Source organism: Notechis scutatus, chromosome 3 (assembly GCF_049901735.1).
Source record: "Notechis scutatus isolate UNSWTSFEM ecotype Mainland chromosome 3, rNotScu1.2, whole genome shotgun sequence".
Classification (NCBI taxonomy): domain Eukaryota; kingdom Metazoa; phylum Chordata; class Lepidosauria; order Squamata; family Elapidae; genus Notechis; species Notechis scutatus.
Genome location: NC_142011.1, coordinates 82782808 through 82854896, shown reverse-complemented (window position 1 = coordinate 82854896; position 72089 = coordinate 82782808). Strand labels below are relative to the sequence as shown.

The following is a 72089-nucleotide window of genomic DNA, read 5'->3' as shown; positions in this document are numbered from 1 at the left end:
GTCCCAGCAGGATGACCCCCGCCCGCAGTCGCCGCCGCTTGAAAGAGACGGGCCGGGGTGGGTAGAAAGGCGCCGGGCGCCCTTGAGAAGGTCCGCGTTCGCCTGTCTGCCCGCAGATGTCAGCGGAGCTTTGCCGCTGCTTCGTCCGGGGTCTCTGGGCAAACACGTCCACCCGAGCGGGGCTTGTCGCCTCCGGCACACAACGAGCACTGCCCTCGGATTCCCTGTCCGGTTGCCCCCTTTTGAGGGCGATGGCAGTAAACTGTTCCCGTAGCAGCGGCTGCTCCTCTTTCCCGGCTGGGCTGGTGAACGAGGCTTCGCAGGGCACCTTCGGCTCAGCAATTCTCTCCGCCGGAGCGGCTGGTCCCTGGAGGCCGGCCCCTCTGCCCGGAGGGGCTGGGGGAGGGGCTCCGGTCCGGCCTTCCGGCCGTGAATTCGTCCCTCTCGCTGATACGCCTGAGGCGCCCCTGGTTGCCTTGCCGGCTGGTTCCTCCGCCACAGAGCGAAAGACGCGCTTCCCTCGAGGAGAGCAGGGGATGCGGGTCCTGAGGCAGCCAAGTCCCCCCAAATGCTCGCAGTCCCACCTGCCAGCCGGACGGTCGCCGCGCTCCCTCTGGACTCTGCCGGTGCCTGTGCCCTCCAGAAGGCAGGAGGGTCACCTGGGTGGTTTTGTTTTTAGCAAACCTGAGAGGAGCACCAGGGTGGGGAAAAGGGAACACGTGACTACGCAGGAGCTGTTCTGGGATTCTTTCCTGCTTCTTGTGCAATCTCACGCCCCTCCCGAGAAGGGACACCCTGACCCCCATTTGGGACTTGCGCCTGACAGGGGCCTGATGGAGCCCAGAGCTTTGGAAGTCATTCATTCTTCCAGGCTGCACATGAAGGACATGAAGAGCTTCCAGGCTCTTGAGAAGGGGGGGGGAGAGGCCAGCCTGATGAGGTCTCTGCTCCATCTGACCCTGGAGTAGTGGGGTAGTTGTGATTGCAGGGAAGCCAGGCAACAAATTACAACTCTGGCCTGGAGGGTTGATTCAGACCGCCCTGAAGGAGGACAGAACCCACGTGAAGTTGTGATAACATTCAGAGCCAAAAACAGCCCCACCCCTCTTCAGAGAGCCCAGTAGTTCCCACCAAAGAGAGGGCGAGGGTGCAAAGGCTGGTCTGAACACAGCTCAGATCTGGCTTTTTAATCAGGGCCAAGGGAGCCCCCTGAAATGCAGGTCCTGGGCCGCATCCTGATACTTTCCTTGGTGCTCTGGGCAGAAGTAACTGGCCTGCTTCAGTCACAGTTCAGCAGAACACCCCACTAAGTACCCCAAGGTTTAGTGAACCATAAACCACTGTTGGCTCCAACAAGGGGACAGGCCAGGAAGAAGTAACTGGGGTTTAGTAAATCTAGAATCATTTTAATCCCAATCCAGATTGAATCCATACAGTCCATACAGTCTTAACTCTGAGAAGCCTCGTTCACCAGCCCAGCCGGGAAAGAGGAGCAGCCGCTGCTACGGGAACAGTTTACTGCCATTGCCCTCAAAAGGGGGGCAACCGGACAGGGAATCCGAGGGCAGCGCTCGTTGCGTGCCGGAGGCGACAAGCCCCGCTCGGGTGGACGTGTTTGCCCAGAGACCCCGGACGAAGCAGCGGCAAAGCTCCGCTGACATCCGCGGGCAGACAGGCGAACGCGGGACCTTCTCCTCCAAGGGCGCCCGGCGCCTTTCTACCCACCCCGGCCCGTCTCTTTCAAGCGGCGGCGACTGCGGGCGGGGGTCGCCCTGCGGGGACACCGGTGGGCGTGGAAAGAGGGGCGGGTGGGAGAAGCTCCTCTCCCTGCCCCGCCCTGGGGGTCTTCCCCTTCTCCCGGTACAGGGAGCTTCGCGGCGCTGGGCGGGCGCCAAAGACGACGCTCGGGGCTCGGTCGGAACCGTCCGCCGCGCCCGATCTGATGCTAGCGCAGCGGCTGCGCGCAGCTTCGCTCCAGCGGCGGCCTTCCAAGCCGTGGCCTTTCCCTTCCCGAGGCAACTCCCAACAGCCCCAGCCGGGAAGGGAAAGGCAAAAAGCGCTTTGCCTTTCCCTTCCCGAGGCGACGCGGGACTGGGGCCGCACCGGCGGCAGCAACTCCCAACAGCCCCAGCCGGGAAGGGAAAGGCAAAAAGCGCTTTGCCTTTCCCTTCCCGAGGCGACGCGGGACTGGGGCCGCACCGGCTGCAGCAACTTCCAACAGCCCCAGCCGGGAAGGGAAAGGCAAAAGCGCTTTGCCTTTCCTTCCCGGGCCGCACCGGCGGTAGCGACTCCTGACTCAGGGGGCCTCCGAGGGAGGGGAAGAGAGTGACTCCTGCCTCCCGCTGTCGTCATCTTCTTCTTTTGGGTTAGTGAATCAATTAAACCTTTCATGATAGTGAGATCGTTTCCCAAATTAATTATTTTTATTTTTGAAATTTACCAGTAGCTGCTGCATTTCCCACCCTCGGCTTATACTCGAGTCAATAAGTTTTCCCAGTTTTTTTGTGTAAAATTAGGTGCCTCGGCTTATATTCGGGTCGACTTATACTCGAGTATATACGGTAGATCTTTTTTTAAAAGGATTCTTTGCATGCACATGGATTCAATTTTGATAAAGATTCCCGTGTCACAGATTGTAGTTATAGTATTATCCTCCTCGGGAAATACAGGTCTACAGTCCAGCCTAGTTTTTTTAACAACCAGTTCTGTGGGTGTGGCTTAGTTGATGGGTGTGGCTTGGTGGACATGTGACTGGGTGGGCGTGGCCAACTTGACATCACTCATGTCAAGGGGTGCTTCTCCTCGCCTGGCCTCTCATGACAGTGGGGATGCTGCAACAGTCGTAAGTGTGAAAAATGGTCATAAGTCACTTTTTCAGTGCCATTGTAACTTTGAATGGTCACTAAATGAACTGTTGTAAGTCAAGGATTACCTGTACAAAAATACAAAAAGCTTCTTTGCTTGCAAAAAGCTGCCCTAAATACCAATCATTAGATTAAAAAATACCAGCAAGCCTGAGTTATAAATCAGACAGGGTGCCAGAGCACCTTGAGGAATGAAAATAGTTAAAATGCAGTGATAACGATCAAGCAGTCAACTCTTGCTCATAAAGTGAAACCCTTTAGCAGAGAGGTTATTTAAGCTCTCCAGAAAAAGCACACCCAGGAAAAGCAATCCTTAGATCCATTTGCACCACTTAAAGATACCAGCTGGTCTCACTCACCTCACAGGATATCCTAAGGAAATCATCCAGATTTAAGGAAAGGTCACATGACGCCCAGAAAGGCAGTAAAAAAAATCAGTGCCAAGCTTGCATCCTGTCTCTTGGAAGTATACCCCAAAAGGACAGTGCCAGATGATACTAAAGCAGTGAAGGAACACCCCCTCTCCAGATAGAAAAAGAAACCATGAGGCAGGAAAAAATTCAAACGCAATACAAATAATTAAATCATAACAGTAGCTGTTGCTTGTTGAAGCTGAATAGGGAAAATTATCCCATCAATAAACCCAGGATTAAACGTCACCAAGCACAGAATTAACCTTCACCAAAAACCAGTTTTAGACCAAAACTCAGAAAGGGTATGTAAAACTCACGTTTGAATGTCAATCTTTCTAGCTAGCCAAGAAGCCTTGCTGAATGTCATTCATCTTGGTTTCCTGTCACTAAAAGCTTTGCTTCATTATTCAATTATTTCTTCAAAGTGCTGATTGTCCAGGAAAGTATTTCCTCCCAACAGCAGTGTAAAAATCTTAAAACAACCCTTCCCCTTTAAGAAAATCAAGTCCCAGAAGCTCCAGAGACAGGAAGTCTAGGCGTACTGGCAAGAATGTAATAAGAGTGGAAAAAAACAAAAGGAGATTGCTTCTAACTATTGGTTCTTTGAACTACTTAGCAAGTTAACAAGAGGTTCTACAGAACCGGACAGAACCAATAGAATCCCACCCCTGGTCCAGCCCTATAATGCCTAATCAAAAATCAGTCCCAAGAACTTCATTGAAACTTAGGGTGAGCAGATGCAATGGTGGGATTCAATTTTTTTTTACTACCGGTTCTGTGGGCATGGCTTGGTGGGCATAGCAGGGGAAGGATACTGTAAAATCTCCAGTCAGAGGTGGAATTTGCTGGTTCTCTGAACTACTCAAAATTTCCATTAATGGTTCTCCAGAACTGGTCAGAACCTGCTGAATACCATCTCTGAGGAGATGTAGGATTGCTTATGAAGATACCACAGATCAGTATATACTTTAGGAGAATAACTTTTATCAATTAGCTAAAGTTCCACTAATTAGTGTAATGGTGAGTTTTATCCTCAACGCCCCCTTTCACTGCAGTTCTAATCAAGAAAACCTATAATACAGGGATGTCAAATTCGCATTGTCACAGTGGTGTCATGTGACTCCCCCCCCCTTTGCTAAACCAGGCAAGGGCGTAGCCAGCATGTGATGCATCTGGCCCGTGAGCTGCAAGTTTGACAGCCCTGCTATAATATGTAATACTTGGTTGGTTGACGATTCTGATATGTTAGCGCTTTGTGTTTGCTGTAATTTAAAGAGTTTTCCCCTCTAATTACACCAATAATTTTCAATTCTATATTGGTCAACACTTGAAATTTGAAGTTCTGCCACCCAAACTGAAGCTCACCCTTCCAATGTGAGTTAAGTCCTAAAGGGCCTTATTGAAAGTCGGTAGAGAGGATGGGGAAAAAATGACGCTATACTTGATGTGGATTCCTGGGAATCCTCAGTCACCTATCATGCTGCCATATCATTTGAATAGAATAATCGTATTTATGGCCCCCTTCAGTTTTATGATTGTATGACATTTTCTGACCCTTTGAAGGTGCTCTTTCCATTGCAATGCTTGTTTGCTAGTTTCACCCATGTCTAGTATTTTTTCCCCATTAATAAAGCTAGCTCTGATCTTTTATGATCTAAGCTTGTATATCTACTAACTTTTCAGGCTAACCACTGATTTTTGGAAATGTCAATCCAGCACAAGAAAAAAAAATGCACAAATACAAAGGGCAGAACATAATTGTTATTATTTTTATCATTGTTACGATTCTTTCACAATAGCTGCGGAACAAACATTATTCAAATTAGAAACAACTAAGAGATGAGGAAACATTCAACGAAGGCTGACCCTGGAGAAAATCTGGACTGTATTTCATTACACTGGATGATGTTTTGAGTGTGGTTCATTCATCTAAAAATGTGGCTTTCTAAAGCAGTTAAGCAAGGTCAGAGATAGCTACAGATCTTAGGAAATAGGACAGGGGTGTCAAACTCGATTTCATTCAGGGACGCATCAGGATTGTGTTTGACCTTGTGGGGGACTGGATGGGCATGGCCAGGTGAGTGTGGCCAGCTTGATGTCATTCATGTCAGCGCTTGTATGGCCCAAATATTCTGCCAGTGAAAACAGGCTCCTGAGCTCCGTTTTCCCTGTGACAGCCTCCCGCGACCCTCCGCCAGCGAAAACGGAGCAGGGGAGTGCCCCCTGCAGCCCCCGCGAGCTCCGTTTATGGCTGTGATGGCCTCCTGCAACCCTCTGCCAGCAAAAACGAAGCTCAGGAAGGACACATGCAGCCCTCCCAAGCTGTCAGAGGCACTGTGGGCCGGTCCTTCACTGTTTCCAGGGTGGCCCCACGGGGCAGATCTAAGCACCCCACGGGCCAGATCTGCCCCTGGGGCCTTGAGTTTGACAGCCCGAAATAGGATATTAGGGAGTGTCTTAGAAATGTTTTGGAATTTCTTTCTTTTGCTGTTTTGCCCCCTTGGATTTCACCTTTTGGGCTAGATGCCAGAATTGTAACTTGCTTAGCAGCAAGGCAGTTTATTTCTAATTTATATTTTCCACATTTTGCACTTCAATGAAACTTAAGATTGGAATCTTTTCCTGTCTTGTTTGAACCATATCTGCCTTGTTTTGTCGATCAAATGTTTAGTGTGGTCACAGATTAAAAATATGAAAAGCCAGAAGATGTAAAAGATGTGTACATTACATGTATTAAAACAAAGAGTATATATAAAAATATACTACATTTTTTAAAAATCTGAAAGGGTAGGATCATTACATAGGAATTAGATATCTTGTTCCCATTTTATTGCACCTATTGGAATGAACAACAATGAATATGTTCCACAAACAAGAAGATCAAATGGGAGAAATGCATGGCAATAACCAGCATATATATTATGTATGCTGTCTAATTTCTATCATTTTTATAGGGTCCTTATTTTCTCAATGGGTAGGTTAGTTTTGACTATGCATAATTACTATATGCCAATAAAAGTCAAACAAATTCTTCGGTTGCTATCCAATTACTATTCCTCATGTTTCAGGACACTTATTGGGATATTAATCAATAAATAGGACAAGAAGAATCCAGTAAACCTGCAAAGTTTAAATTTACAGCTGAGGAATATTCAGAAAGGTTACTGTTTCTGTGTTGGATTTATAGGATTGCCAACCAAACATCTTCCTCTAGCCTGAAAAATAATCATAGGGAAAAAACTGTAATTCAGAATATCATTGTAATGTGCTACATTGCACCCACAGCCGTGTTGACAGTGCAAATTATTTTGGGCAAGAACAACAGCAGTCTATGTAATGCAAACTGATTGCATGCAGCTGGTTGGATTTCATATAACAATCCTTTGGATCCACAGAAACACATGATAAACATCTAGTACGTTTAATCCCTTTGTGTGTTTTCTGAATGCTGCTTTTGTGGACCATATGATGGAAGGAGAAGCTTTGTCAGACTCTCTGGTTAGACTTTTCAAGTGTTCATTTTTTAAAAAAATTCAACTGCAGTCTATTCTTATTGCTTGTTAAAAGGGCTGCCACCCTGTGTGCAAGCAGGCTTATAGCAACCATAGGCTAAGATGCCTTATTTATTCAAATTGAGTGGGCAATGGGAATTGGACCCAGGTAATTGCAGATTTACATGCAATTTGCATACCCATACTTCTTTTAAAACTTGAGATTTTTGGTGACAGGCTTGGCCAAAAAAATAGTCAGATTTTTCTATAATTGTATAGACAAAGAAAAACAACTAGACTTCGTTGCTCTTTGTTCTTAGTGTTGCCGTTATTGTTTTAATCCAATATTTGAAATGCCATGTACAAATCTGTATTCACCCTCTTTCTTAATACGGAGCTTGCAATATTTTATCAGGGAAGCTACTGTACCAATTTGATTGATAGTTCCTGGATCATATTGCAACTCAGTCAATAAATGTGTTGTTAAGGCATGTTGGTGGCACCTTCATCACAAATATCCTTTCATTTCTGTTAGAATTCAACAAACAAGATGACAACAGAACTAAAAATGCATATAATATGCATTATACATTTATATAAATGTTGTTTGAAAATTCAATTATATTGGTCCTTCCTTCCTTCCTTCCTTCCTTCCTTCCTTCCTTCCTTCCTTCCTTCCTTCCTCCCTCCCTCCCTCCCTCCCTTCCTTCCTTCCTCACAAGTAACAACAGCAAAAACATTTCATACCCTTCGTGTGTAGCGAATAACAAATACAAAGCATTTTTGCTGTCAAAGTTGCAGTTCAGAAGTTGTATCTGAATATGGTGGGCCTCCGTATTGCTTTTATTTCACAAACAGAATTAATAGCCAAGTTCTATCTTTCCCTAACAGGAAAAAAGCACCCGGTATTTTTAAATTTTTTGTGTAGCTACAGTTACAAATATTTCATCTCAGCACATCAGAAGAGAACAAAACACCTCTACTGTCTGCCTGATTGTACAACAACCAACACTGGCTGTCATTTTTTTTCCTTACATATATGTTCCCTTTCATAAAAAGAAATATATTCCACCCCTGCCTACTGAGATGGATACCAGGCGCTGAGTAAGCTTCTTTTCTTAAATAAGGCATCAGAAAAAGATATTACAATGCAGTGATGTTCTCTACAATAGTCAAAGATTGTGCAATTTCTGACCCACAATGTAGAGTGTTGCCCATCAACAACATGTGAAGGCCTGCCAGGGATTTTCAAAGACTGTTACTAACTTCGTTTTGGTAATCAAAAACCATAAATGTATTAAAATTTTGGTGAGTCAGCAAACATGAAAAAAGCTGTGTTTAGATTTTTAGGAGAAGTTTGAAAAGCCAATTTCATATAGAATATTCGACCGCAGGTGCCATCTAGTCCCTTGTAGCACGCAAGACATCTGGAGCCATTCTAGAATTCTACAATTCCTATACTCAGGTATTCTCCCAGAATCCCATTCATTGCTGAAATATCACATGTTTGAAGCAGTATCGTGCAAGATTTCAATAAGGTTTGGGCATTCTTGTGCTAGATTTGAAATCATTCAGGATATTAGCTATGGGAAATCACTCCTTGTCAGTCTATTGGAGGATAAGTCTAATGCTCATGAAACTGCTTGACATCTCTCACTGGATTTGTCTAAAGGCCCTTTTCACTGAAGTCGTCAAGCTGCAGTTAGAGAGTCACCTGTTGAAAATGCAGGAGCGGAATCCAACTATACGCGGAGCAAAAGAAAATGGCTGCCCAAATGCCTTTCAACTCTGTGATTCTGTGTAAGATAGACATAGATTCATTCAAATAGATTTTTGCTCCCTTTAATCTCCATTGTTTTTAATAGGACAGTCTGTTCTTGGTGCTGTGCCTTTTGGGTTTCCATTCAAATGAAGAAATGCTTGCTGGTAGCAAAGAGCATGGTTTCTCCTGCTTTGGTGGCCAATGTATTTTTGCCTTCTTATGGGAATCTTGAATCTCAATAAAGGAAGGTATCTCAGATTGGCTTTCAAGAAGTATAGGCAGGTTTTTTCCCCAACCTGCTTGGAAATGCTGAGGCTTGAAGCTGAAACCTTGGCTTGCAAAATGGACAACGTACTCCTAGGTCACAACCATTCTCCTCTGAAACATGTTGTCTTGTGCTTCAGAACGATCGTTCTCCAAAAAGCTGGAGGAGAGAGTAGTATTAATTTCATTTCTGTGAAGGACCAACCCTAATAGGAAGATGCAGGATTCCATAGCCTGCTTTCTAGATCCATCTGCCAATGTCATCAAGCTACCTTAGAATTTCCATTTAGTCTGTAGCATCTACTGCAGGCTGTCCAGCTCTTGCATGCTGGTGACTACTAATATGTCAGTCAGGCTTTAATTAGATGCTTAGCTGTTGTGCTGAGAAGACAAACATGAGTGAAAAGTCTCCTAAAGTATAACTAGGGCTGGGGTGGGATTCTACCAGTTTGGACTGGTTCGGGCAAACTGGATGTTAAAGTTACAGTTGGTTCACCCAACCGGTATTTCAACTGATCGGTTGGCCCCTCCCCTCCCAGGAGTCTCCACATGGCCCATTTTTGATGGAGGTAAGTGCAGGGTCCACGGGGAGGCTCTGGGAGAGGGAAAACCGAGCCTTCTGGAAGTCCAGAAATGGGGCTATTTTCTGGCTTCCAGAGGGCCTCCAGAGGCCAGGGGAGGCTGTTTTCATCCTCCCAGAGGCCCGTGGGAGGCCACTGGACTCGTGGGAGGGCGAAAATGGCCTCCCTGGGCTCTGGAGGCCCTCTGGAAGCTGGAAACAGGAAGTTCCGGTAGGCCCTGCCCACAATGGCCACACCCACCCAGCAACCGGACAACAAACTGGTTGCTGGGATTTTTGAATCCCACCCCTGAATTAGGGGTACATTATTGAAATTAAATTCATTTCAAGTCTAATCGATTTACAGAAAAATGTAAAGGAACAAACATTAGAAAGGAAGAATTTGCTGGGACCAACTGAAATCCTTTTTTAAATCACCGCATGTTTCAATCTTTTCGCTTCGTTACAGATTGATCTGAAGGAAGCAGATAATTCGACTGCGTCACCAATATTGTTAATTTTTATCATTAATTTTACTTATGGACCATATCTTTATATCATACTCAATAGTTTAGAGATGGTAAATGGAAAGAAGTGGAGTTTTAATATTAGTTTTTTCATTGAATTTGCAAGCTTTGTTTGCAGCCCAAATATAGTATCAGGAAGTATAATAAAAATTACTAATATTTGGAAATATTTAAGGAATATAGATACGTTTATTGAATGGAAGGAAGAAAAATGGAGTTAAAGAATTGGTGCTAAGAAAATCTTTTCCACGGAAGACTGGTGCAAAATTCATTCTCAATTATTTTCCAAGTGCATCACCCTCCCTTATCGGCTAACAGAGCCACAAGGCATGATGCCAAAGGAGTTAACAGTCTGGCAGGTTTTTTTTCTCTTTTGAAAAAAATAATAATTCTGATCCAGAGAATGTGTGACAGGCCTTTTGCACCATATGGTGCCCAAGAGTTAATCCGGGGAAGAAGGGTGGACACCTAGGGAGACTTATGTTGAAATGCCACTTAGAAGAGAAACATGAACTTGGGATGGCAAAAGTCCAGAAGTCTAAGCAAGCAAGGCTAGGGAGCCAAGAGGCAGGAACTAAGGGAGGGAGACATAGGATAACAGGCTGAATTTCGGAAAGCTTATTTGAATTTAGTTCCCCGGCTTTGCTTTCTTCACTGCACTCCTGGAAAGGAACAACCTTGTTACCAAGCTGCAGATTATATGGCTCCGAGAGGAGAGGCTCCAACTGACGTCAATTCACCCTGATCTGGTCATCTCATTACAGGTTGGGATATGGGACTCAGTGGTTGGTCAGTGGATGGTAGATTTTTTTTGCCTGATGAGACTGACAGCATGCTCGCCTGGCAGCTCAGTTTGATGGGTTGATTGGCCCTGGAAACACCGCTACCCTGCCAGGTTTTACAGAAGCAAATTGAGCTTGTATCAGTGGACTCCTCTGAACACCAGACTCTGTGTGAGTTAGTTCTGCGTTCAACCTGGCTAGAAGCCAACACTGACCAAACTGGGAAAGAGGGCTCTTCACATTCAGATTCAGGTCCTGCAGAGGCAGGTTTCTCTGACACATTGACAGGGCAATTGGCCTAACACACACACACACACACACACACACACACACACACACACACACACACAGAAACAGACATCTTGCGATCTCCGGAGCTAAAATTATATTTATTATACTTACTAAGCTTTTGTCAGCCTCTGCTGACACCGTCAGAGTATTAAGCTACCATTACAGAGATCTATGCCTTTATGTATCATTAATCAATTTAGCCCTTGCATGCATAATAGGCCCTTCCAACCTCCTCCCACCTGTAATTTACTCTGTTGTTTTTGCTTCAGTCATGAGAGGCTGACGAAAGCTTAGTAAGTATAATAAATATAATTTTAGTTCTGGAGATCACAAGATGTCTGTTTCTTCTCTTATAAATATACCTGGAATTCGTATTTTTAGAATACTTTGTAATGTGTGTGTGTATGTACATACACACACACACACATATACATACATACATACATACATACATACATACACCTGATCCTCGTGATGTGATCCTGTGGTCATCTGGTATCTTTTTGGGAAAGTGTATTAATGTATCTAAGCAGATTTATGGGAAGAACTTTATGTTTACAAGATGATGTTGCAATATTGAATGGCAGACCAGAGCTCTTCCCAAGGAAGAGACATATGTGGATCACCTGTGGGATGACACATCCCTTTCATTCACCTCCCACCGAAAATAGCCACTGTAGAACTACCAGTAACAATAACTAAATAAGTATAAAAGGCTGTCATTTTTCATGTAAAGAGAAATAAAGAGGCGTGCCTTTGAAGGCAGCATTGAAATGGGGATAACTCTTGTAATCGTTAAGCAAAGCCTCATAAGCAAATTATTTTTTTTACTTCATAGAAAATTATTGTGCATATGTCCATAAAAGAGATCTAAAAGAAGATGGAGTGATGATATCAGCAAGTATTGCAGACCCAACTGGCAAAGGACAGCTCAAGATTGTATGGGTTGCAAATATGCAGAAGAAGCCTTCATCCTGCAGTGGATAGACAATGGCTAGAATGATTATATGTATATGTGTAAAACCTAGATAGATCCTCTTTGTACATAGATACTCTTTTCTCTCTCAGTCTTTCAATCTTTCTGCCTTCTCTGTCTGTCTCTGTTTCTCTCTTCTCTGTCTCTCTCTCTCTCTCTCTCACACACACACACACACCACAGCATCTTACTGAATGAATACGGTTTCCAGCCAGCACTTGGTTCATTGACTTATTTACTATATTTGTATGCTGCTCATGCAAGGTCCTGACTGGCTAACAAACAGAAGCATCAAGCAAGAAGCCCTCCATAAAAACCGAATAAACCCACTGAAATCATCACCTCAATGCCAGAGAACAACATATACAGGCCTGTGTCCACCAATTTACCCCAACATTCCTCATGGAACTTAATTGTTCTCCTGAAACCCAGAAGGTCTGTCAAATCCTATCTTGGATTTGTGGATAGATGGGACCTGGAGGAGGTTGACCCTGCTCAAAATGATTGGATGAGAAGACAGTCCTAGAGATAAGCAGATCTGGAGCCACATTGGGCCTCAAAAGGTGACAACCGGTACCTTGAACTGTACCCAGAAGCCAACCAGTAGTCAATGGAACGCCAGAGCAGAGAGGTTATTGGAGTGTAACTGCAAACACCCATCACTGCTCAGGCTGCCACATTTGACCCAGCTGCAGCTTACAAATACTTTTCAAGGGCAACCCCATGTGAACTGGTGTGTTAATAGTTGTCAAATACGATTATCTATGTTTTTGAAATTCTGAGGAATGATTGCCGTAATGCACTCTACAATGGGATGCCTAGGAAGAGAAAGGGTGTAGCTTGCCGGCTGATGAACATTGGAAAGGAAGCCAGGTCTTCGGCATTGTCTTAGACTCAATCCAAGACCACAGAACAAAGGCTTATGAACGATTTTGCTTCCGTTCTCCCTGTAGGAATAATAGCACTATTAGTAGAAATATGATCAGCTCATTTTAACTTACCCTGAATGGATATATTCAGTTGCTAGGAGAAACCGACATTTTGGAATGATCTTTCGCAGGAGGTTAAAAGCAGCATTTCCCTTGATAGCTATGCCGAAGTCTGTTAAATTATCTTGTTCTGATAGATATGGTAGTCCTTCGGGTTCAAAGAAGAGGACACTCAGTTGAGCAGCTCATCGGTAGATACAGAGTGGCTCTGCAATCTCCATCTGGAAGGCAGAGTCTAGCACAATGGAGGCCCCGGAAGTCCATTGTTGTAATAACTGTGGGTGTTATTCTGTGATGCCGCTCATGGTTTTCTATTAATTTTTGGCAGGGCTTGTCTTCAAAGCTGGTGATGGCTGCATAGCGCAGGCCTTGCCCACAGGTTGTGCCAGCAACTGCAGCTTCTAATTTCTTTGGATGTATGTCATAGTGGGATAGGGTTTCTTTCACCGTGTCTTTGTAGCACTTTGTAGCGCTGTAACCTCAAAGTACTAGCTTTGTAGCACTAGTCTCATCCCAGACCTCAATACACTATAGAGCAGGGGGCGCCAACCTTTTGGACCTCAGGGACCACCAACCTCATAATTTTAGATCCCAGGGACCACTAACTGATTCTGTGGGCATGGCCTAATTTGTGGGTGTGGCTTGGTGGTCATGTGACTGGCCATGGCTTGTATGTAAATATTATAAATATTTATATAAATATTGAATTTTTTTATAAAAAAGACCAACTTTTACCCAAAATCAGGCAAAGCAGGCAGATTGAGCTGCTCACAGAATCACAGATTCATTCAGAAATCTATCTATCTGCCATTGGCTAGCTCAGTCTGTCACACAAAATTTGCTTGCAAGCAAACTCATAAAATTAACTCACAACACATCATGTATGTAAATATTGATTTTTTTTATTAAAAAAGCAACTTTTATCCAAAATCAGGCAAAGCAGGCAGATTGAGTTGCTCACAGAATCATTGAGTGATCTATCTATCTGCCATCGGCTAGCTCAGTCTATCAAATTTGCTTGCCGTGAGTCTGCACTGAATTTGCTTGCAAGCAATCCTTCAGTCCTAAGGGAGATTCGGCTGTGCTTAGCTAGAAAGCAAGAAATTCAACCATTTCCTGCTTCCTAGCTAACCTAAATCTCTCGGCACAACAGAACAGATGACAGTCGGAAAAAGGAAAAATAGCAACTTAGCAGACAAATTTACTGGGTAAGGAGTGAGTGGGTGGGGAGGGTTCCCACGGGCCATGTGGGCTGAGCAGCCTTGTGTTTCTGCGCAGCCTGGATTAATTGCTTTGTGGGGGTACTCTGGGGGTGAGATTTCTCTGCAGCCCACCAAAATTTTCTCATGGCCCACCGGTTGGCAACCGCTGCTATAGAGCAACTGTTGAGGCACACAGAGATCATCTATTCTGATGATGTGTCCCACCCATCTCATCTGGGCTGAGATAATCAGAGATTCATTCAATGCTGGACTCTGCATGGTGGACGCTGCATGATCCAAGACCTCCAGACTGGAGACACTGGTCTTGGTCAACAAATGCCAAGGATGGCATGGAGAGCCTGTGTGTGAAATTTATCCAGTTGTCTGATGTGCCTTCCATACAGAATCCATTATATGTGTATTATTTTCATGAGAATTGCATTGAAATAAGATATATACATATATCTCTGAAATAAGTTGGAAAGAGAATAAATTGCTGGATAAGGAAGAGGCCAAATGGATTGGGTTGGAGTATGTGATAACTTTTGATCTGGGATTTTTTTAGAGTAGGTATTAAGGCTGCTGATGTACATTTTTTTTTAATGTAGTCAGAATGATGAGGGCAATTGTGTGGTATTGTACCACAAACTCCATATGACACCATGGAGCATTCATATGACACCACAAAGTCAGTAGACAAAGGGCATCAGTCTGATTTATCTTGATCCCTCCCCATACCACTAAGTGCCTCCTACCTTTCTCCTGCCTTTATTGTTTTTATAACAACTCCAAGTAGCAAACACATCTAATACCCTTCCTCTGTTTTCTCCACAATTAACAACCCTGTGAGGTGAGTTGGGCTGGGACAGTGACTGGCCCAAAGCCACCCAATTGGTTTTCATGCCTAAGGCAGGACTGGAACTCACAGTTTCCTGGTTTGTAGAGATTCTCAGTCATCCAGGTCATGGCTGTCCCAAAGGTGTGTTTTTCAGGAGGCAAATGGACTTTCTTGTTTTTTCGTTGAAGACGTTTCACTTCTCATCCAAGAAGCTTCTTCGGCTCTGACAGGATAGTGGGGAATGGAAGGATTTATACTCCTTGCAGACAGCTGGTCATTTGCATCCTTTCAGAGGCTACTTGAAGCACTTGGAGGTTTATTTTTGTCCTCAGGGTTACCTGAGCAGTGCTCCTGATTCCTGTACTCTGCAATTCCCCCCACCCCCACCCCGAAAATCCATTTCTACTCCCACAGCATTCCAAGGGTGTTCATCTCAAATTGCATAGCTAAAAGTCTGTAGAAATTCTCAGTCATCCAGGTCATAGTTATCCTGAAGGTGCTTATTGGGATGAATACCCTTGGAATGGTGTGGGAGTAGAAATGGATTTCCAGAGAGGAAAAAAATGCAGACTAAAGGAACCAGGAGCACTACTCAGGTGACCCTGAGGACAGACAGAAACCTCCAAACTGCCTCAACGATTCTCTAAAACGATGCAAATGACCAGCTGTCTGCAAGGAATATAAATCCTTCCATTCCCCACTATCCTGTCAGAGCTGAAGGAGCTTCTTGGATGAGAAGTGAAACGTCTTCAGATAAAAAACAAGAAAGTCCAGTTGCCCTTCGGAAAAAAAACACCTTTGGAACAGTTTCCTGGTTTCTAACCCTGTGCCCCAACCTCTAGATCTTTTGATTTGATTGCCTTCAGAAAAGTCATGTAAGGAGTTGCTTTTGAAATCCCTTTCAGCAGAAGGTTTCATGCATTGTTTTTATTTGGAAATTATATGTAGTTCCCATTTTCCTTCCAATGTTTTTAAAAACATATTTCTTCAGTGATAGATTCTGCCAAGTCTCCTAGGCTGGTCATAATTAAAAAGTTAAATCACTTTCTCTTTGAAGATGACAAACTGGTGGGTGAGATATTTCTATCGCACAATTTCTCCTTGAATAAATGGCAAAAAAGGCTCCGTACAATACAGTTACTGATTTTTTAAAAATGTATTTGCTATGTGTTCTTTTGTTTTGTTTATTGTGATGAATTTTTATATGATGCTGTCAAAACCTTTTGGAATGTTCTTGTTACTGAGCCAACTGGCTAATTTGCTTAATGAATTAAAGAGGCATCTCTTTATTTAGTCTCGCTACTCTTTACTTACTCTGTGCATTTACCTGTTTGTTTTATCAAATGCATTTGTTATTTAACTCTGGCTCATTTGCCTTATGTGTTCTCCTTGCTGATCTTCCCAAGTTAATTACCTCCAAGTTGTCAGCAAAAATTCACTTCAAAGGCTTTTTATAATTTCTGGCCCATTTGGGAGTCAACTGCAACGGATGAAAATGTCTTTATATGTCTTTCTTCTTACTATATAAGTATAGAGGGCAGCATCCTTTTTTTGTGTTTGCTTTTAATGTGTTTGTGCAGAAGTGATTTGTTCTTTTCGAGAAGTTGCATGAATCATAATGGATTCTGTAATTGAGTTTGACCCCCAATCTTCATTAATTTCTGTACAAGATTAGGAAAAAAAAACCTTAGATCTTTGAACGGTACCCCATGAAACTATATTAACATCATTATGTTCTTTCAGCTTTCTGTCTCCCCTTTTCCTTCCAAGTGTTTATTATCTGCTGTGCTTTAATTATACTGTCTTTTAAAAATCCTCAGCTATTTTCCACCCTGCTGGACTCCAATACATCTTTACAAGACAAGAGGTCCCATCTTATTTTAATCTTACTCGATTAAAGGCAACTGGGATTTTATCTTCTGCCTGCTGAATTCAGTGTCTACAATCCCATTGATCTCCTGGGCAAATAGATTGGTTTGTCAAGGATCACATAAGTCAAGAGCCAGTTTGGACTGGCTTTCCTTTCCAATATATTTTATTCAAACATTGTATAGCTAAGTGCACTGCCCGAGCTTCTATCCCAAAACATTGACATCTAGAATAAGACAATCCCATTGCCAGTGTTTACATGGATTCTATTGTAAAGTCAGACAAAATGCCAGAACTGATACTTGAATAATCCAGAGTGACAGCAGATTTCTCACTCACTGATTCTGAGCATCATATTAGATTCAATTCTATCAAGGTTTTGATGGCACTGTGTTTTTATTCTTCTACTTCTGCTAAATCTGATCAATATTGCCCAGAAAAATATCCATCAATTAAAAATAAATAAATCTTCTTTGAGTCAATGTCTCCTGATGACTCCATGGATATGTCAATATAATTTTGTGGCAACAAGACAGAGGTAGTTTGCTATTACAACTTTCTAAGCTTTTTTTTAAACTTCCCAGTATATTTTACAGTCCCTGTGTTTCTTGGTTTGCTTTCCATCTGATGACGCAAGTTGTTTGGTAATATATCATGATTGCTGATGCTTCTTTTTTTAAATTGGTATTATTAGTATTGGGAGATACTATGGTCCATTGGGTCAAAACCAGGGACCTTGAGGTATAGCTGGAGATAGCTGGGGTGTTGGAGAAGAAGCAGATTGATGGACTGATTATTATCAGTTTGTGCTCTTGGTTGAAGTTGATTCTAGGGAACACCAAGGTTTGCAGCAGTATTCCTGCCTGAGCTGTTAGATGCCAACGGGCTGACTAGCAAACCCCCCAAAAGTAGGCACTCTCAGGAATTTTGTAATGCCCAAACCAAAACTTTATTGGAAACACCATTTTGGTACTGAAGAGTCAAAACCAGCTCTGGTTCCCTCCCTCCCCCAGCAATGCTTGCTGTCAGGGTTCCAACAATTGCCCTAATTAAATAAAGCTATTTTATTGCTCAAGCCTATGCACTGGAATCTTATCAGACTGACAATTTGCATCTGGGTGAGACTAGATAAGGTTTAATAGCATTCAAGGGGGTTGGACTTGCCCCCTTGTGCTCATATAGTGATTCCAGACTAAATCCCCATTTGATTCCTTCCCCTGGATTGGCCAGGCTCTCTCCTACAGCTGTTATCTAACATTGTTAGGCCATATCAACTGACTTTTGTTTGATAGCCCTTCCATTGGATAAGACCATTGATTCCAAAGGCTCTGGTTTTGCAAAAGCAATGAAAACGATATAGCAGAGGGAGGGAGGGAAAGAGGGAAGACAAACAGATGCTGAAAATACTTGCAAATATATGTGGAGCTTGTTGATTCCACATTAAGTGAAATAACCCATCCAAGTGAAAGTGGAGCCCTCATTTAATTAACCCTCTTGTTGTAATACCATGTGATTAAATCTGATGGAGCTGCTCCTTGGGGTTCCACCGACTGAAAATACGAACAATAATCATTTGTTTTGTTTTTATATTTAAACACATTATTGCATAGCTTGGTGCGGAGATAATTACCAATTTCATCTCCTGCATTCTCCTAATGTTCATTAATAATAATAAAAGGTGGTAAGGTTAAAAACTCATTTAATTGCCTTTATGTTAATGACATTATGAATAGCCTTAGCTACAAGATTCTAATTTTGTCCAGTACCTTGCTTCTTGGCAAAACCCCAAGAGAGTTGCTCATTTTATCAGCATTACTGATTCAGAGGTTTTCTTCTCTCCACCCACCTTCTTAGAGGTAGGTTTTTGTACATAATCAAAATTAATGCACAACACATTTTGCAAGGAACTGTGTAAGAAGCCCTCTGAAATAATTGACTCAAAAGCGCCTACGGGAAAATTATATATATATAATTTGCTGAATTTACTGAGATATGCTTGAATTCTATTGGAGATAGATAGATAGATAGATAGATAGATAGATAGATAGATAGATAGATAGATAGATAGATAGATGGATGGATGGATGGATGGATGGATGGATGGATGGATGGATGGATGGATGGATGGGTAGGTAGGTCGGTAGGTAGGTAGATAGATAGATAGATATAGAGATACTTTACACATACATATACATACCTGCCATATCATACACTCATAAAACATTAAAAACAGTTACAATACAAGATGAACACTTGGATAATAATACATTTTCATGTTGTCCCAAAGGTGCTTTTTTTTTTTTTTTCAAGAGGCAACTGGACTTTCTGGTTTCTTTTCTTTGAAGACATTTTGCTTCTCATCCAAGAAGCTTCTTCAGCTCTGAACTGAAGCTTCTTGGATGAGAAGTGAAACATCTTCAAAGAAAAAAAACCAAGAAGTCCAGTTGCCTCTTGAAAAAGAAAAAAAAAAGCACCTTTGGGACAACCATGATTGAAAATCTCCGTAGACATTTTCATGTTGTTTTCCCAGCTCTGTTGTATACAGGAGACAATATTGTACTGTACGCATCGTTTCAATACTCTTGTTAAAGAATAGATGCCCCTGCAACAGCTGACAACCCAATTCAGTCCAACAGAGTTTTTTTTGCAAAATATATAGAAGGCGATTTTCTATTTTTCCTTTACTCTTCAAAGTGCACAAAAAAATAGGTTGATACAATATAACTGAACATTCATTCATTTGAGGGCCCAGATTGTTGGGGGCAATATGCTGACTTTGTAAACCACTTAGAGTGGGGTGTAAAGTACTGTGAAGTGGTATGTAAGTCTAAGTGCTATTGCTATTTGATTCATTTCCCAGCTAACCCTAATCCTAACGTTCTCTCTACAATTAGAGCATTGATATTTTTATCAGGTATATTTTGGAAATGGTGCTGATTGACATAGAAGTGAACAGGAATGAGCTGTTTACCCTCATGGACTGGGCAGGTTGTGACTGGAAACAGCATCTTAGGTAGCTTTCTTCAGCTTAAATCTTTCTAGATATAGACTACAATTCCTAGCTTCCATGATAATTGGCCATTTTTGTTTCTGAGATTGATAAGAGTCATAGGTTAAGAAGTCCCAGATCAGGGAACATATTGCTAGATTAAATAAACTTTTAGACCAAATTAGCTAGATGATGATGATGATAATAAGTTTTGTGTTTAATGAATACAAGTATAATAAAAATAAATTTATTGTTATTATTGATCTGAACATCTGGCTGACTAAATGTTCAATAATAATAATAATAATAATAATAATAATAATAATAATAATAATAATAATAATAATAATAATAGACATTGCATTACCTGGTGATGCACGAATTGAAGACATGCAGCAAGAATCACAAAGGATTGGGACTTACAAATTGAAGCTGAGCGACTTTGGAAAAAGAAATCATGTGTTATCCCAATTATAATTGGAGCCCTTGGAGCAATACCTAAAGGGATACCTTGCTATTTGGAAATTCTGAATTTATCAGACTTGAATACCCTGATTCTACAAAAAAACCACCCTACTTGGAACAGTTTATATCCTCCAACGCTACCTTAACAGTTCTTAAGTCCTTGGTTAGGACTTGAGCTATTGAGCTACCAACCAGCCCCAAAGGCTGTGAATCTCACAAAAAATTAAATAATAATAACAATAATAATATATTTGCTTTCTTCTGTTTGGTTTATTCTATCTAGCCCACAAAGTAATAAGAATCATGTGGTTATTCCTACCGTGTTTCTCATATAATAAGGCCGGGTCTTTTTTTTTTTTGAGCGAAAAAATGGCTAGGCCATCTTTTTGGGGGTGACTTAATTCCCCCCTTGCATCTTCGGGAGGGCAGCGATGGCTTGGATGTTGACCTCGGCGTTGGTGGGGCACTTCATATTGGGGTCAACGCAGGCAGCACCATATACGGGTGTACAACAAAAGTACTTCCTAACGGCAAGCCCCCACCATTCCCCCATTTCGCATGTTTTAATATAGGCCTTAATTTGGGGAGGGGCTTAATTTCATTCATGCCTATAAAACATGCTGGGACTTCCTATTGGGGGAGGCCGTATTGTTGGAGAAACAGGGTATTGTATTTAGGTGTGGGACCTGGGGCAGCTATCATTACTTGATATCTTTCAGATGTGTTGAACTGCAACACCCAAAATACCAGTCTAAGGGGAAATAATATTTGTGTATGTGTGTATATTTGTATGTGTGTACCCTACCTAAATATGACAACCAGAACATATGATAAAGTACAATAAAAATACAGCAATCCTAATAAAAATCAGAAAAAATATATAGAATAATAAATAAATATTTGGAGAAACAAAAAATAAATAAATTATCCATAAAATGTTAATATAGGAGAGATGAGGAAGGAATCTTGATCATCACTTTAGCCTTGTTTCTCTGAATGACCATCATAATTGGCTGCTAATAAATTCTTAGTTGCATTGTTTACTTATTTAATGTATTTATTTATAGAGTTGCAGTGGTTAGAATGCACTATTGCAGGTTAATTTTACCAACTGCCAGGAGTTTGATCCTGACTGGCTCAAGGCTGATCAAAATTCAGGTGCTTGGCAACTGGCTCATATTTATGATAATTGCAGATAATTGCACTAATCACGGTTATGTAATTACTTTTTGCAACCTTCTGGCAAGCAATATCAATGGGGAAGCCATATTCACTTAACAACCATGTTACTAACTGAACTGCAGTGATTCACTTAGCACCTATGGCAAGAAAGTTCATAAAATAAGGCAAAACCCATTTAATAAAACTTAGCAACAGAAATTTTGGGCTCAGCTGTGGTTGTAGGACTACCTGTATCGCAATGTAGATAAATTCATTGCTAAAATCTTTAAAAGCAGCAAAGACTAAAGTCTGAAAGAGTAGTTTCCCCCCCTTTGTTTATAGACCTGACTCAGAATTTTAAAAAAGTCCATAAGATAGTGGCAAGCCATTTTTATATAACCACGTGGCGTAACAAGCCAAGGAAAAAGCTATCAAGAAAACAACATGGATATTTCCCTATAATCACCAAGTGTTGAGACCGAAATCTCTTTCTGAACCTGAGGAAATGAGTTTCAAAAAGGCAAATGCTGCCCAACATAAGCACATAAATGTGATACATACTGATGTGAAGAATTCATATAAGAGAGTCTGAACTGGCTGGGCCGGTCAGGAAAGTTGCTGTAGAAAACAGCTCACTGAAAATATTGATCCAATGTAAGCTGCTGTGAAACTGTCAGATTCGATGTTGGGAATCATTAAACAAGGAGTCTAAAATAAAAATGTCAATATTGCAATAAAAAGCTATGGCATGGTTGTGCTTAGAAAACTATCTACAGTCCTGGTTGCTGAACCTCAGAAAAGGATGCTTGGAGCTGGAAAAGAAGAACTGGAATTTTGAATTCTGAACACATTGCAGCTTTTAAACTTAGAAAAAGAGCCAAAGAGCCATGGACAGCTGAATTAAATTAACACACAGTATGGAGAAGATGGATTGGAAAAATATTTTTTTTGCCCAGACATGGGATTGTTCATTCATGATGCATAAAAGGAAATATTTATGCAGGAGATATTTTCCATTTATATTTGCTACTATGAGACATAATGTTGGCCAAGGAGTACATGGAGATGAAAATGTTGGCAGGGTTTTTTTTTTTATCATGATGATGATGCGTTTCATCCAGTTTTAGAACCAGTAAATCTCTCATTACAAGTTACTATAGAACATGCGTAGGCTTTGTAGACCTGTCAGAGCCATCCAATTAGTCATAGTAAGACACAAAGTGCAGGGCTCCTCTGATAATAAAGGAAATCATGGTCTTCCTAGGATATTCTGGAGAAGAATGGACATATTTCAAAATAGCTATTCTTCTATTACTTGCCTTGATGGACATTAAAATAAGGAGTTCTGTTCAAGAGCAGAGAGTGCATCATTACTTTATTTTTAAGCCGTAACTTCCACCCACCCACTAATAGTGAACTCTTTCTATCAACTTGGAGAAGGCATCTCACCTAGGTTGCTGACTACCAACACAGAGGAAATGAGAAGACAATCAGTAAAGAAACAGGTGTGGGTTGGATAGTAGCTCTCCATAAAATGAAGCAGGAATCCAGTGTAAGGAGGAAATAGCCCAAAACTGGAGCAATGGAGCCCATTGAGTATTTAGAATTGAAAGGACTTCAAAAAGAAATGGACCTTCCATAATGGTCGATATTTCTTAATTTGTATCGGATTAATCTTGATGGCTCCTCAAACTATTTTTTACTTGCTAGCTGATCTCATAGGATATTATAATCATAATACACTTTAAGTGACTGTATTAAAAAATTATGAGTGCAGTATGGTGAAATTTTGATGCATTTATATTTCACTGGTACATGTAGAATTTACATACTGGAATCATTGTTTCCTGCCCACTGTTTTTAACAGATTTTAATAACCCCTAAACAAATTTGGTCTCTATTCTATTCTAGTTGCCACAATAAGAGAGAAGGTATCTTTCACATTAGCTAGCATCATCCTCTTTCTCCCTCTGGTTCTGAAGTTTACTGAAGCATCCTGATATTTGCTTGTATCTCACTTACATTCTGAAGAAATTAAAACCATCTGCTTAGTTTAATTCATGTCCTGGTCCTTCCTTTCTGGGAAAATATGTATACACAGATCTACTGTTCAACCAACGGGGAAAGCCTTCAAAACCTGGAAGAGAGAAGCAATGTAACTCTTTGTACTTACAATATTAGACCACAATTTCCTCATCTAAATGGGACTCCACAATTAGAGACTAAAACTCAGCTAGCGTGGATTCTAGTGTGTTAACCTTTCTAGAGAAAAAACTCTGGGGACATACTTGAAGGAAAGTGTTCTGTTTTTCTATAGCAGATGGATTGCTCTGGTAAGGTAATCTTTTAGTTATGCCAATAAAATGAAAGGTTCACAGGAAACTCTGAAACTGCCAGCAGTTGGTAGAGTATGACTATTACCCAGGCAGAAATAAGGCCAACACAATGATAAATGAGCACTTCTGGCGTGCTCTCTGTCGACTGAAGAATGACCCGGCTTCTCCTTGCATCTGAGCACCAAGGAAGCCAACATTTTTCACTTCGCCACTTAACAGTGGACGTTAACTTAGCCCTTTCTGAAAGCGCTGACCTGGAGGGGACTTTCTGTGGTTCTCCCTGCTGCAATCGCTTGTTCAGCTTGTAATTGTATCAAATGGCATGCCCCCTTTCCAGCCACTTATTGGCCAATTAAGTCAAGTCCTCACTGAAGGGGTCCAGCTGGCGTCAAGTTCTCTTAGATGAATTGATGGAAGACCCTCAACAATTTCTGAACCCAATTTAATGATCTAGGTGATAATGCTAGTTATTCTTCACAGTCAAGGGAATTTGCAGCAGCTGTTGTCTGCAAATTCATGTTTGTATGCTGTGGAGTATTGGAAGAGCACTACACCACCCCCTGTGCTGCTGTACAGTAGGTCTGACTGCCTTGTGAAATGAGAGGTTTGACATTCATGTAGCATTGCCAAGAGAAGGCAAGCTTGTGCAGTGCGCTTCCCAAAATTCACTGTGACAAGCCTGCACGGAGGAAATGCATACTCTGTAACAACAATCCCAAATCAAAAGAGTGGAGTTGCATGAAATAACCCCACTGACACCCTACATAAAGGCCTGATAAAAAAAAATGTGATTTAGGATGAGATGCACCCGGTTTTAACCATAAAGAAAAAAAAAAAGAGGTAAATACCTCTCCTTCATTGAACAGCATATGCTGCTTTCAAAAAACTGGCTCAGTTTCAGAAGCACTGGGTCATGTCAGGTTGCTGGTGACAAGCCCACATCGATTTAATAAAACAGAAATAACCACTGAGAAAGTATTTATTGAGTTTCAGCTTGTTTTTTTCTCTTTTCTATACCTGAATTACATTTATATCCATAGTAGCACTGGGATTTTTGTGGTTAAAAACTCTTTATTGATTATGCATAAAAGTTGTTGGCAGAATGCTCACTAATAGATGGAAAGGAAGGAAAGGAAGGAAGGAAGGAAGGAGTACCAAAACATGCAAAAACTATGATTAATATTATTGTATTTATTACCTTTTATATACATCTTGGTCCAAGGAGGCTGGAAGCAGCACATCTGAATGAATAAATTAGTCCAACATTAAAATAAAGATCATGATTAAAAATTTCAAAAGAAAACAAGAGCTCCCCAAAGAACAACAACCAAGCCCACAGCAGGGCCCAGATTGCAATAATAAAATTTGCTCACACTTCTTGCTGAAACTCATTAGAAGTGATCGGGCAAATTATTGTATATAAATCTGTCATTTTTTCCTTCCCTGATCCAGCTGTTTCCATATTTTGTCCTTCTGGACATCACTTTGGAATTTCTACAAATTATGTATGCATTTGGACTTGGAGCAATACAATTAAGCTAGCCAAGTTCCTGACATTTTCTGCTAAGGTCTTTGGTATGTTTTAGAAAAGTGGAAGGATACAAAAGATTGTTAATCATGCATTTGGATTTTTCTTTTTCTAAAGTGAAGGTTATGCAACAATGAGTAGAAGGAATGCAGAAGGAAGCTTCTCTAGACCAGATTTCTGTAAAGATTTTAAATGCCTCGGTAAATAAAAGAAAAACTAAGACTTTGCCCCAAAGCTTAATGTTTGATTGTTTTTGTCACATGTTCCTGCCCTCCTTTCTCAGTGCTTAATTTAGTTTCCTGGGGACAATTACAGGTAACTAAATAATCAGAGCGAAAATGGATAATCCAAATTTTTTATGCAGTGATTAAAAACTGAGCATTTTCTGTGAAGACATCTGCACCATAATATATTCTAGGATATATTCAGACATTTCTCTGTTACACTGGGAAATCAGCAAAGAAACCACTTACTGATTCTATTAGTTGTTAGAAGTATGGTTTCCTCCTTCTATCTGCAGACTTGAATTGACTGATGGTCATTTCGTCAATGCCAATGGTGTTCAAATGGTCCAGTTGTTTTGGGATTGCATCCAAGGCACTTACAGGTAGTGCACAAATTATAGTCCACAAGTTAAGTGACCACAAGTTGTTAAGCAGAGCACTGGATGCCTCAGGATTGGGGGATGCCCTGAAAGGCTTAGCCTGCCTGCTTGCAAGGGGTAGGCCTCCCTCACTCCTCTGAGACAGCCCAGGCTCCACTTCCCATTCTTTGGGGTCCCCATAAACCCTTAGGCCTGCTTCCCCACAGACCCCACACACACGCACACACACCAGATTCCCTGAAGGCCTTGGGATTGCTTCCTACTCTGTTGGGTCCTACACTCTGGTCACCAATTGCGAAATTACCTTTGGAGCATCTCAAGAACTTTGGAGCTCATGTTAGAGGAGGACGGCAGGCCGCTCCACTCCTCAGTGCTCCTTGGCCATTCTGAAAATGGCATCCACTTCTTGGATGAAACCATGTGGCCTATGGACAGACTGGTTCTAACATGAGCTCCAGAGTTCTTCTAAAACTAACTGACTGGGGCTGGTGAGAAGGGTGGGATCTGGCAGGATGGAAAGCAGGCCCCAAGCCTTTCAGGGACACAGGGCGAGGAGAAAAAAGCAGTCCTAGGCCTACAGAGACCAGCAGCATGGGATGGAGAGGAGATAACCTGAAGGATGATGCAGTGTCCCTGCAGTTGGTCGTAAGAGCAAATGAACACAGGGTTGCCAGATCGCAGCTTGGCTCTGCGGCCAAACTCAAGTCAAAATATGGCCAAATTTGGCCAAATTATTTTCTCTCACGGCCACATTTTTTAATGCAAAATAACATGAGGATATATTATTTTTTTGTTTTTTTAACTGTTTTTAAATAATCAAATCATAAAAAAAGTACCACGGAAGACGCCGTGCCAAGAAAAAGGAGCGCGAGGGAACGCGAGAGAGGCGCACCCCCCCTCGCGCAGGCCCCCTCCCTTTTCATCGGGCCACGTCACCTTTCTCCCCCCCCCTTTTCTTCTCCCAGCCCTTATTTTCTGAGGCGGGGAGAGGAAAGAAACTTTGGGGAAGAGGGTGGGAGCCGTCACGCTCCGGCACAGACGACGTTATAAATATATTTGATTGACATAAATATATTTGATTGACATGATTTTTTTCACGGCCAAACAGATTTCTATACAGCCAGATTTCTCGAATTTGGCCGGAAAAACGGCCAGATGGCAACCCTGAATGAACATGATGTTGCAGTGGCTATAATTTCAAAACATAAATAGCTTCTGGGGGATCCATTTTAACTCTGAATGGTTGCTAAGCAACTGGTTGTAAGTTGAGGACTAGCTGTTTACCAATAGTACTATCTATGCTTTCTTTTATCAAAGTCGTCTTACTTCTTTGTTTGCAGATATTGTATTTTTAAAATTTCTCCAGTTCTTTCTCTTCTACTTTGCTCTCCACAGTCTGGATACTGCCCGTCCACTATCCAGACTTTTTTTTTTTTTTGGTCTCTCTTAGCATTAATTGTTAAGTCTGGGGTGTTATGTGAGAGGTGCTTGTCTGTTTGAATTCAAAAGTTCTTGGGCAATTTAGCTTTTTCATTTTCTGTGATTTTTTTTTTGCTTTGACCTACAGCCTGAACTTTAATTGGACTTTTTTATTGGGGATGTGGGCCTTCTCTACCATGACTGAGGAAAGCTGTCTCATATTTGCGAAAAATATGATTGTGCAGAAAGAGCTCCAATCTGTGGAAAGTCTAGATGGATAAAGAAACTATCCAGTGTAGACATTCACCTGATGTATAAGGAGAGGATCAAGCAAGCCAACTGAACTGGACCAGAAATCCTAAGCATGCTTTTTTTGGCACTTAGAGCTTTTGAAGTCAAGGTATATAGGTTTCCTTGTCTTTGCAGACCGCCATAAAATCATTTAACCTGTTCATTGCAAGGAGAAGGGAAAAAAACCTAAATGTTTACAGAGATCTCTTAATTTTTACCCCAGTTGATATGGATTAAGTTGGCCTAAGCAGATCCACCTCTCTATCCCAGAAGAGATGCAGCCTATGTATACCTACTTGAAAGAAGGAACTACCAAAATCAGTGAAATGAGTTACAAAAGGAAGTATGTTTAGATTTATGCTTGCTAAACTCAGATTTCTAGTATGTTTATCATGTGAATATCTACATATAGTTAGCTATGGAATATGTACATACAAGAAAAGGGTTTGTATGTAAAAATGCATGAGGGATTAATTTTATAAATGGTTAGCTTATTGTGCAGGCAATTAATTTGTCATTAATTCCAATTATATATCTAATCTTCCTTTTAAGGGGGTGGATCGTTTTCCATTCAGTGTTGACTTCCTTTTGAATTAATAAATAGTTGCATCATCTGTAACACTGCCCAATTAACCATGTCCTCTGGGTTATTAATTGTAGAACTTTTAAATACTCACAGGAAAAAAAAACCTAGCTAAATACGCAAATAACTCTGAAAATAATAATTTTTAAAAATCACATTTAAGAAGAATTAATAACATCGACTTTGACAAATAGGTATTAGGCAAGATAAAGTAGCCTGAAAATAGTCCCTAGAAATATATTAGTTTTGGATAGATAAACTTCAGATGAGGCGGACATTTGTAGCCCAACCTGACCTGAAATTATAAGTTATATGCAACACTAAAATATAAATTGGCTCTGGATATTTCAAGACCATTTCCAGTTTAATCCTCCTTCAGTTTATAACTTCTTACCTGGAGGACTGAGGCAGAAAGCAGAAGGAAATTTGTAGGCATACTCAAAAGATTTCTAGAGTAGAATATATAGAACATTGCCAGTTTAGCTGTATCTCAACATACCACTAAAACTTTCAATGTCATGTCCTTTAACAAGGGAAAATGGTGCAATATAGGGCAACAATTTATGAAACAAGGTGTTATGTCCGCCGTTTGAAAGAAGGCTCGGGAGTCAGTGACCGTTTTCAGCTCTTTATTTGGTCCCGAGATCGACTCGGTGCAGCTAGGGCAGGCAGCGGCTTATATAGGACTAGCCGGCCAAGCCGCGGCCAATGGCACCGCTTTGAATCTCCCGCGATCGGTTTCTTCCAATCGCGGGGATTCGCGGTGAGCCAATCAGTGCGGCTCGCTCGACCAATCGGGTCGCCGCGCGCCTTAGCCAATCAGAACGGTTTATTTACAAGAATGCTAATGTACAATACAGAACACAAGGTACTCAAATAGGCTAACTTCCAGGATCCATGACTCACAAAAGAATGGAATTTGGGGAAGTTATGGCTATTTCATTGCTACGGGCTGCTGCTGTGATCACGTGATCTTCATTTTCAATGTTCACGGACAATGTCCCAGCCAGCCTTGCAATCCATCTCTCCTTCCTCACACAGCAGCTGCCACTTACCTGCTGGCAGGGCAGAACAGGGAGTGGAGGGAAGGAAGGGAAGGGAAGGGCAGGAACAGGGAGGAAGGAAGAGAGGGAGGGAGGGAGGGAGGGAAGGAAGGAAGGAAGGAAGGAAGGAAGATTTCTGATGCTCCCTGCAAGCTTCTCACAAGGAAATTCAATTTTAGGTTTAGATAAGGAATCCCAAGTGTGCTTTTCAAAATGCAACTGGATTTTCTTTGTTTTTTCTCTGAAAATGTTTTGCTTCTCATCCAAGATGCTTCTTCAGTTTTGGATGAGAATAGAAACATTTTCAAAGAAAAAAATAAGAAAGTCCAGTTGCATTTTGAAAAGCACGTTTGGAATGATTGAGAATATCCAGACATTTAGGTAAGGAAATATATCTGAAACTATGATCCAATGAGGCACAGGTTGTCTAGTATCTTCTTAATTTTAAACTTGAATCATTTTTACTGGTTTAAATATTCACATTTTAACTTTTCAATTAAAATCCGGCACCGAGGAAGGAAAGTGTGATGTTCTCAGTGGGATTCAAATTTTTTTACTACCGGTTCTGTGGGCGTGGCTTGGTGGGCATGGCAGAGGAAGGATACTGTAAAATTTCTAGTCAGAGGTGGTATTTGCCGATTCTCCAAACTACTCAAAATTTCCGCTACCGGTTCTCCAGAACTGGTCAGAACCTGCTGAATACCACCTCTGATTTTCACCCATTAGAACACTGTGATTATGGTTTAGCAAAATCACAATTTATTTCCACTGTAAGTAGGTATGCAATATTTTGGCTGTAAATATCCAAATGACCTCTGGATGGCATCAAATAATTAGAGTTTTCTATTATCTCTTTGCTGTGTTTGATTGTTTCTTGAATTTTTACAGATATGCATCTACAATCCAGTTGGAAATGCCTTGTTTAATGGAGCTTTCTCCAGCCTTGCAAACTTGCAAAATGCATATGTCACCATTCTTAAACAATGAAGTCCCATAGTTCTGAAAGACACCAAGTTGGAGAAGATGGGTTTAGCATTTTAACAGTTATCTACTGAGTCACAACAACAACAAAAAAAAAAGGACCTGTACATTGACTACCATGCTGACTGTATCAAAAGTAAGCCACGCAACCCAATACTCAGCTTTTACCCTCAACCACAACCCTACCTCAACCGATCCACCATCACCCAAGACTAGGCACGCACGCCCCAACTACTTCAACTCCAACTACTGCCGGCCTTAAATGCAAACTACTCAATGCAAGAAGCCTCGTGAATAAAATACCTGAATTTCTCATCCTCCTAAATATGGCTAACTTCGACATTATATTTGTCTGTGAAACATGGCTCAATGCATCTCTCCCGACTCCATTACCACAGTAAGAGACTATCATGTTTACCGATCAGATCGTGAAAATCGTCGAGGAGGTGGTGTTGCTATCTTCTATAAAAAATCCTTACATCTAAAAATATCCAAGTTACCCAGGAGCTTGCTCTTCCTGAGACCATCATCTGTGAACTATCCTTAAATATCACAATTCGATTCTTACTATGTTACAGAGCACCTGATTATGACATCGAACATGTAAACAAGCTAAATACATTACTAACATGGGCTGCATCCTGCCCATACCCTTTTATCTTTCTTGGTGATTACAATCTACCTCATATTGACTGGTCCCTAAATGAATGTACAACTGAAATCATACACACAACCTTCTACAATGCTATTATAAATCTGGGACTGGAACAACTAGTAACCAACAACACTAGACTAAACAACTGCCTCGATCTCATCTTCTGCAATAGTTTGAATTTAATTTACGGAATACAAACTAAAGAACCCTTTTCCAGTAGTGACCACAATATGATTGACTTTTGTCTCAACATACGTCCACACAAAAATCACCACAATGATGTAATTCCCAATTTTAACTTCAAAAAGGCAACTATGATCTTATACACAACGATCTCTCATCCCTTGATTGGCAATCTCTATTCACTGGATGCAATACTGTTGAAGACCATTACAACATATTTTTACTTGAAGTCAAAAGAGTCATCAAACTATATGTACCAACAACAACTCCCAAAACAAAACAAAAAAGCAGATTACCCATATCAATAAGGAAACTTCAATCCAAAAGAGATCACTCTGGCGGAAAAACAAATCTGGTCACGTTGCCAATTTCAAAAACCGATACAAAAATTTATGCCACCAGATAAAGACCGAATGCACCAATTATCACATTAAACAAGAGGAAAACCTTCTAAGCACCAATTCCACCGTGCTTTTTACAATTTTGTAAACAACAAACTAAAAGACTCAAGGTCCATCCTTCCCTTGATAGGACCTGATGGTAAAGACTGCAACGACGACACCATTAAAGCCAACATCTTTAACACATTCTTCGGCTCAGTATTTGTAAACAGCAATGGATCATGCCCAGTATTTCCTAGCCGTACCACAGATAACAACAATGATCTAATACAGGGGTCCCCAACCGCCGGTCCGCGGACACCGGCCGCGCTGAACAAGCCTTACCGGGCCGCTGGTTGCTGGGCGCCGCCATCTTTTGGTAAAAAAGCAATTTTTCGTCAAAAGATGGCGGCGCCAGCGCTGGTGAGCTTTTCCGGTAGAAAGCCATTTCTACCCGAAAAAGCTCACCAGCATTGGCGCCCGCCATTTTTTCACGAAAAATCACTTCGATGACGTCACCGGAAGTGATTTTTCAAAAAAAAGATGGCGGCGCCCAGCTGACGCCGGAACCGGGCCGCGGCGTCGAAAAGGTTGGGGATCCCTGATCTAATACATATCGATTTCACAGAAGACAATGTTGAAAAAGCACTACGCAACCTAAAACCATCTCTATCTATTGGACCGGATGGAATATGTGCCTACTTCTTAAGAAAGCTATCCACTGCCATAGCCAAACCTCTAAGCATAATCTTTGAAAAATCTTTCAGAACCAGCTCCTTGCCTAACCTATGGTCACAAGCCACAGTCATCCCCATCTTCAAAAAGGAGACCCAAGCCTAGTTGAAAATTACAGGCCAATCTCCTTATGCTGCGTCACCTGTAAAGTCATGGAATCAATTATTAACCAATCCATCATCCTCCACTTAGAGACAAACAACCTACTCTCCAATAAACAATTTGGTTTCAGAAAAAACTATCCTGTAATCTGCAACTCTTACACTGCAAAAACATATGGACGACACAACTCGACCAGGGCAAAGCAATAGACGAATCTACATAGACTTCTGTAAAGCCTTTGATTCAGTGGTACATGACAAACTACTCCTAAAAATAAAATCCTATGGTATCTCTGGACAACTGAATAACTGGATAGAAGCATTCCTGTCAAACAGACAACAAATGGTCAAAATCGGGGCGTACTATCAAATCCAGTACCTGTCAATAGTGGTGTTCCCCAAGGCAGTGTTCTAGGACCAACTCTCTTCATACTCTACATAAACGACCTCTGTGATCATATTAAGAGCAATTGCGTTCTCTTCGCTGATGATGTAAAGCTGTTCAATACCACAGACAATACTGCTACCCTACAAAAAGATCTTGACTATGTATCAGAGTGGTCAAACAAATGGCAACTTCAAATCTCAACAAATAAATGCTCTGTCTTATATATTGGCAAAAAAAATCAGAAAATAAAATACAAGCTGAATAGTCAAGATCTTGTTGATGACTCAAGCTCTGTAAAGGACCTTGGAATACTCACCTCTAATGATCTAAGTGCTAGAGCCCACTGCAACTACATAGCCAAAAAGGCATTAAGAGTTGTTAACCTAATCCTACGTAGCTTTTTCTCTGGTAATATCACACTACTAACCAGAGCATACAAAACATTTGCTAGACCAATACTCGAATACAGTTCATCAGTCTGGAACCCACACTACGTATCTGATATTAGCACAATTGAGAAAGTCCAGAAATATTTCACAAGAAGAGTTCTCCACTCCTCTACTCGTTGTAGAATACCTTATGCCACCAGACTTGAAATTCTTGAACTTGAAAACCTTGAATTACGCCGTCTTCGGTCTGACTTAAGCATGGTATATAAAATCATACATTGCAATGTCCTACCTGTCAATGAATACTTCAGCTTCAACCATAACAACACAAGAGCACACAATAGATACAAACTCAAAGTAAACCGCACCAAACTTGATTGCAGGAAATACGACTTCAGCAATAGAGTGGTCAATGTCTGGAATACTCTACCCGACTCTGTAGTTTCTTCCCCAAACCCCAAAAACTTTAACCTTAGACTGTCTACTATTGACCTCACCCCTTTCCTAAGAGGCCTGTAGGGGCGTGCATAAGCGCACCAACGTGCCTACCGTCCCTGTCCTATTGTTTCTCTTATTCTTTTATTTTTCTTATATGTACCCATTTCATGTATTCACAACTATGTATACATTTATACTTATTATCTTGTAAACAATTGGCAAATCAAATAAATAAATAAAATAAATAAATAAAAATCTGGACTAAGATTTTCATTTGATGGAAATGCAAGAAAAAAATGGTTATATTGGGTCACTAAACAAGGATAAACTTGTATGGACTGACCAGTCATTTTTACCTGTTCTTCCACATCTGGTACAGTATTCTGTTCCAGCATTATTTTTAGGTAATAGTTTTCTTAATCTCTTATGTAGCATTATGGTTATGAATACAGCAAAATGCATATCCTTTTGAGGATAGTATAATTTTTTTCTTTAAAAAGGTAGAGAGAAAAATTCATTAGAAGCCATAAACCATGAGCAATATTTAAATTCATGTTTTAAAAGCTTCTGGCTAAAATTAAGTATAACCCTACATTTATGCAAAGGTCAATTGTGATTCTAATTACCCTTACGTAAACCAGCCAGTATTTGAACTGTGCAATTATAACTCATATAAATGGACTTTGTCGCCAGCTTTTAAGCTTCTTTATAAACAGAATCAGGATTTTAATTCTACCTTGACAGCTGAGAGGAGCATAGCAGTGGCAAATCTCTGCATCCCTCACCTCATTTTCCAAAGCAGAATTTATTCTGGTTTAATTAATGCATTCTTTCACTAGAGTCATTTTAATGCAGCAAAGAGCAGCTTTTAAAGTTGTATGTCTGTCTGTCTGTCGAGGGAAGGTAGAGGAAATTTGACACTCATCTCATTGGCTGCGAATTTTGGGAATTGATGATCTGGTCTGAGAAATAATTTTAAAATATGTGCTTGCTGGATCAGACTGGAGATCTGTATAGTCCAGCATCCCATTGGGGCCAACTAGATGATATTAGGAAAACAGCTAACAAGACATGAGTGTAACAGCACTTTCTCTTTTCTGCTCCCTGGGAACTTTTCCTCAGAGACATCCTGCATTTGGTTCTTCTGGTAATTAACAGTCATTGTGACTTACAACCACTGATGACTTCGCCATGAATCTGCCTAATCCTCCCTTTAATCTAGCCAAGCTTAAAGTGATTACTGCTGTTATATCTGAGAAGTCATGCATAGGATTGCACTGTCATTTATCCTTGGACAATCTTCTAAGGTGGGTTAACATTGTAATCTCCAGAGTCCATCCATGATGCTTGAGTCCGAGAAAGAAAAAGTGATGTGCCAGTTTATATACAAAATCCTCCTATGTAAATCTGGGGGTTATTCCACGATAGTAATGATGGACCAATTGCTTTCTACCACATATGAATGCAGGAAATTAATTTAGGCACAGATGGCAAGTAGCTCTTTCACTCCTTCAACAATTTGTTGGTCCTCCCCATTACCTACCACCTGGGCGAGTTCATGGCTGAAGTAAAATTTGAACCTACTTCTTAGCATTGCAAGTTACGAGCACAAGTTCTGCAATAACATTATTAGAAAATCATCCACGTTCAGCATATATAAAAAAATTATCACAAAGCTCTTGGCTCAGTATTCTGAGTGAACAAAATCCAAGGAGGGTAAATTAAAACCAGCTCTTGATGTGACTGAGAAGCAGCAGCTAGTAAAAGATTGCCAAACATTTTCATTCACAGAAATCAGAGTCAACATAGATATATATTCTCCCATGAGCTGTTCAAAGCATCCAGAAGTGGGAGGTGCTTCAGTCTCTTCTGGAAAGGCTGGGCTTAAAACTCTGGGACGCTCCTCCTCCTCCACAGGACACCTCCTCAGCGTCCCCCAGTTTTAGCTCAGCCTTCGTGGTAAGAGGTTGTGCACTCCCTGACTGGAACGGTTTCTGATTCAGCTTGTCAAGATTCAGGTTTGCTCTTGGGTTAATTCGGCTTGCAAATTTTTTCCCCTATTAATCTGGCGATTTCAAGGCTTGTGGCTCTATTAGGTTATCACCCCGATCAGTTGAGAGCAGCTCTTTGTGACTGGCGGAGCCTGCCACTTCGCAGGCAGTCTGAGATGGCCGCTTCAGGCATCTATCTAATTCCCTGATCGTCTTTTCTTTGCGATCTTGCCGGAACGCTCGCAGCCGCGGCTCACTTCTCCTTACAGGATCATTTGTCTGACATTTTGGAGAGTCAGCAGCAGTGGCTCGTTAAACTGCTCAGGCATTTAACATCGGAGTTTCTGCCTTCCCGCCTTTTTAAACAGCTGGCTTCAAGTTCACGCCTAAATATTACAGGTGCCATTCCCCGCTGGTTTCCCTTCTTGGGGACCGGGGCAAGTACTTTCCCACTCCACTTTCCTGGGATTATTTCTCTCTTAGCCTGCTGGCGTTGGATAAGCAGGCTAGTCCTTAAACAGGAATTGCTTTTGGATCGTTACATTGGAGCGAAGCCTCAAGTGCCATTTCAAACAGTGGGACGTTTTTGACAGGAAAGGATCCATCCAGGACCTGTATAGCTGGTTTCCCTTGTTGGGGACCAGAGATCCTGAATATTTCTTGCTTGGAGCGCTTGGGGGGTTTCCCTTGCTGGGGACCCTTAGATACTGTGTGTGTTTGTATATATATATATACATATATATACATAAAGCATGAACAGAAGAGATGATTCCACCAGGCTGTCAATCATTTGGAAGCCTGCACTCACAAACAAAAAATCTCCACACCACAAGCCAGGCAAACACCTGGGCACAAACAGATCCCCCTGATACCTCCAGCTCAAACACACCCCAACCAGGCACCCAGATGAAACCCAGCTTCCTAACTAATGATAGCCGTCCATTTACCCGAAGCCAAGCTGCACTAAAGGCCTCCATTAAAGCAACACAATGCTGCCAGCCAATCAAGATACAAAAAGAGCCAAAAACAGACAGAAGATATTAGAGACACCAATCAAGCAGAACACAGCAAACTCCGAGACCAATAAACACAGACCAAGACTCCCAACCAATCAGGATGAAGAAAAACCATTCTGGCACAGCAATAGGCTGCCCCAAATTCAAATCTGAAACTACTGTAAAAGTCTGACTCACAGACGGACACAATACAGAAGCCTGATGATGGCAGATGAGATTCTGCTGAAACGCTTACAACTTTAAAAGAACTACAATGACGTGGGAAAATACCCGAACCAAGCCGAACACCATACATGTAAGTACCCGAAAACTTAAGAAAACATATATATATATATATATATATAGACTTACACTCCTGGAGAAGCGCCCTACTTTCAACCACAGGAGTAGGCACCACCCCTAAGTAGTAGTAGTAGTAATAATAATAATAATAATAATAATAATAATAATAATAATAATAATAATAATAATAATAATAATAATAATAATAATAAAGTTAGAGACACGAGATTCAGTCCTCCACAATGGAAGGTGACAATGTCTTCCGCTCCAAGACAAATAAGTCCCGAGATAAGTCAGTGGGCCCCAAAAAGGCCTCTAAGGCGGCGGATAAGGATGCCCATAGACGGCACCAAGCCTTGGAAAGGCAGTGGCAGAAACGGGCCAGGGAGGCGGACAATATGGCTATGACACAACAATCGGATCAGGGCCCAAGTACATTGTTGGGACCCTTAGACTTATCCACCCAGCCCAGACAGGCTATTTCTGGACAGCCTCCCATAGGCATATCTCCCCCAATGAGCACTGCCCGGCGAATCCCAGAGGCAACCTTCACCCCTACAGCCACCAGTTTAAGACAGGAGGAGGGATTACCTGAGACTATTCCCATCGAAATGAGACAATGGATGGAGATAGCCATACAAAAGGGCATTGTGGCTGGAGTTCAGCAATCCATCCGGACACGACACTTTTCGGCTACTTCGGAAGTGGGATCCCTGTCTGCTCAATCCTTTGCGCATATGGGACATCATCAAATTCAGGTATTCCCCAATATCCCTGACATACCAGCCCAGGGTCTTCGGGAGGAGGTGGAATTAGATGACCAGGATGTTCCCATGGAGGTGGGGTCGATCCATCAAATGGACTTGGGGTTGTCAGAGGCTGACCCACTAGAGTGAGGAATGTCGGATGACGAAAGCCTCATTCCAGACCAACCTACCTTTTCTGGCCTTTTTCGTCCATACCTCTTTAAATCTTTACTGTTCAAAGCAAAGAACACCGCTAAACTAGGCACATCAAGCCCTCATCCATTGTCAACAGGGTCTCAGGACGAATCCAAGGATCTAATATTCTCACAACCGGCTAATGAGGCAGAAACTATTCCTGTCCCTCGTATGTTTGCTGAATTAGTACAAAATCAATGGGCATCAGCAGCATCCTACCCAGCCCCAACAGGGTATGATAAACGATATTATAATTTGGCACCAGAGTTTTCAAATTTTCTCAAAACGCCGGAGGTGGATGAGCCCATTGTGGCACTGGCCTCTTCTTCAACCTTTCCCAATGAGGCCGAGGAAGACCTGAGACCGGAGGAAAAGAGAGCAGAGTTGGCACTCCATAGGGCGCATGTTTCTGACGCCTGGGCCATTAGGGCAGCTACAGCTGCGTCCTTTTTTACACGGTCCTTCCTATGATGGCTCTTCCACTTGAGGGATATATTGCCGGCGTCAAATGTCAGAGCCCACCAGGACATTGCTAAGATTATTGCAGCGGCAGAATTCTCCGCCGACGCCACATTTAATGCAGTCAAATTCTCGTCTAGAGCCATAGCATCTCAGGTATCAGCATGGAGACTGCTATGGCTCAGACATTGGCAGGCGGATACGAAGCATAAATGCAAGCTGGCATCAGCCCCAATATCGGGGGATAAATTATTTGGCAGTGTTGGAGCCCCTGCTTATTGAGAATAGAAACAAGAAAAAAGTGCTTCCCCCTCTTTTTCGGAGGTCTGAAAACAGAATGCCCCAGTCGTTTCAAAGGGGCTCCTTTCGGACCTACTATCAAGGCCCATACATTCCCAGATCGCAAAGAACATCAGGCTACAGGCAGTTCTGTCTCAACTGTTAGGGAAACTGATTTCTTGTATTTCCATTGTGCCTTGGGCTCGATTCCATTTTAGAGATCTGCAATGGTTCCTGCTACCTATCCAGCGATCTGGAAGAGCCACTCCAACGTCCGTATAAAGGTACCGCACAATGTTCTCTGATCACTCCGCTGGTGGTCGGAAAACACGATAAACAAGGGGTGTCCGTTCAAGGAACCTTGCAGGGCAACGATCACAACCGATGCCAGCCTGGTAGGATGGGGAGCTCACTTCCAATCCCACACTGCACAGGGAATTTGGACTATTTCTGAACAATCACAAAGCATTAACCTGTTGGAGCTGTGAGCAGTTCATCTGGCGTTACGCAGTTTTCTACCCCTTTTCCAATCACGCCACGTTCTGGTCTTGACAGACAATATCACAACCAAGGCCCACGTAAACAGACAAGGGGGTACCCACTCCAAACTTCTGATGCTGGAGATGGCCAGGTTGTTCAAGTGGGCTGAGGCCAATCTCTTGTCGCTCAAGGCAGTGCACATAGCAGGGGCCTTAAACACACAAGCGGACTGGCTCAGCAGGGCCTCGATAGATCAGGCAGAATGGCGCCTACACCCGTCTCTCTTCCAGGAAGCAGTGCGGAGGTTTGGGCAACCGGTGATCGATCTATTTGCCTCTCCCCTCAATGCCCAATTGCCCAGGTATATTTCAAGGTACCCGACTCAGGGGGCGGAGGCCGTCAACGCTCTGCGATGTCAGTGGCCTCCCGGACTTCTATATGCATTTCCTCCACTCCCTGTAATACCCAGGTTGATCCAGAAGTTATTGGAGGAACGAGCAGAACTGATATTGGTCGCCCCTTACTGGCCCAGGCAAACATGGTTCGCGGACTTACAGGAGCTGTCGAGAGAACAACCTTGGAAAATTCCACCATCGAGGGTTTCCCTCTCGCAAGGGCCGGTACTTCACCCGGACCCACAATGGCTCAGCCTAGCCGTATGGAGGTTGAGCGGAACCGTTTAAGGACCCAACAGATTTCAGAGGATGCCATTGCCAACATACAAGCATCCAGATGGTCCTCAACAAATCGTATATACAAGGCCACGTGGTCCGCTTTCTGTCGCTGGTGCCGGGGGCCTAAGATCGACCCAACTGCCCCATCAATAGGACAATTATTGGACTTTTTACAGGAAGGGTTGACCAAGGGCCTATCTCCAAATACTTTAGGCAGACAGGTGGTGGCCTTAGCCTCAGTGATATCCTGGGGTGACCTTCATTCCATAGCGCACCATCCACATGTCCGCAGCTTTCTTAAGGGTGCTGCAAACTTACAACCTCCTGTAATTCACTGCTATCCCACTTGGGAGCTCAACAAGGTGTTAACTGCACTTACAACTGGCCCGTTCGAGCCTTTAAGAACCGCTAGTCTCAAATTCCTGACATATAAGGTGGCCTTCTTAATTGCGATCACATCAGCAAGGAGGATTTCCAAGTAGGCAGCATTGTCGATGAGAAAGAACCTGTGCGTGTTTCATGCAGACAGAGTGGTTCTCAGATTGGATCCATCGTTCATCCCTAAAGTAAATTCAGCCTTCCACAGAGCACAGGAGTTGGTGCTTCCAAATTTTTGTCCGAAACCATCTCATAGACTGGAGCATCAATGGCATCAACTTGACGTTCGAAGGGTGTTAAGCATCTATCTAGACCGCACGGCGGCATTTTGAAAATCTGAGGCTCTATTCCTATCCTTCAACCCATCCACTTTAGGACACAGGGTGTCGTTGACGACCATTGGTAGATGGTTGAGAGCCACCATAGCTAAAAGTTACGAATGCCAGTCCATCTCAGTTCCTAAGGGCATTACAGCCCACTCAACAAGGAGTGCGGCAACATCAGTAGCATGGGCCACTCGGGCTTCCATAGACGAAATCTGCAGAGCAGCGACTTGGGCTTCACCATCGCCCTTTGTCAGAAATTATAAAATTGATGTCTACGCCTCAGCAGACGCTTCATTTGGCAGAAGAGTCCTGCAGAGGGTCCATAAAGTTTAGGAGTGGATTTCGATCCAGACAGAGTCCCTCCCTAAGGACAGGCCAAGCTTTGGTATGTCCCACTTCTGGATGCTCTGAACAGCTCATGGGAGAAAGGGCGTTGGTACTTACCTGATACGCCCGTTCTCTGTGAGCTGTGAAGAGCATCCAGCCCCACCCATTTCTTTCCGTCTGGTGGGGTTCCATTCCAGTCAGGGATCTAGATTAGGTGATGAGTCCCGGACTTTGGCACTCAATCTTTGCAAAACTGGGGGACGCTGAAGAGGTGTCCCGTGGAGGAGGAGGAGCGTCCCGGAGTTTTAAGCCCAGCCTTTCCAGAACTGAAGCACCTCCCACTTCTGGATGCTCACAGAGAACGGGCGTATCAGGTAAGTACCAACGCCCTTTACCAACACACAGAGGGCAATCGGAGTCATATTACATGCAACATATCCCGCCCATCCAGTAATATCCATTCAATATTATTGGGAAAACAGTCTCAAGAGACAACTATAGTCATCTTGTTAACATCTTTTTTGGCCACTTGATATGGAAATAATTAATTCTAATTCCCTGTATTGTCTAAGCTACATAACAGGGTAGGGGAAAAACTGCCTAAGAATCAGCTCTTTGGCACATCTAAAGCACTCAAAATATATTGGAGAAAGATGGTTTGTTTGACTTGAGAGCTCCATGAAAATATTTTGATAGAATTCTAATTATGTCAAATCAAAATCTCAGGTTCCATGACATATAAGGAAGAAATCTGGTTTTGCAACATCATTGTTTTATCATCTACTTTCACCCCACAATTCTCCTATTTACAATAACAATGGTTAGATAATGAATCTGCAGAGATCAACACAATATAAGATATAGCAATTCCCTCTACTCTTGGGATATGGGTTTTGATTCTGCCATGTGAGCCGGTCAACATATGTTCCAACATGAAAGCATTAATAGTCAGTTTATCAGCTTATACCTGGAATCAGTACACCTGGAAAAAAACTATATTTAGATTCATTTTTTATCTAAGTAAAAGACATTTTTATTTTTTTATGTTATCAATTTCAAAACATTTATGTTATCAGCTGTAAGAAGTTGTACAGCTTCTTGTTCCAATTTTTATTAGTGAATAGATTATGAAGAATGTATAAGGTGACCTTTCCCATTAAAACCTAACTGTAATTTTTGATATTATTTGCATTTTTTTTTCGAAATTTGATAATGCTCCCAAAAGCAACTAGGTTCATGAAAATTATGTGTTCATTAAAGCCTTCAAACACCACTGAAGTATGCAAGTCTGGAGTCTAGTAAATTCATATTTTCAGTTATTTTTCTGCCAGGTATGCAGTTATCTTTCTATTTCAAATGAAGCCATTTGTTACCACTGTTGGGTAAGTGTGTGGAAAAAGTGTGATGAAGGAAAACCATTAAGGATTGCCAATCAATGTCAGGCTTAAATGAGGTGGGGCAATTAGAATATCAAGATCCAAAACTTAAGTATTTGGTGTTCTGTTATCTCTTAATATTGGCATTATTTATTAATTTTGGATATGCAGAATAGTTACACACCTCCAGTCATAGGCAACATATATAGCAGGTGGTATACTAAAATGGAAAATAGGAACATATGTTAAAATAGAATCACCCACAAAAATAACACATAACCATGGCCCTAATTCATGCAAGAACATCTTAATAAAACTCCAGTGCAAAAAGCGGAAACAAATATCAACATGTACCTAAGGTAGACAGCACCGGTATGTGTTTTATTTTGGGATTTTGCATTATTCCTCTCTTATTTGCTACGACTCCTTTGGAAGTAAAAGATAATTTGCCCCAGAAGCTTTCCCTCACGTAAAACTGTCTAATGCGTTACTGCAACTTGGACCTGAAAATTCCTCTTAATTATTATCTGTGTAAAAAGACACAGTGCTTCATCACCTGTAGTTTATAATACTATAAAGTAATGCTATTAAAAATACAACTGATGCATAGCCTCTATCAATTTTTTTCAGGAAAGTATAAGGACAAACTCCTTCTATGCCATTTATTTGCATAAAAACAAAGACATAATCATAGTTTATGTTCTGTGCTAGGTAAAGCATAAGGATGCATTATATGCAAATATTGGGGCTGGGGACTTTTTATCATTGGTCTTGGATGAGGTGGCACAATTTCAGATACACAATCTGGTGATCCTCCTAGATTCACAGACTTCTGCTCAAAGAACAACTGGCAGCCATGGTTAGGAGGAACCTTGCACACCTTCAGGTTGGGTGCCAGTTGCACCCATTCCTTGACCAGAAGGCCCTGCTCACTGACACTCATGTCCTCATGACCTCCTGTCTGGACTACAGCAATGTACTGTAGGGGCTACTCTTGAAGAATGTTTGGAAGCTTCAACTGCTGCAGAAGACACAGCACTGGTAGTAAATCATACCAATTATTCTGCGCGTAAAACACCTCTACTCTGGCAAATGCATTGGTTGCCAGTGTGCTTTCTGTGCAATTCATTTATTTATTTATTTATTTGATTTGTCAATTGTTTACAAGATAATAAGTACAAGTGTATACATAGTTGTGAATATATGAAATGGGTACATATAAGAAAAATAAAAGAATAAGAGAAACAATAGGACAGGGACGGTAGGCACGTTGGTGCGCTTATGCACGCCCCCTACAGACCTCTTAGGAAAGGGGTGAGGTCAATAGTAGACAGTCTAAGGTTAAAGTTTTTGGGGTTTGGGGAAGAGACTACAGAGTCGGGTAGAGGTGCTGGTTGTCACCTTTAAAGCTTGGGATTGTATTACTTGAGGGACTGTCTTCCCCAATTGTTTCTACTGAACCAATTTGGTCAGGAAGGATGGACAATGGGTCCGTTGGCTAAGGAATGTCAATGGATGAGGCCTAGAAGACATACATTTTCTGCTGTAGCATGGATCTTATGGAATATTCTCTCTTGGAAATGACATAAGTTCTTAAGTTTCTGCCAGGCCCAGGGCCTTGAGTGTGTTCAGGGACCTGTTTTGTGATACTAATAATAATACATAATGATGGCAATTTATTTTCAGCTGTTATGTATTTTATTTTTTGTATTGTTTTAATTATTTTTAATTTTTAAAAATTTTTTGTCACTCAGAGTCACTTCGAGATTAGAGGCCAGCCATACAAAGCAAACAAATATTGTAGGTTTAATGGGTATCCCACAATACATGTGCAGACATGCCCATAAATATATACAAACAGAAACATGTTTTATAACATACTGTCAGTGAAAGCTAAATTCACACATCTTTTCTAAGTAGTGTCTTTTTGTAATAATATTATTAATAATATTATGTGACAGAGGAACGGACAGCATATAAATTTAATAAATAGTTAAATAAATAAACAATATTTCTAGAAATCCATGTTGAGCCTTTCATAGCTATGATTGTATGGCAATACTGGTCTCCTCAAGAGACCAGACTCCTTTCAGAATATTTATTTTTGCAATTTTTGCATTCTTTTTCTCCATGTCCCAATTATTTTGCCTTTTTAAGTACTTCAAAATGTGTGTTAATTTTGTTTTCTTTGATATCGCTGGCATATCTGAAGTGCTTCATGTGAGAGTTATGCCTGAAATATTTTATTTTATATGACTATCGGCTTTTCTTTGGATTTTAGTCAGAAAAAGCATTTGGCAACCCAAGAACAGGCCTGCAAATGGCAATTGACTATGGAGCTTTGAAGGACTGATTTCATGTAAGCATGCAAAAATAAATAAATAAATAATGCAGCCATAGTCATGTTGGTCTATAGAAAAAGATGAGTGACTATTTACTGTTCTTGTAAGAATAAGGAACTTCATGGGAAGGATACTTGTATTTACTAACCCACTTAATCCAAATGCATCATATTGAACTCCAGCTGTTTTGAAACATGACCTCTCAACTTTCTTTCCTCCTATCCAGCAATTTAGTTTTCTCAATTTCTTCTTATTGATAATCTATGTTTTGAAGGAACTTCCTCTCTCTGCCTAATGGTGGAGTCATCCATATGAAGTTAATAAATATGCCAATTATAGGAGAGGAGAGGAAGGGCTATTCTAATCCAATGGGTGCCATTTATGACATATACTAGCCACTTTATTCATTGCAATGAAAAAGATAGAGCAATTGTAAAAAATCTTTTTCTTGTGTTACCAAGAATAGAGTCTACTTATTATTTCCTACATATTGTATAGCATATATTCAGTTAGACGCAGTTAGATGCTTTTAAAAATCTTCGCAAAAGTAGATTGTCATATTTTTATGTAAAAAAAAATATAGCAGCAATTTCTATCAAAAAAGTAAAAGGAAATACACATATAATTAATTATGTTTTATGTCTATCTGAAACACTTCACAAGGAAAAGTAGTACGAGTTTGGGTGGTGAATGACATCACCAGACATGATTGTTACTGTTCTCCAAAACGGATGGGAAGAAAAAAACTGAAAAAACTGTGTACAGGTAGTCCTTGACTTACAATCAGTTACTTAGAAGTTACAACCAACCATGCCAGAGGCACTTATGTCCTGATTCTGAAGTTCTCAGTGTTCCTCACAGTCACGTGACATTTTGGGGATTTGGCTATCAGCCTATCTTTATGGCAGCTTGAAGCATCCTGTAGTCATCCCAAAGGTGCTTTTTTCAAGAGGCAACTGAACTTTCTTGTTTTTCTTTGAAGACATTTCGCTTCTCATCCAAGAAGCTTCTGAAGAGCTGAAGTGCTGAAGAAGCTTCATGGATGAGAAGCGAAACATCTTCAAAGAAAAACCAGAAACTCCAGTTGCCGAAAAAGCACCTTTGGGACAACTATGACTGAGAATCTCCATAGATATCCCATAGTCATACGACCACATTTTACAACATTTTTGCCAAAACCTGTCATCTACTTCCAGTTTTTGACAAAAACTGGCCCATAGGGAACAATTGGTTTGCTTAACAAACATAGCATTCATTTAATGACTGCCACAAAAAAGCTTGTAAAATTGGGTCAGTCATATGGGTGACCTGCTTTATCAATGTCACAACTTACAATGTAATGGGTGGACACGTTATGATCATAAGTTGAGGACTATAGTACCTGTATCTGTTTTCATATGCATATATCTATAGGATAGGATAGGATAGGATAGGATAGGATATGGTTAGGGTTTGGGTTAAGGTTAGAGATAGATAGATAGATAGATAGATAGATAGATAGATAGATAGATAGATAGATAGATTGATTGATTGATTGATTGATTGATTGATAGAGGTGGGTGGGCAGGCAGACAGACAATAAATAAATAATAAATAAATCATGGACCTATAGTCCACTTGGCTGCAAAATATATAAGCCAATTCTATGAAAACTGCTGCTGAGATGGTGTGCAACATGGATGGATTATTATTTTGATTTCCACATTGCTTTTATGATAGATTTTACCAGTTAAAAATAATGTAACACCATGTGAATGTTTATATTAAGATTCTGACACCAAATCAAACATAGGAATATATTAAAAGAGGCATCTGGATTCCGGTTTTGTTTAACATCCAACTTGTTCACATTAAAACATGCCCTTGGCCTGACAAGGCATTATTCACTTGCATGTTAATAAAAATAAAATGGTGCATATTTTTTTAAAATTGAAAACTGACAAATTTGATTTAAATAGATACTGAACTCCAGGCAAAAGTGTTGTTTGAACTCTGCTAGCTGCACTTGAACTGACAGGAACCATTAAAATAAGACTGAGTGGTCAATATGTGATTAAATATCATATGTCATGCTTAGGAAGCTCATGCCTTCAAAAGAGAATTATATTGTTAAAAATATGTGACAAATCCCAGGCAGGCCCTCCAAATCCATGATGATACAGAAAAGGATGGACATTTGCTTGCAATAAAGCCAATTTTCCATAAGGCAAGGGAGTAGCAGCTGGGCCTGGCATTTCAAGTTACTGATTTCCAAAAAATAGCACAGCACCTAACGCTGTTCATTGTTGGCAGGTAGGGGCTGGGATGAAGTGAGGAAGAAGGAGAGAAAATAAATGAAATTAAAAAAAGAAATACCCTATGAGCAGGAGGGGACATTATTCAAATCTCATTTAAAAGAGATAAACTCAAGTATTCATAAGAGTAAATACTTTGGTCAGATAATCAAAGCATCCCATTGTGAAATGAAAAGGTTGGCCAATGTTGACATATTGAAAAGATGATATACTTAACTTTAATGCCTACCACGGTCTAGCATTATTGCCTGAAATAGTATGAAATCTTAGACAAACTCACAAAGTATTATGCTCGATTGCCTTTAATAGTGGGGAACGCTTACACGCTAACTCAACTTTGCTTGAAGCAGTAGTGTTTATTAGATTCCCTAGGAATATCAAAACTTGTGAATATCATTAACACACTAAAGAGGCTGATCTAGGGTTGTGGTCCAGAAAAACATGTCCATGACATTATTATGATCTATCAATGATTATCCAAACCAAACAGAATCTTGAGCATCAAAATCTACTCTGTGCTGAGGATTGAACCCCAACAGAGACAACCTTCCAGAAAATCAACAACAGTTTTAACTTGAATGGATTGTGGACTTTATATTTCCTTCTCTATTAGTCTCTTTGAGATTGTTTAGGGAGCAAGAGGCTATGCCACTGTGAACATATAGGGGCAGCTTCCAAATAGTTGTGGTCCCTGAAGCCAGAAAGATTGTCCATTTGATGCATTTAGCAACAATCCCATTAAGTTTGGCCAATTTACCATATCAATCTTCTAAACAAAAATAAATATCGTTAACATGGTATGTGAAATTCTTTCTTTCATGGTAGCTTGCTGGTCTGGCATAACACAAAATACAGTCTGGTCTGACTTGCAAAAAGCATGTTGAAGCAAAACGGGTCTATAAAGAAAGTAAAGTCTTCTTTGGATGGATCTCTTCATAGTATTTGCAACCACAGAGATCTGTTTGTACTGCATTCTTCCCAATGTAAGTATTGTCTGATGGTCTAACCAAGATTGTTAGCTTAGCTTTTTGAACTTAGCCAAGATGAGCTAAGTTTGCCACCTAGCTGGTCAGATCTATATTGGTGACCGGGGCCTAAATAGGAAGCAGAGGTCAATCACCTTGAGTTTTATGGAGAATAAAGTGGGATATTTAAATGCAGTGAACCAATTAATTTTCCCTGATCTTCTCATCTGACAAGGAAGGATAGACTTTTGCCGATGACATTCTTGTTTGTCCAGTGAGCATGGAACTATGGTAAATTTTCACACATTTTGTTCTCTGACTCCTGCCCATTTATACCACTGGAGAATAACAAGAATCATTTCTCTGTATGAATAATTTGAGTGGTAGATGCAATACCCTAACAACTTTAAACAAGGGTCCATTTACCCAGTATTCAATTTTTAAGAGCAGCCATTAGCCTGCTTATAGATCTGCCTTTTAGGATTTTCATACCATTTGTCCCCAGTGTCTGGACTGCCGCTGGACTGGTAAACTAATACAGAAACCTCTTTCGGGGGAGGCAATCCATTTTTGTGGTAGGCGGGGGAAAAAAAACCTTCTTCAGTCATCAGTGCAACTGGCTAAAGTGGGCCACAATGTTATTCAGCAAATTATCAATTTGGTGAGCTGAAAGATTGCAAACTGTCTGCTGGTTTCTTGTCTTATTATTTTTGGCAGGGTTGCATATGTTCTCTGTGCTCGTTCCATGAATCCATCTGATTATTATTCCAATCACCAGAGGAAGAGAGAGAGTCACATTAATTTGTAGTAATTAATAGCACTGATGCATTTGACAGTGCATGTTAACAAGCCTCTTTGATTGTTTGGATCTCTAACTGCGGCCCTTCTTGTTTGCATCACCTCCAAGGAATTCATAATATCAAAGCTTAACGGTATCTGATACTTGTCAAAATGCAATTTATAAAAGTTTAATTCTTTTATTGATTTAGTTTGGTTTTGATGCCTGCAGAGTCAGCTCCCTTGACAGAACTTAGCGGATTCAAATGCTTGTCACCAGCTCGGCCTCCATTTTTGCAGGGAACAATTGCCATAGGCCAAGCCAACAGGCATGGTTTAATTGCCATTAATTAAAAAGCATCAATCTTTTTTTTCTGCTGTGGCTCTTAGAGCGGGCTGCATTTCTCTCTCTTTTCTTGTGTTTGTCAGGATACCTTCTGGCAAGCCAAATTAACCCATTCCATCTTCCTTTACAAAAAAAATTAATAAATAAACAGACACACTAACCTGGGAAAGTCTTTTGAAACCCAGTTCTATGATCTGATGCAAAATACAAGCAGTTTGCTGATACTTAACAAACTGGATTCCTTCTTTATTGCAGTATAATGAGGTCAAATAAATCCCTCCCTGGATTGTACACATGCTTAAATGGTTTCTGCATCAAATCCTTTCTGACAGCAAATAAAACAGCAGCCAAACAAAACATCAGCTACTTACAAATGGCCAGAATTATTAAAAACAAAACAGTATATGAAAAGAAAGCCTATATATATTCCAGCTGGCAGAATAGCTAAGCAAATAGCTTTGTGTGGCCATTTTTGTTCGAAATAAGAGCAATTAATGAGGGATCCTCATGGACCAAGAAGAGGCAAGCTGCCATTTATGTATATATATATTTATGTCCCATTAATAAGGTATGCAAGCTTGCTTGCTTCTTCTTTGCCAGTCAGATTTGGCTCTTCTATGTCTGTAAAGGGGGTTATACAAAACAAAAGCCAGTGAAATGGGCTGCTCAAAGACTGTGTCTCTCCCATAGAAATGTGCACCATTGGATGGGCCCAACAAAAAGTTGCATATATGAATTAATTTCCAGTTTCTATTACTATATCTCTCATCACCTTAAACAACCTTAAATAATAAATCAAGTTCACACGTTCATGAAGGAAGCAGAAAATGTACAAGTGCATAGTTCAAGTCCTGTGAAATCAGGCTGCAGAAAGTTTGAATAAACCCACTTCAATCATAGCTTGAAAAATAATTCAAGAGACCAGCCATGTTTTTAAGGTAAGGAGCTGACTTTTAAAAAACATTATGGGTTTGTGCATGTGTGCATACATGCACGAACAATTTGCATTTAGCTGCGGGGTCCTTGGTGCTCTCTGAGCTTGGTTGTTTTTCTGCAGATGTTTCATTACTCTGAAGTAATGTTCAATAGTGCACTGAAGATGTTACCTCATTAGGTAATGAAAAATCTGCGAGAAAACAACCAAGCTTAGAGAGCATCAAGGGACCCTACAGTTCAACCCTGAGCTACTAATATTCTCTTCTATTGGTATCACATTCGGTTATTTAAACAGCCTGTTACACAATTATCTCAACAGTTTAGCAAATTCATTTGTTTTGTCAATGACAACACCAAAATTATTCCGTTTTCTAGCACTTCTTTTATCTTTCTTTTCACTTTCTACTCTCCTTCAAATTTTCACTTTTGCTAATGCTATAGAAAATGATTCTCACCGTCTCAAGCCTTCCATCCTTCTGAGGTCGGTAAAATGAGGAGCCAGATTGCTGGGGGCCAATGCTGTCTCTGTAAAACCACTTAGAGAGGGCTGTAAAACACTGTGAGGTGGTATATAAGTCTAATTGCTATTTGCTATTGAAAAGACATATTGACATGAATCAATCTAACGTTTGCTCTTTGCTTCTGTTAAAAGAAGTTGCTTGTGCTATTTTGCTAAGGATGGAAATCATTCGTTAGGAATTCATTCTTGTAAGAGAATTGTATCCTTTTCTATCTGGTTTCCCGCCTCTGCAATTTGCTTCAGAGCTAGACACATCCTTGGAGACAATTCCCAGGAACATCCTGCCCCATAGATAAGGGGGGGGTGGGGTGGGGGAGGCTGCCCAGGAGCACGAACACATAAGGACAAGGGATACTGTGTAAAATAACACAGTATGGACAGAGCACGGACAAAGAACGCTCCATGGATAAGGAAGGGGAAGGCATGGGCAAGACATTGCCCACATTAATAATGAATTTTTATCTCTGATTGGATAAACTGTTTCTATCAGCGTAAAATGTATATAATACTCTGAGCCACTCTCTCGGGGTGTGGCTATTCCTCACATGCATTTTGTCTGTATGTTTTGGACATAGGAGTCACCCAGACTTTTTGCTTTGGCCAAAGAATAAAAAAGCGGTTATTTTTGCAAGCCTCGTCTCGAGTCTCTCTTTGGCAACTCCGTGGCTTGGGGAAACTTCTGGGATCTTACACTATTTACATATATTCATTTTGCTGCTTACGCCAGATTAACAAAATATAAGAGAGTCACGGGCTTCCGGTTTTGCGCGCTTCGGTAGCGGCAGGAATTCGCGTCTCTGCGATCCCTACCGCTCACCGCCAAGGTGCCCCCGATCTAAATAGGTCTGGGGCTATGGCTGCCTTGTAGAGGCAGCCGAGAGAGAGGGGATCCGGACAGAGGTTTGGGGTAACGCAGACCCCCTTTCCAGCCGGAATAACCCCTTTTTCCTGAGGTGGTGGAGCGGCGGTCAGTAATGGCCGCCTCAAAGAAGCCTGCAGCCGGGTAAGATTTGTGCTGGAGGAAGAGGGAAGAGCTGTGGAAGTTGCTTCTGACTGGGATAAAGTTAAGAGAGAGTGCCCTGTAACCTCGAAGGCTGCTAAGGATACTTTGTTTCTAGAAAGAGATACAAGCGGCGAACATTTCAAAAGAGAAAGTTTTTTCTTTTTTTGCCTTTCACTCTCCTTCCTAACGTGACAGCAGTGGAACCATAAGAGAAATCCGGGAATCTGTTCTGGAGGTAAATGAATATTGAAGGAGCAAGGATTTCTGAATATTCAAAGGGAAAAAAAAAGAAGAAAAAGAATTTTTTCTGGCTGTGAGTGGGAAGGGAGAGGAAAAAAAATTGGAGCAACCTGAAAATAAGGAGAAGACTGCCTAAAACTTGAAAGAGTTAATTTTAAAGAGCTATTAAACAGCAATAAGACTTCCTAAAGATATATTTTAAAGAGAACTTTGTGATCAAACTTTATCCCAAAAAGAGAAAGTGGAAAAGAGAAAGTATTAAAAGAATCAGCTGATTGGACTGTTTGATGACTTTGGATTTTATGAGAATTATCTCAGACTAAAAGCACTCGGGTGGTTGTTTTGAAAAAAATTTCTCTGTACAATGGCATCAGTTGTGGATGAACTAGAACTTATACACCAAAAATATGAAAGAGAAAAGCAAGAAGGAAAGATGTCTTTGGCACTCTTTTTCAGTTTATAGAAATGGCGGTCTGTGCTTATGTAAAATCGTATGAGCAGGATAAAGAAGAAGCCATTTTTGAAGAACAAGTGACTTTCGTTGGGGAAGAAAAGAAGGAGGAGAAAAAGGAGAAGACTTTAAGACCTGGGAAAACAATCCAAAAAGAGAAGAATAAGGTGAAAAGGGGATATCGTGTTAGGAAACAACAGAAAGGGGAAAAACAGAATAAAAGGGAGGTGGAGAGACAAGGGGTAAAGAGGATAAGGAGAAGAAGAAGCAAGGGAGAAAGGAAGGGATGAGAAGCTTTAATGGTGGGGAGCAAGATGCAAAAAAAACAAAAGTTTTTAGAGATAATGGATAGATTTTATTGGAAAAGGGATTCTAGAAGGGTACATAAGATTGCATTTTTATATTTGTATTTAGAAATAATTATAGAAGGCTGGAAATAATATGCAATTTAAAATGTGATAAAATATTTAGTATAATTCAGTGAAATTTTTGTTAAGAGAGGGAGTACTTTAATGAAACAATGATTTAAGATCGGTGATGTGGGGGGGATAATTTTGGAAAGTATAAGAAGTGTTCCCATAAAGGTATGATAATTAATTGAAATGGGTAAAATGTCTAAAGATATAAATGATTGTTAATACCAATGATTAGGCCATGTTATACTAGTGAAACTATTCGTGAAATGAGAGGTTTGAAGAAGAAGAGGGGAACATGTAATGTAATAATGATTTATAATATGTGATGTGGGGGCGGAATTAATATGGCAAATAGGTGCTCCCATAGAAATATGTGACCTAATTGATAAGAAATGTGCTAGATGTTTAAGATATGAATGAATATTAATATTAATGAATAGATTTGTATTGGTTTTGATGATATTGTATAATGTCAGAATGTACCAGACAGAATCCCAACGTAAGTTATGTACTTTAAATCAAGTATTATAAATATAGGGGAAAGAGACATAGGCGTCATACTCCAATCAGTGTACAGGAGAAGGTTTTTCTTTTTTTTCTTTTAAGAAGAAAGATAAACGGATAGTTGGAAATAGAACAGACAAAGAATAATAAATATTATGATTTGAATTGAGAGGAGATAAATAAAATAAAATTGAGAAAATTTAAAAGAAAGGAGAAGCTATATAGAAAAATGAAAATGTAATAAGATATGGAATGGTATGTAAAATGAATATGAATTTGAATGTGTGTCTGTACCAAGAGTTTTGACCGGGATTAACCAACTTTCAGAAAAGAGATCTTTTATGTTTTTATGTCTTGTATTTTTGTATGTTTTGTATGTTTTTAAAAATTAATAAAAATTTGTTCAAAAATATATATATATATATAAGAGAGTCACTAGCATTGTAGCAGATTTGTAAGTTGCCATAATACTAATAATTTGATTTTACTTTTTAAGAAGTATTGTGTAAATCTTAGAGAAAACAGAATTTGGTAGAATTTGTAAGACCTTGTATTTATACTGTCATGTAGGCCTGTAGTCCTATCACCACTGTAAACATAAGCTTAATTCTGACTTCAATAAAATGCATCCAGCTTGCCTTCTGTTTTATAGTCTATCAGGTCAGATTAAAGTATTTTAGTTCTTCCTAGCATAAAATGTAGGTACCTTGTAAATATCCCAACGACTAAGTGAAGCCTGGAAGAAACAACAATCCCACATAAATTGCCCCTTTTACTTCAGAAATAAGCACCTTTAGACACCCGCTCATTCATTGATGTCAATGGTACTTATGGGCCTTCGGTTCATGATTACAAACTAGCAGCCTAAACCTGTGGGGTTCAACCCAAGAAGCAATATAAGGATTTTTTTAAAATAATTACTCAGAACTGGGGTGGTCTCATCCCCATCTCTTGAGTGAAGCAGACTTAAATTGTCACTAATGCCTTAGGCAGGGATCTCCAACCTTGGGCCCTTGAAGCCTGGCGGACTTCGACTCCCAGAATTCCCCAGCCAGCAAAGCTGGCTGGGGAATTCTGGGAGTCGAAGTCCGCCAGGCTTAAGGGCCCAAGGTTGAGATCCCTGCCTTAGAGCATCTTCTAGTACCTCCCAGTCATTGCTGAACTGATATAAAGTTTGTTCTCATTATATCCTCATTATATTATTTCAGCACAAGTAGGGTTGGATGACTCTGAAAGACACCCAAGGCTTTCCCTCACGTCCAACTTCTATCCACTAGTCCTTGAGCCAACAGAAAACTATGCAAGCATAAAATGTGTTGCTCCCACTGATTATCTCCATCCTGCCATAGGCTGTTCTTAATTATGTTATACAGATCATACTAAGGGCAGGGATTGATGGATTCACTGTTTTGTTTCCCTTCTCTTCCATCGAATATCCCCACCCAGTGGAAAAATATCCACTAATCTCCTCCTTCGTATGGAATGGGTCTGGGGGAAGAGGAGGAAGAGATGTATTTGACACATGGCCAGATTGGGAAGGTTAATCATCTGTCCAAATTGATTTTGGAAGTACATAAGAGTTTTGTGTGGACATCCTTATTTGCTTTATATCCTACCTTTCCTCCAGAAGTTCAGAAGCCTCCTCCATTTTGTTTTGACTTGACAGTTCTATGAATAGCAATAGCACTTAGACTTATATGCTGCTTCTCGGTGCTTTACAGCGCTCTCTAAGTGGTTTACAGAATCAGCATATTGACCCCATCAATCTGGGTCCTCATTTTACCGACCTTGGAAGGATAGAAGGCTGAGTCAACCTTGAGCCGGTGAGAATGAAACTGCTGGCAGTTGGCAGAATTAGCCCACAATACAGTATTATTCTAACCACTGCACCACCATGACTCTTAGGATGGCCGTGAAACAGCAACCAAGAGAACTCACTCTCTCTTTGCACTAAATGTTGCAGTCTCCACTACTGCCATCATTAGTCAGCAGCTCCTTAGATCTAAGCCAGTAATAAGAATAATGATAAAAGAATAAAAAGGACATTAGAAGAATATCTGAAGGATAGTGAAAATGATGCACTGGAACTTGGTTGCACTGAACTATCATATTGGGAAGGTTTACTGAGTACTGGTGAGACCAAACAGGTCTACAAGAAAGACTGAGTGAAGAATAGAAAAGAGGCATGGAAGTTAAAGTATCGCATGGCCAGTATGCAAAAACACTAGCAAGCAAAGCAGATAAAACAATAAGACCTGGTAATGAGCAGGAAAGTTGAAGAAAGAGACAGAGGGGCTAATTCTGATTGCACAATACCAAGAACAAATGCATAGAAAGCCAGAACTGGGAGGACAGCAACAGGCAGAAAAGGCTGCCTCTGTGAAGAAGCTGACAAAACAGTGGATTACCTAGCTAGCTGTTACAAGAAGATCACAGAAACTGACTATAAACAATGGCATGATAAAGTAACAACAATGGTGCATTGGAATATCTGCAAGAAATGCCATTTGCCTGCAAGCAGAAACTGGTGGGATCGTAAATAGACAAAAGTAATAGAAAGTAAAGCAAAAGTGCTCTGGGACTTTAGAATTCAGTCAAACGCTTGCCAGATAGACAATGTCTGGACAGTGGATGTTGCAGGACCTGGAGATAGCAGAAAAGAAGAGGAATCAGTAGAGAAAATCACAAAATACAAAGGCCTGCAAGTAGAAGTAGTATGACTGTGGGAAAAGAAAGCAAAGATAGTACCAACAGTAATAGGTGCCTTGGGTACAATTCAAAAACATCTGGAGCACTACTTGAATACCATCAGCATGGACAAAGTCACCTCCTCTGACAATACTTCTAGCACTATCAAACAACATCTGCCTATTTCAGGTCCTTGTGAAGAACTTGGCAGGTGAATAAAAATGCCAAATCCAACCTAAACATTTGGCTGACTGTGCAATCAAGCAACATAATGATACAAACAGACAAGCATCTGCCACACAAACCCCTGCTGAAACAACTGTTGATAACAAAAAGTCTAGATACTTGACATTGCAATGCCTGGAGACAGCAGAATAGAAGACAAAGAATTGAAGGAAATCACAACATATAAAGACCTACAAACAAAAGTAGAACAACTGTGGCAACAAAAGTGAAGACAGTACCAATAGGTCCCTTGGGGGCAGTTCCAAAACATCTGGAGCACCATTTGAACACTATCAGCACTGATATAACCAAGTTTTACCCAGCCTCATTCAGGAGGCCAGTGAATGGTTCAGCCTAACATTTCACTGTGTGGAAAGTTAAGATACGTCAATTCTACAACCACACGACTTCTCAATCACTAATTATAGCAGGCGACTGGAAGAAGACAGGAGTTGTTTGTCCCATCTGAAACTTGCCAATAAGTCAGATCCTGGCCCGTTCATCCTCACCCATTAGGAAAACACAGTTTCCCTAAAAACAAGACCTATTCAAAAAATAAGCCCTAGCTTGATTTTTACACATGCTCAATATAAGCCCTAGGGTGCCACGTGCATCAATCTGGAGCTCATTTCTTGGCTGCAGAAGCCTTTCCTGAAGGCCTCTGACAGTGAAATGGAGGCCAGGGGCGACACGAGCAAGTGGCGGAAAGTGGCCATAGAAGAAGTGGGCTGGCAAGATGAGGCAGGTGTCGGGATGTGGGAGGCCTGGCCGCAACTGTCCTAAGGTAAGTGGGTGTGGGGTATGTGGAGCAGCTCCCCCCTCCCCCCACCCCCACCTTAGCTTGATTTTTACCCATATGCCACGCCCCATCTTGTGCAATGGAGTAGGTGGGGTCTTACCTAGGGCTTATTTTTGGAATAGGTCTTATTTTTAGGGAAACTGTGTTTTCCTAATGGGTGAGGATGAACAGGCCAGGATCTGTCTTACCCCCCGGGTCTTTGTTTCACCATCAGAGGCCTTTCCTCTGATGGCGAAATGGAGGCTGGGGGCATTGTGCACATCAATCTGGAGCTCGTTTCTCGGCAAAACAGAGACCAGCGGGGAGGAGCCTCACACGAGCAACGGCAAGTAGCCACAAAAGTAGGCCAGCAGCAGCCACACAGGCTCCTGCTGGGCAGGGTTATTAATGCCGCTGTCATGAGGTGAGACAGCAGAGGATATCCCCTGAAAATAAGACCTAATGCCTCTTTTGGAGGCAAAAAATAAGTCTTATTTTTGTGGAAACACGGTAGCAAAGCACATTGGATGATTATGAAAATAATTGTCACTACTTCCAGAAAACCCATTTAGCTGGCCTCAACTGTGAGCTGGAACGAGGAAAAAAAATGCTGTATCATGCATGCATGTCCTTAAAGAATGGGTAGCAAACCATCTCCCAGCTGAAATCAAGGGGACATATGGATGTGCCCTTTGAATTACTTGGCATGAGGGTAGCAGGACCTGCTTATTGAGACTTACTTCGAAGTCTCTGGCAGAAACCGCAGGATGGTAGAGGAAGCAATTAGTGCAGAATTTTAATGATAGCAATAGCACTTAAGACTTATATACCACTCCACAGTGCTTTACAGCACTCTCTGAGCTATTACCACAATTTAATCATGCCAGAGTAATAAAATAAACCTTGTTTTACTTGTTTAGCAGCCACTATTCTGACCAGCAACTAGTTGTTAAGTGATTGCTAAGTGAAACGGTGACTGGCCTTACCATCTTACTTCAGCTTTTCTTTGCTTTACAGAGCTGTGAAGGTAATAAATGCAGGTATTGATTATAAAGTTAGTTTTTCATTACTATCGTACAATCAGCTATCATTAAACAAGGACTATTGCTAAGTGATGATATAATTACATGAAAAACTGGGCAGCAGTCTTGCAAATCTCCAGTAGACAGTGTGAAGTTATGGTAACATAACTTTTCAGTCACATTGTGGAAAGATTAATTACAGGTTTCAACCTTTTGTTTAGTGACTGTTGAAAGTTACAGTTTTCACACTATTTTAGCAGCCTCATGGTCACATGATCAAATTTCGGGCTCTTGACAAATGACAAGTATTTATGATAGTTACATTTGCAATCTTCCCAGCTGGCTTCCGATAAGCCAGATTCACTTAACAATGAATATAATTCACTTAATAACTGCAGTGATTCATTTAACAACTGTGGCAAAAAAAGTTGTAAAATTGAGCACTACTCACTAAACAAGTATCTTGATTAGCAATGGAAATGCCAGGGTCCATTATAGTTGTAAATCAAGGACTACCTATAATCTTGTTCAATCCAGCTCCCCTATTCTCTGTACGTCTACTTTTCTCCCTTCAGTTGTTTTCACCCTGCCCATAGGAAGCCATTTCCTCCATACAATTTAGGCGAGGTCTGGCTTGAAGCCATATCATCCCCTTCAAAGATTACTCAATAACAACTAGTTTGGTCTAGTGATTAAGGCCCCAGGCTATAGATTGGGACCAGTGAGTTCTAGTTCTTTCTCAGCCATGAAAACCAACTGGGTGACTTTGGGCCAGTCACACACTCTGAGTCCAACCCACCTCACAGAGTTGTTTTTGTGGGGAAAACTGGAGGAAGAAAATGTGTTCAGGTGTGTTTGTGGCCTTTAGTTATTTGTGAAAATAATAAAGGTGGGATACAAATAAATAAATAAATAAATAAAACTCTTTGGTATTATTTACAGGAACCATGGAGCAGTGGTTAGAATGCAGTATTGCAGGCTAACTCTGCCCACCGCCTGGAGATCGATCTCAATGGGGCTCAAGGTTGACTCAGCCTTCTATCCTTCCCAGGTCAGTAAAATGAGGACTCAGATTTCTTGGAGGCAATATGCTGACTCTGTAAACAGCTTAGAGAGTACTGTAAAAAACTATGAAGCGGTATATAAGTCTGTGCTGTCCAGCCAGTGTATGGGAATTGGATAGTTAGCAATCTGCTGTTCAGTTAGTATTACTGTCTACTGCTTATCTTAGTTTATAGTTAATTCCTTTTTTTTTCTCCTCTTAATAGTGGAATTTACAATTCCAGGCGGGGAGTATGCTGTCCAGCCTGTGTGTGGGAATTGGATAGTTAGTTAGCAATTGTGAGCTGTCCCCTTAAGGGACATCATGGTAAATGTAGTCAAGGTATCCCGGGAAATGTAGTCCATGTCACATGACCACATCTGTAATCCTGATTGGTCACTAAATTGACCCTTGATGGGTTGGGGGACGTTTCTTCACTCTTGCCTGAACTCACGGACTCGTGGTAGCTGCTCTACCTCTACCGCTACGAGATGGGAGGAAAGGGATAAGGAGATAACCATCTTTTTACCTACAAGACAGATATGCAAAGGATTGGACATTAAGAAGAACTTCATCACAAATGTGAGTTATGAGGCTACCTGACGAACCAATAATAAAGACTTTGTATGAATGTTTTGTTGAGTTTATCTATCTGCATCTGTACAGAAGACAAAATCTACCACTCTACAGAATACAGAACAAAGTCTAAGTGCTACTGCTGTTGTTATTAAAGGGCTTTACCCAGAACTGAAATGCCAAGGCAGCACAGCAGATGAAAGAATTAGAATTCTCAATTGGCCAAGTGTGATTAGACAAACAAGGAATTTGTCTCTGGTGCATAAGTTCTCAGTGTACATACAACAAAGTGGGCGAAGACAAGGCCAAGGCAAATGGCAGGGTTCAAGGCCCATCTAGCCAGAGGGAAGGGAAGATGAGGCATCAATAACCCTCAACGTTGGGATCTGGAGTGCCACACCCCGCGGATCTGCACTCCTCATCCACCCGCTTATAGCACCTATTTGTCTTCTTTTATTCACAAGCTGCAATGCCAAAGAAGACCATTACTTCCCACCTCAGAGGGTTGACATCCAAGGGACAGACCCTGCAATCTTTTCTAGAAGGATTCTGTTAACAGCTTCATTCCCTATCCTATGGCATATGCCACCCGCCTGGTAAACTTGCAAGATTCATTTTTTTCTCACCATATACATGTATACACCCGAACTAGATTGTGTTATTTCTCCATAGACTCTATGTGGACATATGCATCATTTTCTATTTATTTATTTACTTTGTCATGTTTAATGTTGTGCACATTGGGGTGGTGACCCTATGAGAGCGTTATGCAACCAAATTTCATTTTACTTTACTTTGTCATTGCATCTCGTACAACGAAATCAAACACCATCTTCAGTGCACATCATGATTATGACCATGAAAATAAACACAAACAGACATCCTTCACACATTGAACCGGAAACCGTCGATACCAGACCAACACTGCACTATACAGAATTCAAAAGAGCTACTGCCCTGGGATAGAAGCTGTTTTTCAGCCTATTTGTCCTTGTTTTTATTATTCTGTACTGTCTGCCAAATGGTAATAGTTCAAAAAATGGGTTCCCGGGATGAGGTGGATCTGAGAATGTTTTGAGCTTTCTTAAGGCAGCAGGAGCCATAAAGCTCTTCCAAAGAGGGGAGAGGGCAACCAATGATCTTCTGGGCAATGACGTTAAGCCCCCTGGAGTGCTTTCCTATCTGCCACTGTGCAATTGGCAAACCATACAGAGGTACAGTAAGTTAAACTACTCTATAGGGTGCAGTGGTAGAAGGTCACCAACAGTTTTTCATTCAGTTGTTGTTTTCTGAGAAGTCTCAGGTGGTATAACCTCTGCTGGGCCCTTTTCACCAGGGCTGCAATGTGGGCACCCCAAGTCAGGTCCTCTTTTATGGTAACACCCAGAAACTTAAAACTGGCCACTTGCTCCACCTATTAGTGGACATTCGAAGTGACAATAAATTTATTCTATCTATTCTTTTTTTTTTTTTAAGTTTTAGCGTCCCCCGAAGTTGCCAATCCTCACTGTAGGAAAGGTAGACATCCCCTTCCTTTGTGTGTGGGGTGTGTGTGTGTGTGTGTGTGTGTGTGTGCACAGAAGAAAGGTTTTTAAATGTTGTGTTTGACCCCACAGGCGTGGGGCGTGGGGGAAGGGGAAAATCTCTTCCCGGGTCCCCCCACTCACCCTCTCCGCCCAGCCTCCCTCAACCGAAGGGGCGGTGCTAATTAAAACCGCGCCGCGCGCCGAGCCGGGAACTGTGGGGCGGTGATGGCGGTTGGGGGGGGGGGGAAAGGGGGCTGCTTTCATGGTATTTTAAATTGACAAGCGAACAATGATTTCCGTATCGGTATCTGTCAAAGGCGCGAGGAAATCCTCCACTGATAAGGCCCAACGCTTCCAATTAAGAGGGCCAGCGGAGCTTCAGCCAATAATGATTCCTGGGGAGGGCGAGGGCGCGCTGGAAGGTGCTCTCTCTCCCCCACACACACACACCCACCTCCCACATACACATATACACTGATTGCAAATTACTGACAAAGAGCCCCGCTGTATTGGATGAGGGGAAGAACGGGCCGGCTTTCCGGAGGCCCGCCAGGAAAAGCTCGTAATGAGGCCGCTCGCTCGCTCGCTGGCTGATGTCGCCGCCGCCGCCGCCTTCTCCCCTTTTTCTTCTCCTCCTCTTCGACTTCTCTTTTTCTTCTTCCTTTTTTCTTCTCCTCCTTCTCTTCACCTTTCTTTCTCTCCTTGCCTGGAGCCCCTCCCTCCCTCCCGCAGTCCTCTCGCAGTCCTCTCGCCTCCCACCGGCTTGAAGCGTATTAAAGACACTTCCTTCGCCAATCTGATACATGAAGGGCCAACTAATTTGATGTCAAACTCCGGCGCGGGTCTCATCAATATGAGCGGCGAGACGAGGCGAGGCCTTATTTGGGCGGCAGGCGCGCTCCCACTCCTTCGCTCTCGGGCACGCGCCCCCGCGACCCTCTCTCCCGGGGCCCGGGAACGGACCCCGACCTCCCGCCCCTCTGGCTCCTTCTCCTCCCTTCTTTTTTTTTTTTTCCTGGCTAGAAAACTCCAAGAGGCGGGAAGAAGGAAGGACGTTTAAGCCGTTTACCTGATACTGTACAGGCCAGGGTAGCCAAGGCCGCTCCACCTGCCTGCCGCGGTTGATTGCACCGTTACCCCGAATGAACCCCGCAGTGTTTTAAGGGTGGGGAAGGGTTGAGGACTTCGCGCCCGGACCTGGGAGGAAGAGGAGGAAGAGCCGGGCTCACCTTGGAGCAGGCTGATGAGTTTTGGCTTTGAGGGTTACGGATGTAGGCTCCCCTCCTTCCCGAGAATTATTGAACTTTTACCCTGTAAACGTGCCTAGGAAAGTTAAATTGGCGTCCCCCCGTCCCCCCCCCATGTTTGGTTTTATGTTTCTTCTCACTGGGATTTGTGGGTCAAAGGAGTGAGTCCCTCTGCTTGCCTGCCTTTGCAGTTAATTAATCCGAAATTATAAGTTGACACAATGGTGGGGAACAGGAGTGGTCCACTTTCCCCAGAGTTTCACTTCCTCTAAGTTAAAGAGTGATTCCCCCTCCCCCTCATTTTAAGTTTAGCATGTTATGAACCCAGGCTTAACCTGTGGCAAACAGTCTGCGGTTTAAAGAAACAGTGGTGGGATGCTTTACAGTGTCTTTTTCTGAAAGGCCTGAAATCCAGCTTGGTTGTGGAGAGTATGCCAGTATATCAAACTGCTGGAGAGTTGGAAGCATTTGTTTATTTTTCAAAATCAATACTCCTTAACATAACTGTAAAGAATTAATGACAGCAAAGACGGCAGAAAAACATTTGCAATAATTTTTTCCTAATTGCCAGACTGCCATATTTTTTTTTTCAGATTAATGTCTAGTTTTTAATAAACCCATGGAGATTAGAGAGCTAAAACTTCCATCCATTCATAGTTTTGGGAGAGGGTGGCAGGAAAGGAGAAGGAGGCCAGTCAAAATAGGGATATTAAATAAGCTGGGAGTATTCAGAACACTCTCATGAAATTACTATATACAATAATCAGATTATGTCTAGTGAAATCTACTCCTAAATCTCTGGCTTTAAAATTGCAAATTCATCTTTATTTATTTTATGGAACCAAATTAAGACAATGTTTGACTACCTCTTTTAAATCAAGGGACATTAATTTTGGCTGGAGTGAATCAGATTATCTGTCTGTCCCACCTTTCATCTCTTGATTTCTGAATCTATTTGCAGCCTTCTGTGACTTAGTATTAACAAGAGTTGTTGGTTTTTAATTATTACATTAGTTGAAAGGTGATGCTTAGACAAGAGTCTGGAGGACCTTACATTGAGGAACATATCTGCTTTTGAATGTACTGCACCTCATCAGCACCTCAACATTTCTGAAGTCTCTTTAGGGTAACCTAGAATTTGTCAATGAGTGATGGAAGCCCTCCATTGAAAGGGAAGCATGGGGTTAAAGGGCTAGGGTGGGATGGGGAGAACTAGCCACAAATCCTAAAATACGAAAGACAAGTTCATATACTCTAAGCCAAATCATAAACCTGTTGTGCAAATTCAGCCAGTGAAACCCGTTGATGGTTCAGCTTAGTCTGTGAGCTCTGAAAATGGAGCTGAATAAGCATAAGCCCAGTTAACCATGGACCATCCTGACAAACAAAACATTCTGAGGGGCCCTAGCCTTGTCTCGGCCAAAGCTGCCTCATAGGGTTGTTGTGAATGGAAAAGGAAGACGAGTAAAACGCTTTGAATTCCTTGCAAGGAGAAGCAGGCAAAAAAAAAAAAAAAGTAGGAAAAGTATTTCTCAGACATGGTTCTTTCTTCTCTCTTCCCCTCTTGGAACCTTAAGGGATGCTGAAGTCACCTGCCTTTGCCTTGATAAGGGAGGGCCTCCTTTCTAGCTCTGGGATCCAAGCTACCCCTTGCCCACCCTGACCTGGGCTACATCCCAGGGTGTGCTTTTCACCCTCCTGCCCCTTCTTCCTTGCCTGCTTGGCTGCCTGACGCAACCCTTCCTTCCCTCTTTCATTTCAAAAGGACAAAAGTCTTGGTTTGCCCTGGAGTGGCTGCCAGGGGCAATGCTAGCCTCAGCTGTTCCATCAAAGCCAAGGGACTAACAGCACCTGACTGCGCTTAGCTTCCTTTCCCTGCGATGGTCATATCACATCAAGTGGGGCACATGTGATATTACAGCCATAACTTTAAGCATTTTGTTGCTATCTGCCGCTTGGAAGCTTCATGGCCGACTGGGGAGGAGATAGGCAAGTGTGGAGGAAGGGTGGGGAGAGAAAGAGGGAGGGGGAAGACTATATAGAGAGATATATATATAGATATACATGCACGCACATTGGCGGACCTTCGCCCACTGATGTCGGATAATGGGGCTATTATTGTTCTCCTTGATATGGCCAGTTTTAGAGGAAAGGAAGGAAGGAAGTCTCTTCCTCTTTTTCTCCTGCTCTTCTCCTCCCGCCCCCAGCTCCCTCCATTTGAATTTCCAGATAACAGGCTTTGACTTCTGGCTGCACGTTTATGAGTCTTTTCATGTTATCAACTTAGCTCATAGCGTGGAACTAAAGAACACAGACTGCAAGTGACAGGCCGGCCAGTCAGCAAGGCAGGGCTGTCAGTATCTCTCATCCACTAATGATTTCCCTTTAGTCTATTTTCTGTCTCATTGGCCGTTTCCTTCAAAAACAAAATTGCTCATTTAAATTCTCCTGCCTGGGGCATTTTGGTCTTCAAATATTGTTGGAAAGTGAAAGGATTAGGCAAAATATGCTTTTTTAAAATGTTAATATATTTTCTGGTTCACTTTCTCCTCTGAGGCCAATTAGGAAATTTCTGCTGGCTGCATTAATGTCAAACTGACAACCTCGGCTATAATTACACCGCGCTTGAAACCTAACTTTCACTTGTGGGGGAGAGATGGCTACGTCTGGCAGTGACATTGAATTCACTCTGCCAGCTTTTGATCATTTAATCATTGCTCGCTTTCTTTTTTCCTCTTTGCTAGCTTATTATTTCACCTTTTATTCTGGCGCTTGCAAAATGCAATGTTGTCTTTCATGATTCACAGTTGCATTTTGCAAGGCTCATTAGTGCCATTGTTTCTTCAATTTGCTGTGCATGGGAACGGATGGTTCCTTCAAGAGCAGCAACCAGATGGAAGTTGTTTACCTACTCCATTTGCCACATACCATTGTATTTATTTGACTTTAAAAATACAGCCAGGCTTTGCGCAGCAATGTGTGTGCTCTTGCTCACCTTTTCTTTTTTTGCAGGAGGACAGGAGATGTAGATGTAAAAGAAGACAACAAAACACAACAGTTGTAGCTTTTGTCTTGCCCAGTGTGTGACTGTCTGGGATGCCCTGTTGGGTCCTAAAGGCTCTCTTGGCTGTGTTTATATCCAAATATAGCTGAGCTGTTGTTATTGGGTGCTACTCCGGTGGTCTCTTCCTCCTCCTCCTCCTCCTTCCTCTATCAACTACATGATTTCCCAGCTGTGCTAGTTAGCATGCACTTGGCATGTTCAGACACTCTTCCCCATTCCTGTTCTAGAATATGGGAGGTAGAGAAATCCAGGTTCATCCTCAGATTAAAAGCGCGGAGGTGGTAGCAGAAATCCAGAGGATTGGCTCCAATTGGAGACATTATCTTGGCTCAGATGCTCGGCCTTGTCAGCTAAAGGAAGTGCCTATCCAACCCAGAACCATCTCCTTGTACCCACTAATTGATTAGGATCACCACCATCCCATTTATCTCAGGGAATCTTGGGCACATTGGGTATGTATCCAAAATTAGGAGCCCGGCTTTGCTTCAGGCATAGAAATAGCAAGATCCTTTTCACAAGGAAGATTGATCCCTGACTAAATAGAAGTACTTTCATGTTTTGACACCTTTATAATCCTGCCTGAAAACCAGTTTCAATCTTCACTGAAAAGGGGCCCTGTTCCCTGGATTGGGTTAAGAAGGTTATAACTGAATTTCACTTGAATTGCACAACTAGGAGTGGTGATCCAATTGAAGACAACTGGCTGAAAAAGTGCCGTAGAAATGAATCTTATTCTCATCAAGAAAAGTCCTGACCTCTACTTAATCAAAGGGTATGACTTAGATCAAGACTTAGGGATTTATTTGTATTTATTCATTCATTAGATTTATATTCCAGCTTTCTACTCATATGAATACCAAAGAAGGCTAACAATAATTCTTACTTTAATACTTGTTTGGATAAGCTTTTCCAACTTAATCCCTTTTTAGTAATTTGGACCACAAGGTTCATTAGCATTCTAGTGTATGGGTGTGAAGTCATGGTCCATAACATCTGGAAGTTGCAAATTTGGGGAGCATGATTGTCCTGAAGCCCTGGGTTGGTAATTATGATGAATGAACCAGGACCTCACTCCTTCCCTGGATCGGGACCATAGCTGGGGCATTAATGTCAAAATTATTTTCCTCCATTTGATCCTGTAGGAGAAAAGGAATGGCGGTTTTCCCAAAGAAAGTCCGAATCTTCCCATTCCAACTCAGCTATGAACAATGAGAAGGACTAAATGGAGGGGATGACTAAAGATTAATTTTTGGCCAGTAAAATAGCTGGAAAAGCAGAGGAAACATTTCATTCATAAGTTAAATCTAGAACCTGAATTCTTCATCTGAAAGGAATAAAATAGCAATCATTATTGATGGTGGAAGAAACATGGCATGGGAGAAACATTTCCCAAGTAATCATCAGTGCCTGTTGGAGAAAAGACATTGGTACTTGAGGGAGCTGGGTGGGAGGGATTTCAGTCCTAAAATTGGATGTGGGCACTTTCTTTGATGCTGTCCATGCAAACTGAAAGACAAAAAAGCTGAAGTGTTTTAGCCACTTGTGGTCAGATGGACCAAAGTGAAAACCAGACAGTTGCATAGGAGAAGTCAACATTCTTCAGACAAAGACAGTATCTTTTTATTTCAAAGCCCTTACCTGTGGAAGCTACAGACACCAAGATGAGCTTCTCAACCCTTGGTTGGTGTGCTTCTCTGATCAAAAGACTAGCCTTGATGCTTTTTAAAAGTAGCCCCTCACTATCCCAGACCAACAGATCCAAAAAAAGTGGTACCAGGAAGCTTCTCCTTTCAAGAAACCTCTTCGTTGGAGAATATTGAACTTTTAACTTAACCTGTTCATGATAGCAGGGTTTTATGCTAAAGATTTGCTTGGGTTGTGTTGAACCCTTTAAAATAGGCACAGACCTGATCACTAACTAAAGCACATATTTAATATTTTGAAGGGGCCAAGGCAATAAGGTAGGTAAAGCATATGTAGGAAAAGATAACGTTTAGGGCAGAGGTCTCCAACCTTGGCAACTTTAAGACTAGTGGACTTCAACTCCCAGAATTCTCCAGCCAGCATAGCTGGCTGGAGAATTCTGGGAGTTGAAGTCCACAAGTCTTAAAGCTGCCAAGGTTGGAGACCTCTGGTTTAGGGGACTGTGGGGTGCAGTATTAGATTTTTAAATGGGATATGCCTATTTTAGGGTTTACAGTTTTTGTCCATTTCCACATCTTACATCCTTATGACAGGAAAGTCTGCCATAGCTTTTCAGCATTCATTGTCAGAAGAATCTCCGAGTCACAGACTGCCAATTTCTGGCTTAAAAGAAGTACTAGAAATGTTTCTCTTTTATCAATGGTAGGAGTAATAAGCAGGTATAAGCCACTTTTGAGTATTATCTGATTATTTTCCAAATGGACTGTCATTCAGGGGATCAGAATGCTAAAAATGTAATTCCAAAATTAATTCCTTGTTAAAAGAAATCCCACTGAGAATAATGTCAGAAATACCTGCCTGAGAATTAAAGGTCTCCTTAGGAGTTATTGTAAGCCAATGTCAGCATTTCTTTCTTTGTTTTTGTAGAGCTTATCACATATAACTTGTTTCAAGCCCACCTGTGCTGGTTGATTGGGTTTTTCAACAGTTGTCTTCTTGTAACCCTTTTTCATTCCAAAGCCACCAGATGTGTTGGACTTAAATTCCATTTCTCCAGTCCTGGAAAAGCCCAACTTGGAGAAGGCTGAGTTAATCCTCCTCCTTGCTTAGATGAGACATAGCTTGTTTGTTTATATTGCATTTATATAATTTTATAACTGCCTTCTCATACAAGTGACTCAATTAAAAAATAAATGCCACAAGCATCACACCCCTGGTATCCGAATTAACTATTAAACACCCAAACTAGCTAAAGTCATCTCCACTACAGCCAAGTGCTGTTTCTTACTAGCTCTGATTTTTTTGAAGGCTCACCTAACTTGTTTTTTTCCCTAGAGGCCAAAAGACGGATGCCACATTTAGGATGAAAGAGATGGGTTAGAATGAAACATCCCTGGTTGCTACTATTCCTTTCCTTCAATAATGGATGCTTCAGGTCAGAGGGGCAACTCAAAGACAAGGTCACACTGTTTCCTCCTAATAGCAACCTGTGCAAGTCCACCTCATCCATCTTAGTTTAGAATGTCTGTATCTCAAATCCTGGAAGTTAATGACTATTCCAGGGTTGTTGGCTAGACTGGAAGAACTAGAACTTTCCTGGAAGAAAGCAAATGACTTTGGTGCTGTCATCCAGATATATAAGTGGGCCTGTCCAAGAAGTTGTCAAAAGTCAAGTGAGTCTGGAAGGAAACTATTTTTCCTGTAAATGCTTGATGGAATCAATGATACTTTACTGAACTGTCTAGTTTTTTAAAAGTAAAACGAGAAAAGGGTGATGTGGAGAGAGGAAAATGGAAGCTGCTGCCATTGAATCCAACTTTTCATCCAACCATCTACTGAAGATGCTACAGATTGAGCCCAAACTGCTCTTGAAATATGCTGTCTTTGAAGCTTGCTCTTGCATAGATTTGTGATGTACAATATGACCGTGGTGCAGAGTGCTCCTGAGAGCCCTCACCCTGAGCAACTGGCTCTTCAGAAATGAGGCTTTGTTCCGGACATCAAGTAGTTTTAGAAAAGAATGACTAGGCCTGAGTCCCTTAAAAGGCTGGCGTTGAGTGCACAGTGATCTAATCGATCCAGGATCTATTTTACACCCCTGCACTAAATCAACCCACCAGGCTTCTTGGTTTTTCTGAACTTCCCAACTTCCATCTCTGCCTCATGCTTAAGCCAGAGTCCATCCAAGTCACATCCAGCCCAAGATTCCTGCAAGAACGGAAGAATCTTTTCTCTTGGTCTAAAAGGCAGAAGTTCTTAGGGGGTTCTCCTGAGCCCAGGATGAAAGCTGAGGGCTGAGCCTTCCTTCCCCTGAGCAAAAGCAGGAGGTGGGGAACATTCTGGAAAAGAAGGTCCCCCTCCATGAGTGAAAGTGTTTGAGCGTTCCACGCTCCCTTCCCCACCCCGCCAAGGAAAGAGAAAGCTGGAGAAAGTGAGGGGGGAAACCTCCTTCCTAAGACGGGTGCAACGCTCCCTGCCACCACCACCTTCCTTCCTTCCTTCCTTCCTTCCTTCCCTCCCTCCTTCCTCCCTCCCTTACCTCCATCCCTCCCTCCCTCAGTCCCTTCCTTCCTTCCCTCCCTCCCTCCCTCCAATGATATTTACTTAACTATAGCTGACAGCGTTTAAGAAGGCGACTCCCGTCCGCTGTAGGACCGGATCTCTTCTTCTTTCGCCTGTCAGTTTCGAAGGCAATCGTTGTAATAACCGCGGGATCACTTGAAATGTGGTTAAAGCTACGGTGGACAAAATCAATCTGCCATGTGCTGGCTCGGGAGGAAATCACTTGCAGAATTTGACAATACCCTTCAGCAATCCTTAATCGCATCTCCAGTTTTTCTTTGCCCATTTCCCGTTCTTTTTTTTTCCCCTTTCTTTTTCTTCCTCCTCTCATCCTCCCTCCCCCCTCGCTGCCCCCGCATACGCATCCTTCTTTCCTTCGATATAAATATATACATATACATTCCTTTTCCCTGGTTATCTTTTCGCCTGGACTTCAGGTAATCTGAAATGGCATTGACCCTCCTCATCCTTCCGATTACCTTTCTGAAGCATGAACTTGGGATAAAATCACACATCAGAAAATTCACTCTAATTATTTTGCAATGCCATCAGCACAAATCAATCAAGCCGGAGAAGGCAGTAGTGGAATCTTCCTCCCAGCCACGAACGCGGCCAGCAGCGGCCCGTCTGACTGACAGTTTTGGTAATTAAGTGATTGTACAGACCTCTCCAACTGTTCTAACAACCTTGTCGGGGCCTGTCTGCGGACGGAACAAGCTGAAATCAATGTGCTTTCTGCTCCCTGAGCATTTCTGATCATGTACTCTGGACTTGCAATGGGGAACGGAGAGGAGCAAGATTAAATACAAAAATCTGATTTTTCATTTAAAAAAAGAAAACCCCCCTACGCCCCACGGAAGGAGTATAAAGACTTCAGTTTAATTGGGTGAAGAAAAGTAGGAGGAAAAGTTAACTTTTGCAGCAAGGGGTGGGTGGGTGGGGTTTGTAGAAAAAGAAAGGGCCGAGAAAGGTAAAAGCGATTTTCTACGCTGAGTATCCATCCCTTCTTTAAAAAAAAAAAGAGAGAGAGAACTAAGCATCTGTCCAGGCTTATTCGGAAGTCCCAATCTGTTCCACTGGCCTTTTCCTCTGGAAATGTGCCCGGGACTGGGCGTTAGACCCAGAACAAACTTTATTTTGAGGGAGGGTTAAAGATAAATAGGTGGGTAAATGAGTAAAAATCCCTCTCGGGGTGGGATCCGTGGCCGGACAAAGCCTGGCTTGTAAACTCCGTCTCACCTCCCACCCCCGTCCTGCGGAACCCCAGAGGGGACTCAGCCTCCTCCTCCTCCTCCCCCTCCCCTCGCCGCCGCCGCCGCCGCCGCCTTCCCCCCTTCCCTCGTTTGTTTCCACTCATCGCAACATTTCTGTATCTCTTCTCGAAAAGGCGGCAGTGACTCGGCGGACCCGTCTCTTTTCACCGGCCGGATTATCGGAAAGAAGCTGTTGGCAGAGTGTAAATGTCAAGCAGCCGCTTTTAATAAAAGGGACGCGCGTTCAGAGTTACATTTCAGGGCAGCCAAAGCGCTTTTCTCCCGCGGTCTCCCCTCCCCCTCTCTCGCTCGCTCCGCCAGCACCGCCCGACCTCCTTTTCCCTGGGCTGCAGCTTCTGGGTCCTCTTTCCTCCCTCAAATCCCACCCAAATTTCGCCCCGGGGGGGGGAGGGGGGGACGGAAAGCAAGGAGACTTAAGAAGGCGCGCCCACCACCTGTCTGCCGCTTGGAGCAAACGAACCCCCTTCTTCTTCCCCTCGGGCTTTCTCCCTCTCCCCCCACCCCCCCGGCCAGGTGGCGGCCTGCAACAAGGAGGAACGGGCAGCCCGGAGGCAGATTTCGGCGTCCTTTCAAATGGACCCCGTTGGCAATCAGTCCGGAATTGAAGAGAGGCCGGGAACTGTCCCAAAGTGACATAGCCTGGCCGGGGTTGTAAAGGCGCCCTGTGCGACCAACTTGACTTGAACATGGGACTTTCGGGGGGGGGAATCGCTGGCGGTTTATTTTATATTATCTAATATTAGAAATATTATGTGGGTGCCTGTTAAGAGGTTGCTCTGTTCCTTATCGCCGCTCTTAAAAAAGTGCCCAGGATGGCTTAGGCCTCCTCTGATCTAGAGACTCGCCTCCACATTCTCAGTTCTCGGTTAAATCGCTTTGTTGTTGGCGCACTGAACGCCAGGATACCTTAAAGCAGGGCTCTCCAACCTTGGCCACTTTAAGCCTGGAGTTGAAGTCCACCAGGCTTAAAGTAGCCAAGGTTGGACAGCCCTGCTTTAAAAGACGTCGCTTCTATTCAACATGATCACAACTGCTTCAAAACCAAGGGTTGGGTGTCCGTTGGGGGTGCGCGCCTCTCCTTGGTCGCTGGCTCCTCTGTAGCCGCGGCGGAACTGATGACCTGGTCGGGCTTGGTGAGTCCTTTCGATGACATGCCCAACACCCGGGGCCCTCTGATCCTGCTGCGATGTGAGAGCCAGTTGACCAACGCCACTTGCGCTGACCGCAAGGGAGTCAGATGTAAGGCCCAGGAGAGATACCGTCATCCATCCACGAGGCAGGGAAGTCAGCCTGGGTTTTGGGATTTAAAAGTGCTGCTTCCTTAGAGGAGAATGTCACTCCTAGTTATTGCCAAGACCGTTCTCTTAGTGGTGCAATACTGTTGCTATCACCAGCAATGTTTTGTCGGGGGAAGGAAGCTGGAAGAAGTCGCCGCAGGATCTAGACTAGTGTGCTTGCATCTTGCTTGTCCTCTGCTTTCATCCCTCAAAGATTTGGACCTCTCCCAAACCTTTTGGCTTCCTTGAGCCTTCTTCCCCAAATGTGGTGCCTTCACAATGGAGGGGTTCATTGGGTCGTCGTCCCCCAAACAAGGTTAGCGGAGGGCATCATTTCCCAACCAG

At 41.9% G+C, this 72089-nt stretch overlaps 1 long non-coding RNA gene across 2 annotated transcripts; it reads right to left on the bottom strand.

The window, feature by feature from the left end:
* Positions 1 to 21555: 21555 nt before the first annotated feature.
* LOC148131263 (uncharacterized) lies at positions 21556 to 69464 on the bottom strand. 2 transcript variants are annotated; one of them, XR_015748640.1, is made up of 3 exons: positions 69241 to 69464; positions 24977 to 25019; positions 21556 to 23579 (listed from the first exon to the last, which is right to left on the bottom strand). It is a non-coding gene; the product is annotated as an uncharacterized LOC148131263 (long non-coding RNA). The 2 variants fall into 2 exon arrangements; XR_015748639.1 differs by lacking the exon at positions 69241 to 69464 and adding an exon at positions 48911 to 48998.
* Between the last annotated feature and the right edge of the window lie 2625 nt (positions 69465 to 72089).